Source organism: Panicum virgatum, chromosome 9K, assembly GCF_016808335.1.
Source record: "Panicum virgatum strain AP13 chromosome 9K, P.virgatum_v5, whole genome shotgun sequence".
Classification (NCBI taxonomy): domain Eukaryota; kingdom Viridiplantae; phylum Streptophyta; class Magnoliopsida; order Poales; family Poaceae; genus Panicum; species Panicum virgatum.
In genome coordinates this window covers 47,108,221-47,173,476 of record NC_053144.1, presented here as the reverse complement: position 1 = coordinate 47,173,476, position 65,256 = coordinate 47,108,221, and the positions used below count along the sequence as shown (strand labels likewise).

The window sequence follows — 65,256 nt, the reverse complement described above, 5'->3', positions numbered from 1 at the left end:
CTCCCCCTCGATGTGTGCCCCCCTGATCCGCAGCCCCTACATGCCGCCACCTCCTCCTTCCCTCCACGATGTGCGCCCGGCCTAGGTGGGCGAGGAGTTGGAGGGCATGTAGGTGATATGTGCGACGACCTCGCGGAGCCAGGGCCGGCGGATCTAGCTGTTGCGGAGGAAGGGGTGGAACCGCCACGACTGCTAGAGGTCGGGACAGCCGATCCCCGCCCTTGCCGGCCCTGCCGCCGCATCAGGGATGCTCAAGGTCGGCCCCCGCAGTCGCGCCTGTCCCTGACTTGCCCGACGGTTCCCTGGCGACACTCTTCCCAGGCACAAAACTGCCCAACCATCACTACTCCGGCCTCCCTGGCATGCCTCCGCCCTCCTCGTCGGCGTCGTGGGGGAGGGGGGGTACGGTCCAGCGAGGATGCGGGCGCCGCCCCCACTACACGGCCGCCTTTCACTCTGGCATCCCAGGTCTGCTCCGTTCAAATCCACGGATTTTCCCAATTTGCATCTCATTCATCCCATGCACACCAGGTGCTTGTATTATTGTCGAAACCGTCTCTCTTGATTTTGACCAATCTTGCCTTCAAGCATTTGCTAGCATTATCTTGTGTGCCAAGTCATTGACATGATTGGTGTTCCCTACTCTACAAAATAACTCAAGAAATATTCTTTAACATTTTCTGCTGGAAAGGAGCGGGCAGTTAATGATTGTTATTTGCCAGGCGAGCCGTCTCAAGCTGTTGTTGTGTGCTGTGCTGCCATTGAGTCGCCATATCCAGCAGTGAAGGGGAGGTCTGCCTCAAGCTTCCAGTGTTTGTGCCTTGGCGGGTGGCGCTTCCTAATGCCACCCCGAATTTAAACATTGGGATGGACTTTTGGAGCGCTTCTCTTGCCATTCCTGCAGTGCAGGAGGAAGCAAGTCGTGGGTTGGCAGTTTGGCACTGGCCCGGCGTGATAGTGTTACTCAGCTGGTATGATTGGACACGTCATGAAACTGATTATATCGTGTGCACAATTGCTATAGATTGTTTCTTGATTCGGTGGTTTTGTTAGCTTATGCAAAGTTACAGCTCATAATTGAGTCTTATTCAGATCTATTTATTTGATTAAATATTCATATTTCTTCAGATTGAACGAGAATTGAAGAGGGAGAGGCAAAAACAGTCTAACAGGGAGTCTGTGAGGAGATCAAGGTTACCCAAGCAAGCAGGTAGTATAGATTTTTCAGCTCACTATTGTTAACGCGATCAGTGTCACATGGACTCTTTATGTAGCAGCACCGTCCAAATTAAACCGGCTTAAATGCACTAACCATCATCTTAATACTTAATCAAGTTACTGTGCACTTAAAACGGTGTAACCTGACAGGCTGTCGGGTAAAATCCCGATTAAACTACTGTACTCCAGGATCACAATTGCACTTAGACCCGTACGAAGACGAGCACAGGTGTTACCAGCAACAGAAATCTTCAAATTAATTTACAACACAGGTTTTACATAAAAGGTTTAAATACAAACAACAGAGTTCAAACGCACAGCGGAAGTTTAAAAACTGAATTCGAAATACAATACGATAGCTACGACGACGATAAAAGGTGAGCTTCACATCCTGCCCACCGATGTGACGCTAACCTGCCCAATCTTCACGGGGAAGACGGGGCCCACTCGACGGTCCAACCTGGAGGAAGCGGCTGTCCAATCCAGGACGCACAGATCTCCTCGAAGTCCGCCGGGACACAACCTGCTCAGAAGGGTTACAACAACAACCCTGAGTATACTAATACTCAGCAAGGCTTACCCGACTCTGGGTATACTTAGCCCATTACCTAGACATGCAAGGCTTTTTGGTTCTGGAGCTCTTTTGCTGAAAGGCTGCTAGAAGTGAATCCTTACTTTCAATATTTTAGCTCCGTTTAGTATCTCAAGTATTAACTAAGTTTGCCTAATCATCTAGAGCACACATGGTAGATTAGATTAAATCTTCAGAACAACAGGTAAAGCATTCCATCGCTACCTTTCAATACTTATTCCACTTCTTACTACGATGTGACGCAGTGACCAAGGTTCTCTTAACCGAGAGAGACGGCGAATCGATCCGATTTAACCTTGCAAGGTGGACCTAACTCACACGACACATGTAAGCCCCGCCGGGCCATGCGCGTCAACTGTTCCCACATTACCACGGCATCTGAACTACGCCTGCTAAAACCCAGGTGATGGGCCCCTCGCAGTGAACTCCCGGAGAACCCGGAGGCGGCATCCTATCCAACACCCGCCAACTCCCACGCCCAGCGTAGCATGGCGGAATTCAAATCACCGCTGTAATGTGGTACACAGCTTACCGGTTTCGACTACCTCCTACTTCCGGTATGTGGTTAGTACTGTTCAAACTCGGTCATCAGGGCCAACAACGGTACGGTCCTCAATCGACACAGGCGGGAGTCCATTTTCTCACATAAACCAACTCATTCCCGCCCGGTCTCCAATTACTTTTCCTCAACAACGTATTCCCAAGCCAAGCTAAGGGATCAAGATCCTAAACTCGCGAGTGACAGCAATCACTCGACTTCTACCGAAATCCTATTTAGCAAAGCATTTCTATCGACACCTGCATACTAGTATAGGCCCACGGTACCTAGGGAAACATGCATACTATGGTTCCATTCAACTCCTAGAACATAAATGCACAATACTTAAATAAACATTGAATAATTTTAAATTACGGTTATGCTCCGGGGCTTGCCTTGCAGGTCAGCGGGGTTAACTAGGTCTGCTGGAGCGTGCTCAACGGCGACCTGCTGCTGCTCCTCTGCTCGTGGCTCCTGGACCGGCTCAACGATCAGCTCGTGGACAGCTTCGTTCGTGGCGTCTACACGAATAAAATATGTCATGCAACAATTAGAACACAGCGCAACGCATGAGTGCTGCTGAAGCGATTCCAAAAGTTAAAACATTTTAGCCTGAAGTGTTTCCTTCCAAAAACAACTAACAACACCTAAATAACGAAAAGAGCACGGCTAGGGCAAACTATAAGCAAAACCCTAACTTGCAAACATGATCTAGCAACACAATTAATCAGTGCAAAGTGAAGACAGTAAAGCATGCCAAAGAATTTTTCCAATAAATAATGTTATAGAAACACATTTCTTTTAACCCTAGAAAAGGAAAGCAAACACTAACAGATGCACAACCAAGCACATAGGCTATGCATCTGAAAATTTTACCGTGGATTACACATGCAAGGATAAAGCTACTGCAAATTTTTCATAAATTTTAGAGTTATAGAACAAGTGATACAAAATAAACTAGGTTAAACACAAACTGAATTTTCATCACAGCAAAAGTGATAATTCACAAGAACCAGTATTTTTCCTCTGAAGATCATGATTTTAGAAACCTAACAAAATTGGGTTTGCAATTTTTGGATTTTTCTACAAATTTCTATGCAATTATAAAGTTTCAGCCGAGTTTAAAGGAATAAACTCAAAAACATAAAGATAAAAGGGGCTGACAGCCGGGCCCACTGGTCAGTGAGCCCGACCCGCCCCCCTCCTCTGCTCCCCGCGCGCCAGGCCGTGGCCGGCGAGGCGGCCAGCCACCGCGGCGGCGGCGGCGGCCTGGCCTGCCCGCGGCTTGCCAGCGGTGCGGCCTGGCCCGCCCGCGGCCCAGGCGGCCCGGCGGGGCCGGCGCCCGCAGCGGCGCGGCAGGGCGCGCGCTCAGCGCGGCTCGCGGCGGCGCGGAGGCAGGGCACGGCGGCGCGCGGCCGTTCCGGCCCGGCCGGCGGCGGAGGCGGCGCTAGGCGGCGGGGGTTGCGGCCTGCGGCGGCTTGCGGCTGTGGGGCGCGCGACGGGGGCTGGCGGGGCGCGCGCAGAGCTGCCCGCGGCACGCGCGCGGTGGCGGCGGCGCTGCCATGGTGGCGCGGCGGCGCAGCAGCGGCGGTGGTGTCGGATTTCGGCGGGGAAAAGGACGGGGAGCGAGAGCAAATCGTAGAGGAGCTCACCGCGGATCGATTTTGCGCGGAGGAGACCTCGGAGAGGATCGTCGACGAAGAGGGCGGAGCTCAGCAAAGAACGGCAATGGCGGCCGTGGTCTGCGGGCTCGATTCGGCTCGGATTGGGCGCGACCGAGGTCGGGAAAGGGTGGAGTGGTTTCGGGGTGAGGTCGCGCGGCTCTGGGCGCGAAGGAACGAGGTGTGATGGTGAGGAGCGACCGAGATCGACGCCGGCGACACACTGCACGGCTCAGCTCCGCTCGTCGTGAGCTCGGGGAAGGAGAAGAAGGGAAGGGAAGGGATGAGAAGCCTCCAGTTCTCGCGCGAGGATAAGGGCGGCGCTCAGACGCCGAGGTCAAGGCGCGATCGCCGACGCGTGGACGCGCTCGCCGGCGTCCAGGCGCCGGTATGGGCGTCGGGGCGGCACAGTGCCGAGCACAGGAGATGCACTGTTTCTTCGTTAAATGATTTTTGCTCGAGTTCGACTAGTTGAAACTCCAAATTTCATATGGGAACATGAAATTTGGCCAAAATAAAAGTTGTAGAGAAAAAGAAGATCTACAACTTTCATTTTGGGCGAAAGTTGATTTGAGGCTCGGATCAAGGACAAAAACGAGATCGAACACAGCTAAGTAGCTGTTTACTACGCGAACGCGATTAGCGTTAACGACGAATTCGAGTCCACGATTAGCGAGTTAACTCATGATTAGCGAGACGATTAACACAGGGGTGTTACAGCCTTCCCCCCTTAAAAGAATCTCGTCCCGAGATTCAAGCATGAGAGAATTCAAACAGGCGGAAAGGTTCAAAGATGTAGTACCTGGATGAGCGTTTAAGAACTCCGGATACTTGGATTTCAGAAATTCCTCCTTCTCCCAAGTCGCTTCATCTTCGGAGTGATTACTCCATTGAACTTTGTAGAATCGGTTGGTGGTGCGACGAGTAACTCGATCCTTTTGATCAATAATCTTGATAGGATGCTCAGGATAAGTGAGATCAGATTCTAATTGAATCGAGTCGCTTTCTACAGCTTCCGTCGGAACTCTAAGGCACAGTCTGAGTTGTGACACATGGAAGATGTTATGAACCGCAGAAAGATTCGCTGGAAGATCCAACCGATAAGCCACAGGACCGCATCGTTCCACAATTGGATATGGACCGATGTAGCGGGGAGCTAACTTCCCTTTTATTCCGAACCTTTGCACGCCTTTCCAGGGTGATACTTTCAGATAGACGTGGTCACCGACCTTAAAGACGAGTGGATCTCTTCTTTTATCCGCATAGCTCTTCTGTCGAGACTGTGCAATCTTTAAGTTGGCTTGGATAAGGCGGACTTGTTCTTCGGCCTCTTGAACCATGTCGGGCCCAAAGATTGTTCTTTCCCCAGTTTCAGACCAATTCAGAGGTGTACGGCATCGACGACCGTATAAGGCTTCAAATGGAGCCATTTTGATGCTTTCTTGATAACTATTGTTATAAGAAAATTCAGCTAATGGCAAACATTGATCCCATTTCTGTGGATAGGTCAAGACACATGCACGAAGCATATCTTCCAGAATCTGATTAATTCTCTTTGTTTGGCCATCTGTTTGAGGGTGGTAAGCAGAGCTGCGAATCACCCGAGTTCCTAAGCAAGTATGCAATTGTTCCCAAAAGCGAGCAGTGAATTGGCTACCACGATCAGAGATGATAGTCTTGGGTATACCATGCAGGCATAAGATACGCTCAACATATAACTCCGCATATCTTTTTGTGGAATAACGAGTACTAACTGGAAGAAAATGTGCTGACTTGGTTAACCTGTCGACCACAACCCAAATAGAATCGTAACCCTTTTGAGTTCGAGGCAGGCCAACTATGAAATCCATACTTATATCTTCCCATTTCCATTCTGGAATATTCAAGGGTTGGAGAGTCCCAGCGGGTCTGAGATGACTGGCTTTAACCCTCCGACAGATATCACACTCTGACACATACTTGGCTATTTCCCTTTTCATCCGAGTCCACCAAAATCGTTGCTTCAGGTCTTGGTACATCTTATTGCTACCCGGATGAATTGATAATCGTGACGTGTGAGCTTCATCAAGGATTTGTTTTCTGAGTTCAAAATTCTTAGGCACCACTAATCGGTTCTTGAACCATAGTATATTCTCAGTATCCTGGTGGAAGCAATTCACTTTAGGGTCTCCTTCTGACAGTCTTCTCTGAATTTCCTTCACCCCTTTATCTTGCTTTTGTGCCGCTATGATGAGATCACGAAGAGTAGGAGTAAGCTCTAAATGAGCCAATGTGCCATGTGGTACAATACTTAAATTCAGCTTTTCCATTTCAAAGCAAAGAGATTCGCTTAATGGTATAGCTGAGATGCAATGACAGTGAGCTTTGCGACTCAGCGCATCGGCAACTACATTTGCCTTGCCAGGGTGATAATGCACTTCGAGCTCATAATCTTTAATCAATTCAAGCCATCTCCTTTGATGCATGTTCAAATCAGCTTGAGTGAAAAGATATTTGAGACTCTTGTGATCCGTATAGATGTTGCACAATGAACCTAAAAGATAGTGTCGCCAAATCTTCAGTGAATGGACCACAGCTGCTAATTCAAGATCATGAGTGGGATAGTTTTCTTCATGCCTCTTGAGTGATCGAGAAGCATAAGCAATCACTCGGTTCTCCTGCATCAAGACACAGCCGAGTCCTGTGCCTGAGGCATCACAGTACACATCGAATGGTTTTGTAGTATCTGGTTGGGCCAAGATTGGAGCAGAAGTGAGAAGTGTTTTCAATTTCTGGAAAGCTTCCTCACATTGATTACTCCAATAGAACTTGACACCCTTTTTCAGAAGTTCAGTCATCGGCTTCGCAATTCTGGAGAACTCTGGGATGAATCGTCGATAATACCCAGCTAAACCCAAGAAACTGCGGATTTCAGGAACTGAAGTTGGGGCTTCCCAATCGAGTACATCCTGTACTTTACTGGGATCCACAGAGATGCCCTCAGCAGATATGACGTGACCGAGGAATGGTACTTCCTTCAGCCAGAAGTCACACTTGCTGAATTTGGCATAAAGTTGGTGCTCTCTCAGACGCTGAAGTACTATATGAAGATGCTGGGCATGTTCTTCCTCATTCTTGGAGTAGATCAAGATATCATCAATGAAGACCACGACGAATTTGTCTAACTCCGGCATGAATACCGAATTCATGAGGTACATGAAATACGCTGGAGCATTGGTTAATCCAAAGGACATCACCAAATACTCGTATAACCCATAACGAGTAGAGAAGGCTGTTTTTGGTATATCCACCGGTCTGATTTTTATCTGATGATAGCCAGATCGTAGATCTATTTTTGAGAATACCTTAGCTCCAGCTAATTGATCAAAAAGAATATCAATACGAGGAAGTGGATATTTGTTTTTGATGGTGACTGCATTCAGCGGTCGATAATCCACACATAGTCTCAGTCCGTGATCTTTCTTCTTTACGAACAGAGCCGGACAACCCCAAGGTGAGGTGCTCGGTCGAATATAGCCTTTATCCAGCAACTCTTGTAACTGGATTTTCAATTCAGCTAACTCACTTGGAGTCATTCTATATGGCCTTCGAGATATGGGCGCTGTGCCAGGCTGTAACTCAATGACAAACTCAATATCCCGATCGGGAGGCATACCTGGCAAGTCCTCCGGAAACACATCGGGGTATTCACAAACCACCGGAATTACTTCCAGGATTTTCCCTTCAAGATGGTATATGACAGTGGCTGGAATTGCATGCTGGGAAAGATGAATTTCCATAGAACCATACATGGAAGAGTTGAACTGAAGGATACGAGAAGAGGTATTGATGATAACGCCATGCTTCTTCATCCAATTCATTCCAAGTATGATATCTATCCCTTGACTTGGAAGGACAATGGGAGTGAGTGGAAAATTTTTCCCACCCAAGGTAAGGGGAACATTTCGAACTACTTGGCCAGCATTTAACCGGGTGCCAGGTGTCTGAATAATATAGGGTTTCTCTAGGCATGTTACTTGTAAGTGAAGTCGTGCCACACATGCTTCACTGATAAAATTATGAGATGCTCCCGAATCAAATAGCACAGTAACAGGGCAGTGATTAACGGAGAACGTACCCGCCATCACTTGAGTGCCCTCCGGGACTTCCTCCAAAGTAGTGTAGTTCACACGACCAGTCTTGGCAGGTACAATCTTCTTTTTCTGATCTTTCTGGCTGGAACCTTGACTCAGCGCAGGAGTCTTGTAGATATTCTGCCGAGGTGGCAGACGGCAGTCACGTGCAAAGTGCCCCAGGTTACCACAGTTGTAACAGGGGTAGTTGTTGGGGCGTGGAGCTGGTAGCATTAGCGGCCTCTGCTGCTGTGTCGGGAAACGAGGTACCCACGGTTGCTGTTGCTGGGGTGGCCTAGCGACCCAACGGCCCTGCTGTGGAGGACGGTTTGAAGCCTGCTGATTCCCTGTCTGAACCAGCTTGTACCTCTGGGGTGCATTGCTGGAGGATCCAGCAGGTGCTTTTCTCTTCTTATCAGCTTTGTGTGCCAGTGTGGCATCTTCCTGAGTGATAGCTTTATTAACCAGATCGGTAAAGTTGTTGCACGTGGTGAGAGCTAGTTTGTCCTGAAGTTTTGTGCTGAGTCCCCTTCTGAAGCAATCCTGCTTCTTCTCATCAGTATCCACATGAAAACCGCCGTACTGAGATAGCTGATTGAAGGTTTGAGCATATTGCAGCACGGTGTTAGTCCCTTGTTTCAGGGCTAGGAACTCTGCCATCTTTCGCCTCATTAAGCTCGTAGGGATATGGTGAGCTTTAAACGCTGCCACAAACTCATCCCAAGTGAGACGTGTACCAGCGGGAAGTAAAGCTTTATGATTGACCCACCATATTTTCGCAGGTCCTCGCAGCTGTTGCGCTGCAAAGGCGGCTTTGTCTATCTCTGTGCAATTGAGGATGCTGAACTTATCCTCAATGGTGCGAATCCAGGCATCAGCCTCAAGGGGGTCATCGGCCTTGTGGAACAGAGGTGGCTGGGTGGCCAGAAAACCGACATAGTCAGTTTCTGCTGGTGCTAGCGGGGGAGCATGTCGACCTCTGCCGGCATTGACTTGGGCTTGCACCAGTTGCCTTATTAACTCCGTCTGCTCGTTGCGGTCAGCGATAAGAGCTGCAACAACTTGAGCCAAAGAGGGAGGTTGTTGGGGCAGTGCCTCGTGATTGTCATTGTCATGGTTATCACCCATCTGCAAAAATAATCATTCCCCTGGTTAGCCATTTCGCTAGCAAGACTAATCCATGCAAGTAAAGAATGTGCATATATAATATGAACACACGGCATGAATCATTTCTCTCGCGAGATGGTTCACCAAGGGAATTAAAATTTACTTGCTTTGGTTGAAAATGCATCAACACAACAAGTTTCGTCCAGAGTAGTTCTAACGTATGCAAAACTAAACCTCGCTCAACTATGCTTCAGATTCGAAGACGATCAAAACACAACTCAATTCTGAAATTTCACACACTGACAGAAAAGATCATTATGGAAGTAAAATTTTACATTAAGCAGCCACGCTGCTTCAGCTGGAACAAGGTTCAGAACAATCCAGGCCGTGCTACGGCAACAAACTAACATGGGAGAAGGGTTCACAAACGACCCTACAACACACCACTACGGGGTCGTACACGACCCGGCTACACACCACACTAGCGAGGGGTTATCCTACATGACTCGAACTACCGAGCCACAAAAGAATTCTCAACCCAAGGTTAGCCTAAAGCTCTATGTTGGTCATCCTACCCAACTATCCTACAGTAAGGCTATACTGCAAGGGGAGAATCAACACTATCCCGCTGCGTCCTCACGGAGTCCCTGGTCCCGACTCGACTCCAGACACTCCCTCGATCTCCTCAGGGTCCTCTTCCTCTTCTTCTTCTTCTGGCTCCTCCTCTGCTGCATCAGCCTCCATCTCTGCTGCTGCCTGCACCTGAGCCTGGGCGTCCTCAATCCACTCCTGGGCCTGCTGAAGCTGCCCCTCAAGGTGCTGCACCATCTGAGTCCTGTTCTCTAACTCCTCCTGCAACTCCTGAATCCTGATCTTCCTTGCTCTAGACTTGGCCTTCAGGGTCTTGATCTTATCCTGAGTACCGATCATGTGCTGCTCATGGAGGTGAGCCTCTCGAGCCTTGCTCCTGCATATCGCATTTTCCTCACGAAGCTGCTCATACATGTTGCTCAAGGCTGAGGAGTAGCTGAACGAGAGTGCTGTCCTGACGCTGTAGTCGGGCATCATGATGTTCAGGTTGCGGTTAACCCGATCTGCATAGGCCTGAGTGGTCTCATCCCTCAGAGGAAACACACTGTAAGGAGTATCTATCACCTCTGCATTATGCTTCTCTGAGAACTCCTCAATAGCCCTCCTAGCTGCAATCTCCCAGGAGTCTGCCAGCTTCCTACCATAGACAGTGAGCTGCCACGAGTCCCCGTCCAAGCGAGCGGGGCACGCAGGAATCTTCACGATCATCTGACAGCGCTCAGTGCCCAGCAAGCTAGACTCGTGTCCGGAGTACTGTGGGGGCTCAGTGTAGTCAAACGCCCTGAGCATCTGCCACAGCAGACGAGGAAAGTGGCCGGTGTGGAGGGCACTGGAATGCGCCCAACCCTCGGCGTCCACGATCACGTGCGTGAAGCTAGCCATCTGTAAGAACACATAGCGCTGACGTAAGTGACAGTTTTCAAAAGAAACAGGTTTAAACTGGCAACACAACACAAATAAATTTTTAAGAACACATAGTAAAAACATGGTGATCCAAATAAATTTTTGTGAAGCGCAACCGAAGGTAACAAAAATAAACAACAACTCAGGAATGCAAGATGCATGCCACGTTCTAGCGTTTCTCACCCAAACAAGTACCAAAATATGGTATACGAGAACAATCGGTGGCACAATTACGTACTCTCCCTATATATAGACTAGTCGTTCCTACGATCAAGGATTTTATAACGCTCTTACGTGGTTAGTTTCCTGCAGAAGAACACAGAGACAAATATAATATCCATTTCTGGACCCTTCGTGCCAGCACACACGAACGGCCCCCATGTGTCCTACGCCACACGGGTAACGCATATGCAGTTTCCCACATATTCACACATACATTACCATCCATTATAGAGATGGCACCCAGACGTTCGACGCTGAATGGGCAGCGCTGCATACGTCACAACAACGTATTCACTTCCCGTACACTCGCCTTACGGGACATCCAAGGGTAGACGTGTCCCAAGGGTCACGGTCATGGCCAACCGCATGACAGGTTTACATCTCGTAACATTGCCTTACGAAATGGTCGTGATCACAATCACACGACATGAAATCCGCACTCCATATCAGGCGGCAGATAGCGACAGGCTTATTTGAATTGAGCCTTATCACCTCCTCGTATGCTCAACATACGGGACCCGCGCACGTATGAAACACGTGGGCTATTCTAAGGACTACCAGAATGCTTACCTTGCTTACCTCAACGTAGGTGCGTCGTTACCGAAGTAAGGTTTAACAAAAAGGAAAAGCTGGAAGTGCTGGAATAAAATAGATACTTAGTTGCCACCTAACTTATATAAAACATAATTAGGGCATACGAACTATCTATTCTATTCCTTAGCGCATCTAGCGTCAACTTTTCGAAAACCCGAAATCGTTGCAAGGTAGTCACCCCAGTGCAATTTAGAGCTCTGATACCAGCTGTAGCAGCACCGTCCAAATTAAACCGGCTTAAATGCACTAACCATCATCTTAATACTTAATCAAGTTACTGTGCACTTAAAACGGTGTAACCTGACAGGCTGTCGGGTAAAATCCCGATTAAACTACTGTACTCCAGGATCACAATTGCACTTAGACCCGTACGAAGACGAGCACAGGTGTTACCAGCAACAGAAATCTTCAAATTAATTTACAACACAGGTTTTACATAAAAGGTTTAAATACAAACAACAGAGTTCAAACGCACAGCGGAAGTTTAAAAACTGAATTCGAAATACAATACGATAGCTACGACGACGATAAAAGGTGAGCTTCACATCCTGCCCACCGATGTGACGCTAACCTGCCCAATCTTCACGGGGAAGACGGGGCCCACTCGACGGTCCAACCTGGAGGAAGCGGCTGTCCAATCCAGGACGCACAGATCTCCTCGAAGTCCGCCGGGACACAACCTGCTCAGAAGGGTTACAACAACAACCCTGAGTATACTAATACTCAGCAAGGCTTACCCGACTCTGGGTATACTTAGCCCATTACCTAGACATGCAAGGCTTTTTGGTTCTGGAGCTCTTTTGCTGAAAGGCTGCTAGAAGTGAATCCTTACTTTCAATATTTTAGCTCCGTTTAGTATCTCAAGTATTAACTAAGTTTGCCTAATCATCTAGAGCACACATGGTAGATTAGATTAAATCTTCAGAACAACAGGTAAAGCATTCCATCGCTACCTTTCAATACTTATTCCACTTCTTACTACGATGTGACGCAGTGACCAAGGTTCTCTTAACCGAGAGAGACGGCGAATCGATCCGATTTAACCTTGCAAGGTGGACCTAACTCACACGACACATGTAAGCCCCGCCGGGCCATGCGCGTCAACTGTTCCCACATTACCACGGCATCTGAACTACGCCTGCTAAAACCCAGGTGATGGGCCCCTCGCAGTGAACTCCCGGAGAACCCGGAGGCGGCATCCTATCCAACACCCGCCAACTCCCACGCCCAGCGTAGCATGGCGGAATTCAAATCACCGCTGTAATGTGGTACACAGCTTACCGGTTTCGACTACCTCCTACTTCCGGTATGTGGTTAGTACTGTTCAAACTCGGTCATCAGGGCCAACAACGGTACGGTCCTCAATCGACACAGGCGGGAGTCCATTTTCTCACATAAACCAACTCATTCCCGCCCGGTCTCCAATTACTTTTCCTCAACAACGTATTCCCAAGCCAAGCTAAGGGATCAAGATCCTAAACTCGCGAGTGACAGCAATCACTCGACTTCTACCGAAATCCTATTTAGCAAAGCATTTCTATCGACACCTGCATACTAGTATAGGCCCACGGTACCTAGGGAAACATGCATACTATGGTTCCATTCAACTCCTAGAACATAAATGCACAATACTTAAATAAACATTGAATAATTTTAAATTACGGTTATGCTCCGGGGCTTGCCTTGCAGGTCAGCGGGGTTAACTAGGTCTGCTGGAGCGTGCTCAACGGCGACCTGCTGCTGCTCCTCTGCTCGTGGCTCCTGGACCGGCTCAACGATCAGCTCGTGGACAGCTTCGTTCGTGGCGTCTACACGAATAAAATATGTCATGCAACAATTAGAACACAGCGCAACGCATGAGTGCTGCTGAAGCGATTCCAAAAGTTAAAACATTTTAGCCTGAAGTGTTTCCTTCCAAAAACAACTAACAACACCTAAATAACGAAAAGAGCACGGCTAGGGCAAACTATAAGCAAAACCCTAACTTGCAAACATGATCTAGCAACACAATTAATCAGTGCAAAGTGAAGACAGTAAAGCATGCCAAAGAATTTTTCCAATAAATAATGTTATAGAAACACATTTCTTTTAACCCTAGAAAAGGAAAGCAAACACTAACAGATGCACAACCAAGCACATAGGCTATGCATCTGAAAATTTTACCGTGGATTACACATGCAAGGATAAAGCTACTGCAAATTTTTCATAAATTTTAGAGTTATAGAACAAGTGATACAAAATAAACTAGGTTAAACACAAACTGAATTTTCATCACAGCAAAAGTGATAATTCACAAGAACCAGTATTTTTCCTCTGAAGATCATGATTTTAGAAACCTAACAAAATTGGGTTTGCAATTTTTGGATTTTTCTACAAATTTCTATGCAATTATAAAGTTTCAGCCGAGTTTAAAGGAATAAACTCAAAAACATAAAGATAAAAGGGGCTGACAGCCGGGCCCACTGGTCAGTGAGCCCGACCCGCCCCCCTCCTCTGCTGCCCGCGCGCCAGGCCGTGGCCGGCGAGGCGGCCAGCCACCGCGGCGGCGGCGGCGGCCTGGCCTGCCCGCGGCTTGCCAGCGGTGCGGCCTGGCCCGCCCGCGGCCCAGGCGGCCCGGCGGGGCCGGCGCCCGCAGCGGCGCGGCAGGGCGCACGCTCAGCGCGGCTCGCGGCGGCGCGGAGGCAGGGCACGGCGGCGCGCGGCCGTTCCGGCCCGGCCGGCGGCGGAGGCGGCGCTAGGCGGCGGGGGTTGCGGCCTGCGGCGGCTTGCGGCTGTGGGGCGCGCGACGGGGGCTGGCGGGGCGCGCGCAGAGCTGCCCGCGGCACGCGCGCGGTGGCGGCGGCGCTGCCATGGTGGCGCGGCGGCGCAGCAGCGGCGGTGGTGTCGGATTTCGGCGGGGAAAAGGACGGGGAGCGAGAGCAAATCGTAGAGGAGCTCACCGCGGATCGATTTTGCGCGGAGGAGACCTCGGAGAGGATCGTCGACGAAGAGGGCGGAGCTCAGCAAAGAACGGTAATGGCGGCCGTGGTCTGCGGGCTCGATTCGGCTCGGATTGGGCGCGACCGAGGTCGGGAAAGGGTGGAGTGGTTTCGGGGTGAGGTCGCGCGGCTATGGGCGCGAAGGAACGAGGTGTGATGGTGAGGAGCGACCGGGATCGACGCCGGCGACACACTGCACGGCTCAGCTCCGCTCGTCGTGAGCTCGGGGAAGGAGAAGAAGGGAAGGGAAGGGATGAGAAGCCTCCAGTTCTCGCGCGAGGATAAGGGCGGCGCTCAGACGCCGAGGTCAAGGCGCGATCGCCGACGCGTGGACGCGCTCGCCGGCGTCCAGGCGCCGGTATGGGCGTCGGGGCGGCACAGTGCCGAGCACAGGAGATGCACTGTTTCTTCGTTAAATGATTTTTGCTCGAGTTCGACTAGTTGAAACTCCAAATTTCATATGGGAATATGAAATTTGGCCAAAATAAAAGTTGTAGAGAAAAAGAAGATCTACAACTTTCATTTTGGGCGAAAGTTGATTTGAGGCTCGGATCAAGGACAAAAACGAGATCGAACACAGCTAAGTAGCTGTTTACTACGCGAACGCGATTAGCGTTAACGACGAATTCGAGTCCACGATTAGCGAGTTAACTCATGATTAGCGAGACGATTAACACAGGGGTGTTACACTTTATTTTTGGATAGGTGGTGTATTTGAGACAAAGTTCATCTGATTTATTTTCTATTTTGCTAGAGATGTTCATTGACATGACATACAAGAGGAAAGCAAATATTATTATGCTTTAAGTTAGTATATGGTATGCACACTGATATCAACTTTTTGGTTTCTTTTTTATTCTCTTGTAAGACTACAATGAAGTAGAGTGGACATATATGATGTATATGTCAGCATAGGAAGAGGAAGACAGAGTAGTGAAGTGAGCCTTCATATTCTTGTGACAATGCTTCACAAGTTAGCACCTGCCGTGAAATCAATGAATCTTTTTCCTTGTGACAGCTTATTTACTCTGTTCTCCCATTTTCCTTGTGCAGAATTTTAGAGAGTGGAAAATGAACTGACCAATACAGTAAGAGTTCCAGCAATACTGTCTCAATAGATGAACTAGACAAACTATTCTACAATAGTTGTTGATGATGTTGTTCGAAAAATGAGCTCAACAGCTATATATGTACAATCGCTGCTCTAAATTATTTTGCTATAACTGAAAAGTGAAACCTAATTTAAGGATATTTGCTTTGCCTGATAGAGAAGTATTTGATAGGATGTCTGTTTTTCCTGTTACATGAGTCTTGGAATAAATTTTCTTCCTATGTAGTAGTTTTGCATACATCAAGCAGAATATACAAGTGCCCGTGCGTTGTCCGATTGCAGTATTGAGTTACATGTTAGATATGGTTCTCATATTCCTAAAATCGTAATATCTGCATTTCCATTTTAGATCCTTTGCTGGAAATGATTATAATCATTGGCTTACTGAATATGAGAAGGATGTAGAGAAAAAACACATGCTTGCTGTGCATATGTTCACCATATCGCCAGGTACAGCTATATTGAATAAGAGCAAAGGTATATGATTCTCTGTACTTTTACAACTTGAAGTGATGTTTGCCGCTTTGCATTGAGAATAAATTATAATACAATCTGAATATTACTTGCAATCAATATGCTCGATAAGTACTTTGTTGCCTTTTCTACCAAACCTATTTTATTTTCCTATTCAAGCAGACTTTTTTTTGCAGTTCTATGGTTCACTCTAATTTCGACGCAAGCTTGACCGGACCCTCATGGTGCATGCCAACAGGTCGTCATGAGCTTGCTTGTTATATGTCAGTAGTTCTTAGATCTTGTGATTGATGCGGCTCCAAGTTTGAGTCTCTAATTCTTCAATCTTCTTGATCATTTGGCAGCAACGAAAACTACCTTGGATCCTACTACTGCAGCTCAATTTGAGGATGACAAAGCAATCATGTGAGGCCCTAATTCTTCTCAATATTAAAAAGTTTCTGATGCCAATGTTTGTGCTTACCTGATCTGTTTAAGCCATTTGATTGCTATGTGAAATAACTCTGTCTTACCTCATCTAGTATCCTTACAGTAAATTCTTTTAAGCTAAAGGGCTCCTGCAATTCATTTGGTACTATGCTTGGTATCCTTGCAGTAAATTCATCTTGCTTTTCAGGTGCTCCGTAGTTTGTATCTTTTTCTCACAACAAAATAAGTTCTCCTTATTTAATTTTAGTTGTGCTATCACACTGAATATAGTTCTTTCACATGCACTGTAACATTGAACTATAAGAATTCTATTGTTAAATAATTTTGTATGTGTCTCTCAATAGTAAATTTGACTACTAAAGTCTTATTACTTGCATGTGGAATATAAAATGTATCTTCATTAGTGCATATTCTTTCATATTAATTAGTTATTTACATAAGGATTGCCGATTTAAAAGGTCTTAAAATAGGTTCTCTTTATCTGTGTGCTTATACTTAGTAAATACTACTCATTTTATATGGACAAATGCTATTTATCCTGTAATGTTGAATTGAAAATAACTTCATGTGTATGTCAGCTTTTTGCTTGCCCTAGGAGCTTGTGACTTGCAGCTTCTACTACTTGATTCAATAATCTTGAATAACAAAAGTTTTACTGATCTCTTTATATTTATGATAGGGCCTTGATGAGGAGGAAGAGGTTTGAGATGTTGGATGAGAAAGGGCTAATGGTGGTGGCTATCATTCATAAAACTAATGTAGAGCATGTCGTTATGAGTGTTATATTTGTAGCAAAATTTTTTTAAGGTTACTTTAATGGTAAACCATGATGATAGCTAGGAGACTTCATCCATCGGAGGACATGTATCAAATACTTGGTGTAAATCTGCTGAAATATAGTGATTTTCTATTCCTTGGATTATGTGTACCATGCAAACTCCACTTCTGAAATTCCCATTCTACATTGCCATGGTGGTTCGTTTATTAGTTTATATTAGATTAGATTCGATTTCTATGAAATTAAAAAATATTTTTAAATTTTTAGTAGTCATTTGATACAATCCAATTATTTTTATATAATGTTTCTTTAAACACGTGCTTGTAGCACGTGCACCTCCACTAGTAATAAAAAACATTCATACCATTGTATTTATATTTAAATTTAAAAGTAGCTTCATATAACTATAATTTTGTTTCTACAAATATTATATTATATAAAAAAATATTAACAGTCAAATATTATTATTAAAGACTGTGCCAAGTTTGACCAAGTCTTATATCCCGAGACTGAGGGAGTACTAGTGTAGATCGAATCAGTTTAACCATCTCTTTGATTTGATTAGATCCTTCTTGGGCTTTTTGGATTGGGTGAAGTGTTTTCGTTTAACTTTGTTTCTCTCTTAGAGAGTGGATTTGAATTTGAATGACTAAAGTGCTGCAGCAGCAAGCACAGGTATCTAAGCTGGGCTGATATGTTGCTGAAGTTGTTCAGTGGCTCCCCGGCCTTGATCTTTGTTTAGATGGGCTATATTTCGTACTTTTACTCTGTACAATATGGGCGCTGAAGGATGTTCAGCCCACACGACGATCCGTCAGATTTATATTTTTAAGGCCCATAAGGGCATCGGAGATTTTGGGTTTAGCATGGAACAGTCTATCTCAAGGATGACAAGAAATATCGTCCAGTAAACATCGAGAGTCCCTGGCATATACTCCACTTGGGGCTTCAAAAATATAACACGCCAAGTTGCTTGATGATTAGCCCATAACCACTCGGATGCCAGTGTCCCTGGTTTCCTCCGATAGGCACCAATAACATTAATTTCTATAGGCAACTAACATTTTGGTGTCTTGCAAGAATGCAGATCTTGGTATGACAAAGTTACCACAAAAGCACATCAATATGTGTTAGACATCGCAATTCCCTAACATGGGACGTTAACCTTGTACTTTGATCCTGGCTACGAGGTATCAACACCTCTACGAAACAATGTTTTAGTTAAAAAAAAAGAGAAATCAATACATAAAAGGTATACTACATCATAATAACGATGGCATTACATTCATCATCAAAAGAGTTTTTATAATCTGTAATTCTTTTTTCATTCTCAGTAATCATTTTTAGAAGCACTCTTTCTAACAGATTTTTTTTAGAAATTAGGAGTCTAAATTTTACCTTGTGAACTGCGTCAGTTTTCAAAACGATCTATACTTGTGTTTTTTTTTCTTTCTAAAACACAATAATTTATTTTGTATTCAGATGGAGTATAAAACTAACCGATTCATTATTTTTGAGTTTAATTCATTGATGTGAAGGTGTAAAAGTTAAAAATTTTCTCTGCTAATTAATGCATGAGAAGAGTACAAGCAGTAGCAGTGGAAACTGACGTGTCCACAGTTTGGCTCGATCAATGCCAAATGTACCGCCACCCGGTCGCGTGTAATGGTATGATTTGGATCAAGGTTTCAGCCACGAACCACATCAGAATTGAACAGGTCATCACAACACGCCCCAATCAATGGGAAACACGAAATTTACAAGAATCCCGCAGAATTTCCACGAAAATCCAGCTGGATATCCGCGTTTTAAATACTACAGATCGATAGAAGGAGGCCAGCATATGCATTAATCTCCAGCGTATCTGCATCCTAGCCCTGCATCTGCATATCTACAGATCGATAGCAAGTTAATGCAGGCAGAGGCAAAGCCGACGCCGTGATGCCGCCGCCGGCACCGCCGCGCGAATAAAAGCAGGGGGGACGCACGCGCGGGCGCGGCGCTCGAAGAGACCGGCGCGGAGACGAATCGCGCCGCATCGTGTTCCCATGCGGACCCCGCCGTCGCGCCGCGCGGCGATGGCGGCGGCGGCGGCGCCGCCCTACCCCGGGAGCGCTAGGGCTCGCCCCCGCCGCCTCACCGGCGACTACATCATCGCCGCGCTGGCGCCCCACATCCGCTTCGCCGACCACCTCGCCCACCGCCTCGTCTGCCGCTCCTGGCGGCGCTCCTGCCGCCTCATCGGCCGGGCGCCCCCGCCCTTCCCGTGGCTCATGCTCCCGTCGCCCGCCGCGAGCGGGCCCGCCCCGGGCCCCGGCGCCTCGCAGCGCCGGGTCTTCTACGACATCCCCGGCGGGAGGTCCTACGCGTACCCGGTTCCCGCGTCCTGCCGCTACGTCGCGAGCCGCGCCGGGTGGCTCGTCCTGGCCGCCTCGGACCCGCCGCTCCGGTTCGTCGTGCTCAACCCCATCACCTCCATGCGGCTGGTCGTCTCGTGGCCGTTCGGGGAGGAACCCACCGAGGGGTTCCACGCCGTCCTCACGGCCTCGCTCGCCGACCCGGCGGCGTGCTTCCTCGCGGTCGCCACGGACAGGCTCGTCAAATACTGCCGCCCCACCCTCGGCGGCGGGGACTGGACCACGCTGCGCGCCCCGGGGTTCCGCTACGACACGGCCTGCAGCGACCTCGTGTCCGTCGGCACCATGTTGTACCTCATGGACGAGCGGAGGAAGCTCTGGCGCGCCGACCTCGCCGCCGCCGAGCCCAAGGTGGAGCGCAGGGACACGTCGTTCGTGCTCCCGCCGGGGGAGAGGTGGCGCCACTACCTAGTCGAGTCGCTCGGCCACGTCCTCCTCGTGGTCTCGGACGATCACCACAAGCGCATCGGGCTCTACAGGCTCAACTGGGACGCGAGGCTCTGGGTGCCCATGCCCGCGAGTGGCCTCGGCCACGGCGTGCTGCTGTTGGGCCGCGGGTGCTCCGCGGCCGTGCCAGCATCGGCCGCCGCGGGCCGCTTGCCTGGCGCGGTTCTGGTGGTGCGCCAGCCATGGAGGTCGACCTTCCTGCACACGGGATTAAACTTCTCTGCTGATGTTGGAGGTGAGCAACCTTGGTTCTGGACGGAATCGCGGCTCGGAGCTGGACTGGACGATGATCAGTTGGTGATGAGGAAGACGGTGCCTCACCGGCCTGGCAAGTTCATCACCGGTGACTCGTTCTGGTTCTTCCCCGCCATTGATCAGAGTGATTGTCCATAGGCGGCTTCAAGACTTGACGTCAAGAAGCAGCACAAGCACACACCAGGTCAGGTTAAGCTAGGAATAGGATGACTGAGATTAGCTTGATCTTATTATACAGTTGTTTGTTCAGTACTGGCCTACATAGCTAGGTGAAATATGTGCATCCTTGTTTTGCAAAACTGATTCAAAAGCGTACCATTAGACTTGTATCTGCACCAGATGCGTTCGTTTGTTTAGTCTAATTTGCATGCCATTAGTTTCTACCAAAAGCAAATAAGTTTCTGTTTAACATTTGTGGAATGATATATTCTTCTCTGATGCATTTAAGATGGCAAAAGAAAAGTTCGCTAACATCAGTGCAACTTGTGAGATTAAAAAAACAGCAGTGGGGAGGTGATGCATCAACAATGGAATCAACGCAAGTGAAGTTCTAGGAACCATTTAATCAAACTCCTTGTTCGCAACACAGGCACAGCCTACAAAGCAAGCATTGTTTCATTTACACAAACCTAGGACTTGTATCATAGGCACATTTCATTTCATTAGGAGAAAACTTTTAATGTTTTGTTTATGTGATACAATTACAATGTTACAATCATATAAAATATTTTCAATGAGAATACCTAGTTCACTTTTGTGTTAAAAATTATGTATCTGTATAAAATAAGCCTTGTACTTTCAAACGTTGAGCATTTTCTGGGTTTTCTTTCTTTTAAGGTTAAATGATCTGTGATTTAAGAGGTCGGTTGAGGAGACTTGTTGAACCCAACATCATACTGTAGTATTACCTGCATAACCAAGCACTCTATATCTAACAAGTCATCAATTTACAGCAACATCTTCTCGCGCTGCTGTTAATATGGCAAAAAACTCTCTAATTAATATGTCACATGGGCCAACATTTGCTAACACAAGATGTCATTGCCACGAAAATGGATCAATTTAGCAACTCGGGCTCCTATCTTAAAGCCCAAAATTGTATCTGGTGGAGAAATCAGAGCCACACGTCACATTACAGCTCGTGTATCAATGACTAGTAAACTGGATATGGCAAATTCCATCCTTGTGTTAAATGATTTGTAATGCAATGAGCGATATATACATGTAAGACAAATTTTAATGCTGCAGAGTTGGTGTCCACTTTGAGCATCTTAGATTCCATCCTGTACAGAGAAGAGGTAAGGAATACTTTTAGTGCAAGACAGATATTTGTCTTGACTAGGCAATTATGCCTATGTATTGCTACGAACAAAGCTGGTATAAGTGTCGTGGTGCTGCAAACCACAGCCGGGTGGCGGAAGGCACCCGCCCTAGCCCAGAGGGTGTGTACTCGGGGGTTAGCTAGTCTTAGATCGATCTCTCTCAAGAACACGATGAACACAGCAAGATTTAGAGTGGTTCGGGCCGCCGGAGCGTAATACCCTACGTCCACTGTGTGTTGTATTGCCTTCCCACGAGAGTGAAAAGGTGCGAGAGCTTGAGTCTGTCTTGTGGAGATGGTCCTGTGCACAGCGAGCGCCTCCCTTTTATATCTCAAGGGGGCGCGTACACAGCCGTTGGATCCCCGACAGGTGGGTCCAACGATGCAGTATAACCTAACGTACTGCTCATACATTATGACGTCGCAGGCAAAGGAGATCTCTCTCTTGGATTCCCTCGCCTGCTCCCGGAGCCCTTCGTCCATCATGTCCTAGCGTCGTCTTGTCAGGTCGGGCCCGTCGTAGCTAGTGGCACCGCCCGTCACGTTGCTTAAGCGGGTGGTGTAGCTTGCGGCGTAGGCGGCATGATGGAAAAGTGCCGTGCTGTCGTATCCATTTAATGCTGCAGACGGGCTCTGCGCGGGCGCGGCTCAGGCGGCTGCACTGTGCTCCTTGGTAATACGCGGCGCGCAGCGGGGCCTGACAAAAGGCTGTCTTGTGTACCGCGGCGGCAGAGCACGCCTTGTCCATCGCATTAAATGCGGTAGGTGGGCGAGTCTTCCTGCGGAAGACTCGCGCACGATCCCACGTCTCCGGGACACGTGGCGGCTCCGGACCCCTACACGGTGAGGGGAGTCCGGACGGGCGCAGGAGGTCCCGGACCCCTCTGGGGGTCCGAGGCCTCGGCGGTCAGCTCGGAGCTTCCCTTCCGTGGAGACACGTGGCGTCACCGGACCCATCCTCAGGCGGGGAACGGTCCGGGGCCGTTGGCCTGGTGAGGGAAAAGCCTGGCCTGTGGGGCCTGGCTACTCCGTCTTTCCCGCGCAGCTACGGATAACTACGCGGGTCCTGCCTTGCTGCAGTAAGAGTGGGTATCCCTGTTACAGGGTACCGACAGTGGCCCCCGGGCCCACCTTGGGGGAGGTATGAACCCACGGGTGGGGCCACTTCTGCGATTTGGCTCCATATAGCTTGAAGCTCCTTTCCGCAGGGGTCTTGACCGGCTTTGACCACCCATTGGGTTGGTTGCTACCTCATCACATCGCAACGGCTTACTGACTCATGATCCCCACGCATAATAGTGGTTCACCTAGTCATGCGCGCGACGCTCGGCATTGTTGCGGCCGGAGTAAACGAAATATTTACCACCGGCGCAGCTCCCGAAAAGCTCGGCCACGCCTGCGATTAATGTGCGCACGTCAGCTCAGCTTCCGCCTCGCTTCACGCGCGCGGGCGGCGGTTCGGATCCCGCCTTTTCTCACCTCTGTTGGTTACCCGCTCTCCCTGACAGGTGGGCCTGGGCCCCCTTGCCATGGAATGGGCGGTTAACACTAGGTGCGGACGTCGCTTGGGTTCCAGCGACGGTTCCGGGGCGCGCCGGTTGAGTCAGGCTTTATAATGGGGTGTACCGCATTCCGCGGTTACTTTCCCGCATTCGTCTTCTCCCTTCCAACCTTTGCGCCCCTTTGCATTCGAGCCTCCTTTGCCCTTTGTTCCCTCGCGCCGGCTGCCTCTCATCTCCACTGAGCAATGGCATCTCTTGTTCACCCCCGCCGATACCAGACCGAGGGAGAGTTGAACACAGTGCGCCGTCTGCTGGGATGGAGCGCTCAGGAGACCGGCTGGGGGGTGCGAGCAGGCTCGGTTCCCCTTGGCAACCTCCGCGCCGGGGAGTTTGTGCTATTCATCTCGCACATCTCCACTGGCGTGGGACTGCCGATTTCTTCGTTCCTGCTGCTGCTGCTGGAAGACTTCGGCCTCCAACTTCAGCATCTGACGCCGCACTCCCTCCTCCTGACGTCCATCTTCGTGCACCTATGCGAGATGTTCGTGGGAGTTCGGCCCTGCGTCATCCTCTTCCGCTACTTCTTCATTCTGGTGAGATCCGGAAGGAGCAAGGACGAGGTGGGAGGGTACTACTTCCAGGTGAGGAGTGACCTGGCGACTCCTTACATTCCCGGCCTGGCTGGTGGGAAGTGGGAGGAGTGGCGCAGGGATTGGGTGATCGCCACCACCGAAGCCAACGAGCGCCTCACCCTGCCGACCGAGGGGCCCGCCTCCGACAAGGCATCCTGGAGGGCCAAGCCGTCGCTGCAGCCGGAGTTCGACTCCGTGCTGGACAAGATCAGGTCGCTGGCAGAGAGCGGCCTCACCTCGTGGCACGTGCTCGGAGACTTCGTGAAGCGCCGGATCGCTCCCCTGAAGCAGCGGCCACGTGCAGCGTGGAACTTCACCGGTCTCAACGACTGCAGCAGGACCCAATGTGGAGAGGGGAGCGACCTGACACAGGAGGCCTTGGAGGTCCTTGTGCGGAACGTGACGGGGGACGCCTTCATCCCGGAGAACCTGATCCTCCCGCAGGGCATAGTCCCCCTCTGCGAGGACTCCGCGAGGGTGGCGGTGCTGGCAACCCTGCCGACTCTGGACGACGGGGGACTGGCCCCACGCCAGACCGGAGGCGACGCGAACCGCGGGCTCCGGATCCCGGGTGCATCCGGGGATCAGGCCACGCTGAGCGCTGCGGGATCCGGCGCCACCACGAAGGGGAAGCAGGCCGCGGCTAGCAGCGCGGCCACAGCCGGCTCCAGCCGGGCACAAGGCAGCTCCGGTGCATCGTCGGGCGACGGAGGCCGGCGCAGGCTACTCCGGGGCGACGGGACCCTGGTCTCGGAGCCCGCCGCGAAGCGCCAGAGGTCTTCTGAGGGCGCGGGCCAGGGTAGCTCCCGGGCTGCCGGCCCCCACGCATCCTCTGGGGCGACTGCACCACCACCATCGCCGTCGCGGAATTCCTCCCGCCGGCAGCAACAGCAGCTGCAGCAGCAGCTGCAGCCGCAAGAGCAGCGGCAGCAGACGCGAGGGCGGCAGCAGCAGCAACAGGTGCGACCCCGGGTTGCGCCCGTGCTGCAGCCACGGGGACAGCAGCAGCAAGAGCAAGCCCAGGTTGCGCCTGCATTGCAGCTGCAGGGGCGGCAGCAGCAACAGCAGCAACCGCAAGAGAAAAGGCCGGTGCTCCGGGGACGCTGGGTACCCGGTACTTCTGGGTTAGTGTCATCCTGCTCTCCTCGCTTGCGCCGGTGTTGTGTTTGTTTTTGTTGATGGCTTTTCTGCTTTGCTACCAGGGCTTCCCGCCCCAGCGGTTCTTCTACCACCGTTGGCACATCAGCAGGTGCCCGGGCGGCGGCGACCTCGGCATCGACAGCGACGGTGGCAGCAGGTGCGGGACCCTCAGGTACGGCGTCCTACTGCTTACTCCGTGGCACATGATGCGATGCTGACTGTCATGCCATTTCCAGACTCTGCAGTGCTCAGTGCAGCAGCGGCGGCGGCGGTGGCGCCGGTGCTGGGTGCAGCCGCACCTGACACGGTGGTGGAGGTGCCAGTGCAGGGCTCGGCCGCGCCCGACTCGGCGGCAGCGGGGGCGCCGGAGCTGGGCCCAGCCGCGCCCGACTCGGCGGCAGCGGGGGCGCCGGAGCTGGGCCCAGCCGCGCCCGACTCGGCGGCAGCGGGGGCGCCCGAGCTGGGTCCGGCTGCGCCCGACTCGGCAGCAGCGGGGGCGCCGGAGCTGGGCTCGGCCGCTCCCGACTCGGCGGCAGCGGGGGGCGCCGGAGCTGAGCCCCGGCCGCGCCCGACTCGGCAGCAGCGGGGGCGCCGGAGCAGGGGTCCGTCCGCGCCCGACTCGGCGGCAGCGGGGGCGCCGGAGCTGGGTCCGGCCGCGCCCGACTCGGCAGCAGCGGGGGCGCCCGAGCTGGGCTCGGCCGCTCCCGACTCGGCGGCAGCGGGGGCGCCCGAGCTGGGTCCGGCCGCTCCCGACTCGGCGGCAGCGGGGGCGCCGGAGCTGGGTCCGGCCGCGCCCGACTCGGCAGCAGCGGGGGCGCCGGAGCTGGGCTCGGCCGCTCCCGACTCGGCGGCGGCGGAGGCGCCGGAGACAAGTGCCGCAGCGGAAGCCCCTACCTCCAGCTCCGGTTCTGTTGCGGAGGAAGAGTTGGAGGTGGTGTTTGGCAGGCGGCTCCTGCAGCTCCAATCCCCGGAGGAGGATGCGACTCCGCTTCCTCAGGTGCTGTTGCGAGTTCGGCGTTCGATCGAGGAGGCAACCTCCTCCGCCGAGGTGGCCTTCCGGCGGGAGTGGTATGCGCTGGAGAGCGAGCGTCAGCGCCTCTCCGACTGGCACACCCGCCTGGAGGCGCTCACGAAGGCTGAAGCCTCCCACGCCGCGGAAACTCGGTCAAATCTCAAGGCGGACCAAGAGGCCTACCGAGTCAACCTTAAGAAGGTGTTTGACCGAGAGCTCGCGGTGTCAAACAGAGAGAAATCCTTGGCGCAGCGGGAGCAGGACTTCACCCTGGAGGTTGTTGGCTTCGCTGCTCAGCGGTCCGACCTCGAGGCTCACCTCGCAGTTCAACAGTCCGAGCTGGAGACTCGCAGCGAGGACCTCGAGTTCCGGAGGCAGGAGCTCGACGTCTTCTCTGCGACTCTGCAGGGATGGCGCGAGCAATTACAGGAGAGAGCCAGCCAGCTGGCTGCCGACGAGGCGGATCTGGAGGAGGGCCGGAAGTCCCTCGCCAAGCGGGAGGCCCACTCCACCGGCATAGAGAAGGAGCTCGGGCGCCAGCGAGAGTCGCTCAAGAAGCTGAAGGCATGGGCTGAGCAGAGGGAGACCAAGCTGGAGGAGAGGTCCCGCGAACTCGAGGAGAGGTCCCGTGAGCTCGAGGAGAGGTCCCGCGAGGTGGAGGTGGCCAAGGCGGCCCTGGACACCCGGGTGCAAGAGGCGGTCCAGGAGGCGGTCCAGAAGCACCAGGAAGACCAGCGCGTTGGAGCCCAGCGGATCGCTGACTGGGCGGCCGAAGCGAGCCTCGCACTGGTGCCATTTGGAATGAGCCCAATCCAGGTGGCGGAGCCGCCAGCTTCGATAGCTGACGCCCTCCCAGTGTTGAGCTCTGCTTCGGATAGGCTCCAGCGCCTGGGGCCGGTCCTTACTGGACAGCTCGAAACCGAGGGCCGCGAGCTGATCCGGATGGTGGCGGAGCACATCCTGACCTGCCTCCGGAGCCACGACCCGGCCATCTCGCTGGCGCCCGTGGTCGATGGCCCTGTAGCAGAGACGGAGGCCGCCGCTCGGGACAGCGTGCGGGAGGTCGTTGACTTCGTCGCCGCCTACTTCAAGCGAGAGCCTGCGGACCCTTAGGCTGGGGATTGAATCTTTTTTCCTTTTGCATTATGTAACAAACATTGTATTAGTTGAAAGTTTTTGAAATAGAAGAAACTTCAACTTAGCTGTTTGTCGGTTGTTGATTGCGGTATGCGGCACCCCGGCGCCCTGGCCCCCTGGCGGATAGGTTCAGTTGTTTGGACCTGTCTGCCACGTGAGCCGTAGAAGATACTCCGGACCTCCTTGGGCATAGGTGTCACATAGTTTGTAAGACGAGCAAGCGTCTTGTTCCCTGCGTAGCATACAGAACTACAGAGAGAAGAATCAAATTTGCTTATATGGTAGCAATGATACTGCAACTTAGCTGTTTGGCGCATGCAGAATCCATTCATGGTGTCTGGGACAAAGTGGATGCTCGGGCCCCCTGGGGATAGACTCAGTTGTTTTGAGTCTGTCTACCATTGAAACTGGACCTTGGTCTGCATGAAGGCTTTGAAGCGGATGCTAGGACCCCCTGGTAGGTAGGCTCAATGGTTTGAGGCTGGCTACCACCCTAGAGGAGGCTTAACCTGTATACCACTTCAAATTCACAGCTTAGTAGCAGGCCCGCGGGACTCATCCCTGACCAGTGCCAGGCTGGTACAGGGTCCGGGGCTCAAGATGCGCAGGTCCAGGTTGGTCAGTGCTTGTTACAGAGTGGTGGAGTGCGTAGGCTTAGGGTCGGAACCAGGCTAAGGCGCTACGCAGGGCTCCGGACCATTCCAGGAAACAGCACGATCTTTCCGGACCTGGCTTCACCGTCCCAGACCCTTCGCAGCAGTGGGTGAGGTCACTTTGCTGTGCTCGATCCTTTGAGATACAGTGCTGGACATGTCGTGTTGGACTTAGGAAGCCAGCTCTTGAGCTGAGACGAGGTCCGGGCCCCCAATTACCCGGCTCCAGGTACTAGAGCACTCGTTACAGGGTGGTGGAGAGTGCAGGCTTTTGGGTACGGAACCAGCTAAGCGGCTACACTGGGCTCCGAACCACCCCAGGAAACAAGTACCCCGCTCCCCAGAGTAGGTCTCTAGGGGTCCGGACCCCTCTCCAGCAGCAAGAGGGTCCGGACCTGTACGGTAGTCCAGCAGCTCAATGCAGATCTTAGTTACAGCAACAAGAGTAGAGGTCCCGCGGGGGTTAGAAAAAAGCGAAAATTCCGAGAATCGAAATGCGTAATTTAACTTTGACACAAAGATAGAACTAGGAGAAAATCTTTCCTTTGCAATCTCGATGTACATGGCTTGCGCGATGGATGCCAGAGGCCGGGTTTATGAGGTCGGACCTCTACCGCTCTGAGCCGCGCGTTAGCCGTTAGTGCGATGGATGCCAGAGGTCGGGTTTACGAGGGTGGCCCTCAACCGCTCCGGGCCGCACGCTAACTCTATCTTATTACAAAGGAAAAGTTATTTCCCTGCTCTGCCTAGGTGTAAAACTTACGCAGATGCTCTATGTTCCACGGGTTGGGCAGCGGCACTCCGTCTTCTGTGGCGAGGCGAACGCATCCGGGCCGGCATACCTCTGTAACCTTGAAAGGCCCCTCCCAGCTGGGGGAGAGTTTGTGGAGCCCCGCTCGGTTCAGGATCCGTCTGAGGACGAGGTCGCCAGCCCGGAGCTCCCTACTGTGCACGAACCGTTGATGATAGCGCCGGAGCGCCTGGTTGTAGCGTGCATTTCGGATTGCTGCTCGCCACCTTCGCTCGTCAACGAAGTCCACGTCGTCGCACCGCAGCTGCTCCTGCATGGATTCGTCAAAGGCCTGGACCCGTGGTGAGCCTAGGTGAATTTCTGGGGGAAGGCATGCTTCAGCCCCGTAGACCAGGAAGAACGGAGTCTCCCCGGTAGCTCGGCTGGGTGTGGTCCGGTTGCCCCATAGTACACACGGAAGCTCGTCAACCCATTTGGCACCATGCTTTTTCAAGCAGTTGTAGGTGCGGGTCTTGAGTCCCCTGAGGATCTCTGCATTCGCTCTCTCAACCTGTCCATTGCTGCGGGGATGTGCCACGGACGCAAAGCATAGCTGGATGCCGATGTCCTCACAGTACTCTTGGAAGAGTCTGCTTTTGAATTGGGTCCCGTTGTCCGCGATGATGCGGTTTGGGACGCCAAATCTGCACACAATGGACCTGAGGAATGCGACTGCTGATTTCTTAGTAATATTCACTACAGGAGTAACTTCCGGCCACTTGGTGAACTTGTCGATGGCGACATAGAGGAACCGGTATCCGCCGACAGCCCGGGGGAAAGGCCCCAGGATATCCACACCCCACACAGCGAATGGCCATGAGGGTGGAATCATCTGCAGGGCTTGAGCTGGGGTGTGTATTTGCTTTGCATGGAACTGGCATACTTTGCAGGACCTTACCAGCTCAGCCGCATCCTGGAGTGCTGTTGGCCAGTAGAAGCCATGCCGAAAGGCCTTGCCAACAAGCGTGCGAGAGGAGGAATGACTTCCGCACTCGCCTCCATGGATCTCCGCGAGCAGTTCGCGGCCCTCTCCCTGGGAAATGCATCGCATGAGGATTCCGTTGGCGCCACGGCGGTAGAGATCCCCTTCTACCACCGCATAGCGTTTAGCCAATCGGACTATGCGCTCAGCGGACACATCGTCATCAGGGAGGATGTTATCCTTCAGGTAGTCCCGGATCTCGGAGATCCATGCATCGGGAGCTCCCAAAGCAGGTGGGGGTGGCTCTGTGAGGACACTAGGTTCCTCAACAGAACACACAGCCCCGGTTGGGCACCATAGGTGGAATGCTGTCGGGACCGCTAGCTTCGAGGTGCCAGCTTGATCCCCCTCACCCGGCTCGGCAGGCTGGGCGGTAGGTTTCAGCAGCCGTCTTTCAAAGACACCCTCGGGCACAGATGCCCAGGTAGATGCTCTCGCAGAGAGATCATCTGCTGCTGAGTTGTGCTCGCGGGGAACGTGTTGCAGTTCCAAGGCGTCGAAGTCCCTCTCGAGCTTCCTCACGTGAATGAGGTATGCCGCGAGCTGGGGATTGTTGCAGTTGCAATCCCCTCGGACCTGCTTGATGATTAGCTGGGAGTCCCCCTTCACCAGAAGCTGCCGGACCCAAAATGAGAGGGCTTGCATCAGGCCGAAGATCAGAGCCTCGTATTCCGCCATGTTGTTGGTGGCCCTGAACTCAAGGTGCACCATGTACTTCAGCTGATCTCCGTTTGGGTCGATGAGGACCACACCAGCCCCGGACCACTTCTCGCGGGCGGACCCATCAAAGAAGAGTCTCCAGTGAGGCTCGGTGAAGACTGGTGTCCTGATTTCCGGCTCCGGGGGTCCAACATTTATGGCCGGACCCCCAGGGTTGCTTGGGGAAGGAGTCCACTCCGCTATGAAATCAGCCAGGATCTGGCTCTTGACCGCATGGCGTGGCTGGAAATCCAGTTGGAACTCTGCCAGCTCTGCTGCCCACTTGGCGATATTGCCTGTGGCGTTGGAGTTGTGTAGGATCGCTCTTAATGGGTAAGAGGTCACTACAACAACTCGGTGTGCTTGAAAGTAGTGGCGCAGTTTCCTGGACGCAATAAGTATTGCATAGATAAGCTTATGCGTCTCAAGATACCTGGCCTTTGCCTCGTGGAGGACTTCACTGACGTAGTAGACTGGCCTTTGGACGGTCCGGACCCTAGTTCCTGGGTCCGGCTCGCCCTTGTCCACCACATCTGTCCCTGGGGCCCCCAGTGGTTCTGGGTTCCCACTGGGATGAGGCTCCTCCGGACCTGCCTGTGCAGGATCCGGACCTTCAAGCTGGGGTGAGGCTGACGGGCCCCCGTGTCCGGGGTCCGGCTCACCATCCTTGGCCAAGGGGACCTTGGTGCTCCCCTGAGAAGTTTGCTCCATCCTTTCGGCGACCAGCACCATGCTGACCGCCTCCGCAGATGCAGCAAGATACAGAAACAACGGCTCACCGGGTTCTGGAGCCACCAGTACTGGCAGCGAGGTGAGGTGCTGCTTCAGCTCCTGGAAGGCTTGTTCAGCCTCTTCGGTCCATGAAAATGGACCGGACCTCCTCAACAGCTTGAAGAAGGGAAGGGCCCTCTCAGCCAGCCTCGATATGAAGCGGCTAAGAGCAGCGAGAGATCCAGTAAGCTTCTGGACGTCCTTGATGCGGCCAGGAGGCCTCATTGCTTCGATCGCCTTGATCTTGGCTGGGTTTGCCTCGATGCCTCGATGTGAGACCAGGAAACCCAGTAGCTTCCCTGCTGAGACGCCGAAGATGCACTTCTCTGGGTTCAGCTTCGTTCGCGTGGCGCGAAGACGGTCGAAGACGAGGGACAGGTCCTCCACTAGTGTTGACCCTACCTTAGTCTTGACCACAATGTCATCGACATAAACCTCAACAATATCTCTAATTAGATTACAGAAGGTTTTGTTCATAGCTCGTACAAACGTGGGTAAGGCATTCCTTAGACCATACGGCATGACAATGTAGCAATAAAGCTCATCTACTGTTACAAAGGCAGTATGCTTCCTATCCTCTCTAGACATCTGAATCTGGTGGAAACCAGAGTATGCATCTAGGAAAGACAAAAGATCACACCCGGAGGTGGAGTCCACGATCTGATCGATACGCGGAAGAGGATAGGGGTCTCTTGGACATGCCTTGTTGAGGCTGGTGTAGTCGATGCACATCCGGAGCTTCCCGTTGGCCTTTGGGACGACGACCGGATTGGCCAACCACTCGGGATGGTGGACCTCCTCGATGAAGCCGGCATGTAGGAGCTTGTGGACTTCCTCGCGGATGAAGTTTTGCCGCTCCACGGACTGCTTCCGAGGCTTCTGGCGCACCGGCGTGGCGTCGGGGTAGATCCTCAGATTGTGCTCGATCACTTCCCTGGGGATCCCGGGCATCTGTGACGGTTCCCAGGCGAACACGTCGACATTTGCCCGGAGGAAAGCGATGAGCGCGTCTTCCTATTTCTCCCCCAGGTTCCCCGCAATGCGGGTGGTCCTGGTGGAGTCTGCTCCAATCTGTACCGACTTCACGGGAACTTAGTCCGGATCAGATGGTTGGACCTTGGGAGCCTTTGCAGGCGCCCTGGGTTGCGAGGTGGACGGAACCTCCTCGGAGCGTGCAGCCTCTGCCGCCAGGGTATGCAGTCTCTCAACTGCAGCGACGGCAGCGGTGCGGTCGCCCTGCACGGTGAGGACTCCGGCAGGGGAAGGCATCTTCAAGACCAAATACCCATAGTGGGCAATGGCCATGAAGCGGTAGAGTGCCGGTCGGCCAATGATGGCGTTGAACGGGAGGTTCACCTCCGCAACATCGAACATGACGCTTTCTGTGCGGAAGTTCTCCTCGGTCCCGAACGTGACCGGCAATGTGATGCTCCCTAGGGGGAACACCGGGTGTGGGCCCACTCCGGAGAATGGGTGAGAGGGAGTCAGCTTGGACTCTGGGATCTGCAGCTGCTTAAATGCTGCATAACTGATGACGTTGAGGCCAGCCCCACCGTCAATCAGCACGTGGTAGAGCCTCACGTTGGATATGACAGGAGCGGTGACTAAAGGTAGCACACCAGCTCCGGCCATATTCTCCGGGCAGTCGGATGGCCCGAAAGAGATGGTGGTGTTCATCCACCTCTGGTGCGGCGCCGCCCTCGGGACCCCCGGCTTCACCGAAAGGACCTCCCAGCGAAGGGTCTTCACGTCCCGCCGGGAGACAAGCTCCCAGCTCCCGCCATACATTACGTACAGCTTCTTGCGGCGGTCGCCGTTGTCGGAATCGGAGTCGTCGCCGTGATAGACGCCCTTCAGCTCTCGAGCGAGGGATTGGTACCCCAGCTCCTTCTCCCCGGCCGCGGCCCCACTGTCAGAGGCCTTCTCCTTGCCGGCCCGCTGGCGAGGAGGGGGTGAGCCATCCTTAGAGAACTGCTCACGCCGCCCACTGACCCGTTTCGCGAGCTTTTGGATCTCGCGGCAGTCGGCGGCGCTGTGGCGAGCGGTGGGATGCACTGGGCATGAACCTCCGTTTCCACCTTGCGGGCGAGGGCGTTTGCCGTGTGTATTCTGGCCCCCAGCTGCTGCAGCCGCAGCCGGCGCCGCTGCTGGCGCTGCTGCTGCAACGACTGGTCCGCCAGAATGCGGCTCCCCGCGACCCCGGTTCTTCTTCTTCTTCTTGCCACCGCCCTGAGCGGTAGCACTGGAGCCACCAGCTTTGGTGTCTCCATCTTGGGGGGCTGAGTGCCATGCACGGCCCTCAGCGGCCCTGGCACACTTGTCTGCCAGGGAGAAAAGCGTAGTGACGCTTTCCACCTCGTGCGTCGCCAGCTTCTCGAGCATCTTCTCATCACGCACCCCCTGGCGGAAAGCAGTAATAATAGATGCATCTGAGATACGAGGAATGGTACCCCGTACCTTGGTGAAGCGCGAGATGAAGGCCCGAAGCGTTTCCCCGGGTTTTTGCCTCACGGCGTGAAGGTGTGCCTCCACACCATGCTGCTGGTAGGCGCTGGCGAAGTTCGCTGTGAACCTCGCACAGAGCTCTTCCCAGGATTGGATTGTCCCAGGTGTGAGGTTCATGAGCCAGGTCCGGGCTGGCCCAGACAAGGCTACATGAAAGTAGCTTGCCATGACGGCGCCGTTGCCACCAGCCGCTGTGATGGCGGTAACGTATACCTGCAGGAATTCCGACGGGTTAGTAGTACCGTCGTACTTTTCTGGCAGGTGGGGGCGGAACTTGGGTGGCCACGCCACGGCGCGGAGGTGCTCCGCAAGCGCAGCACAGCCCACCCCGGCCACCGGTGCACCTGACTGAATCCGGGCGTTCACCGGAGGCCTGGGTGCCGCCGCGTCCAGATCCACATTGAGGTTGCGTCCCTCAATGTTGAGACGGCGCTCTCGCGCCCTCTCGACAGCGATGCGGGCATCCTCCCCCGCGCGCCGGCGGTTGAGCTCCGCCCGCAAGTCTTCTGTTCGTGCACCCCTCACGGTAGGGGAGCGCACAGATGCCGACGCACCGCCCTGACGCTGGTGGTAAGGTACCACCGCGTTGCCAGGCGGAGGTCGTTGCCCAGTCTTTGCAGAACTGGGGAAGGCCTGAGCCAGATGGAGGAGACGATCGACGTCGTCCCGCCACTGCCTCAGGGCGTCTGGCGAGGCTGCCTCAGCCGGGGGGTTGCGAAGCAACTCCCTAGCCGCTGCCAGCGCTCCGCCGCTCGCAGCCTGTGAGGGGGCCCTTGATGGGCGCCCTGACTCTTGCCGGCAGGCGGCGCGCGCCGCCGCCAACGGTGGCTGCTCCACAGGCACAGTTGCCCCTGGAGCAGGAACGCGAGAGGCATGTGGCGTGGAGGACGCCACCCCCTCCGTCATCTCCACGTCGTCCACGCGAACCATGGGGACGAAGAAGATGATGAAATGCGACCAGCTAGCCCCCCCTACCTGGCGCGCCAAATGTCGTGGTGCTGCAAACCACAGCCGGGTGGCGGAAGGCACCCGCCCTAGCCCAGAGGGTGTGTACTCGGGGGTTAGCTAGTCTTAGATCGATCTCTCTCAAGAACACGATGAACACAGCAAGATTTAGAGTGGTTCGGGCCGCCGGAGCGTAATACCCTACGTCCACTGTGTGTTGTATTGCCTTCCCACGAGAGTGAAAAGGTGCGAGAGCTTGAGTCTGTCTTGTGGAGATGGTCCTGTGCACAGCGAGCGCCTCCCTTTTATATCTCAAGGGGGCGCGTACACAGCCGTTGGATCCCCAACAGGTGGGTCCAACGATGCAGTATAACCTAACGTACTGCTCATACATTATGACGTCGCAGGCAAAGGAGATCTCTCTCTTGGATTCCCTCGCCTGCTCCCGGAGCCCTTCGTCCATCATGTCCTAGCGTCGTCTTGTCAGGTCGGGCCCGTCGTAGCTAGTGGCACCGCCCGTCACGTTGCTTAAGCGGGTGGTGTAGCTTGCGGCGTAGGCGGCATGATGGAAAAGTGCCGTGCTGTCGTATCCATTTAATGCTGCAGACGGGCTCTGCGCGGGCGCGGCTCAGGCGGCTGCACTGTGCTCCTTGGTAATACGCGGCGCGCAGCGGGGCCTGACAAAAGGCTGTCTTGTGTACCGCGGCGGCAGAGCACGCCTTGTCCATCGCATTAAATGCGGTAGGTGGGCGAGTCTTCCTGCGGAAGACTCGCGCACGATCCCACGTCTCCGGGACACGTGGCGGCTCCGGACCCCTACACGGTGAGGGGAGTCCGGACGGGCGCAGGAGGTCCCGGACCCCTCTGGGGGTCCGAGGCCTCGGCGGTCAGCTCGGAGCTTCCCTTCCGTGGAGACACGTGGCGTCACCGGACCCATCCTCAGGCGGGGAACGGTCCGGGGCCGTTGGCCTGGTGAGGGAAAAGCCTGGCCTGTGGGGCCTGGCTACTCCGTCTTTCCCGCGCAGCTACGGATAACTACGCGGGTCCTGCCTTGCTGCAGTAAGAGTGGGTATCCCTGTTACAGGGTACCGACAGTATAAGTATCGGATATGTATTGGTGCCAGTATGTTAATTTGTAGGGATTTACGTGATCGAATCGTGGACGGAGGAGATTGGTATGACTCGCATACGGGATGGACTAAGGCCCACCTGTCAATAACAGATGTGGACCAAACCAACATACCAAACCAAAAATTTGGTAAAAATTTTACTCGCTTTAGTAATAGGTATAGGTTAGGCTGAAACTTGGTTCTTTGACATTTCATCTTGTTGATGCATATCAAGATAGGGACAGATAATGGATGCTGGCTAATGCATAAAAGGTGATCAGTATAAATATGAATTAGTTCTCTTTTTCACAATTCACCTGATATGTTGATTTTGTAGTGAACTGCACTTATGTCGGTACCCTGTAGCAGGGATACCCACTTCTACTGCAGCAAGGCAGGACTCGCGTAGCCATCCGTAACTACGCGATAAAGGGCAGAGCAGCCGGGCCCCACGGGTCAGGCTCTTGCCTCACCGACCCAACGGCCCCGGACCCGTTCCCCGCTCTGGGACAGGTCCGGTGACGCCACGTGTCCCTGAGGAGGGGAAGCTCCGAGCCAACTGCCGATGGCTCGGACCCCCCATAGGGGTCCGGGACCTCCTCGCGCCCGTCCAGACCTCCCACGCGCGTAGAACCAGCATACCACCGGGGCAGGGTTTGGGGGGCGCCACGTGTCCCGCGGGCGCGGGCGCGGGCGCGAGTCTTCCGCTGGAAGACTCGCCCACCCACCTCATTCAATGCGGGTGGTTGAGGCGTGCTCTGCCGTCGCGGCACGCGGGGCAGTGTTTGTCATGCCTCACTGTAAACCGCATATTACCGAGGTACACAGTGCAGCCGCATGCGCCGCATCCGCGCAGAGCCCGTCTGCCGCATTAAATGGATACGACGGCACGACACTTTTTCATCATACCGCCTACGCCGCAAGCTACACGGCCCGTTCAGCTACGTTGCAGGCAACGCCGCAAGCTACACCCTGGCGCCGTTTCGACAAGACAGAGCATGGATATGCTGGACGGAGGATTCTCGCGGGCAGAGCAAGGAAATCCAGGAATAAGATCTCATTCGCCTGCAACGTCATAATGTATGAACAGTACATTATTTTATACTACATCAATTGGACCCATCTGTTGGGGACCCAACGGCCATGTACACGCCTCCCTTGAGATATAAAAGGGAGATGCTCGCTGCACACTGGAGATCTCGCAGGCTCTCTTGAGACTAAGAAAACACAAGCAATACAACACACAGTGGACGTAGGGTATTACGCTCCGACGGCCCGAACCACTCTAAACCTGGTGTGTTCATCGTGTTCTCCCAGTGAGAGAACTAATCCTAGCTAACCCCCGAGTACTCACCCTCTGAGCTTATGCGTGTACATTATGCCACCCGGCTGTGAGTTCGCACACCACGACAACTTACATTGTAATATTTTTTTGTTATGATTGGAAGTGAGCATAATCATCTGCCAAACTCTTAATGCATCCTCAATTCCTATAATCAACGAGGCATTATGTATCAGTTCCTTTTTTTTTTTTCCTGAAGTGCTACTATACTGTGGTGTGGTGTTGTGCAAAACACAACTTCCCCCCTCAGAATCCAACCTGATCAGATTGTATAAGGTTGTGACAAGTTGAATCACAAGTATAGGTGCAGTCAATCTTTTTTTTTTTTGAACGTAAAGGCGCAGTCAATCTCCTTGGCAGCACCTCTTTCAAAGTACCAATCACCTATCACCTCTGCGACTTTCTGAAACTCTATAATGTTAACCAAAGTTCCATCTATTTAATAAGAAATTGCACTTTCAGCTTCATGCATACGGCAGCTTGGTCTTGTGAATTACAATTACCTTATCGTGTATCATCGGGGAATCTAGTGCAAACCATGTGTCTTGCAGCTCACTCTGGCAATGTGCAGGGATGTCATCATTGCACTTCTCAGGTCTGCAAAAAAAATTGAAAATCTGAATATTGGCTTGAAGCTGGCAACATCAATCCTGAACCTCACACATGTTTGTTCAATTAATTGGAATCCGTTAACTCCGAGGAAAATAATTTAGAGTTTTAAACCGAATTTCCGGAAGGCAAAAAATTTGATTGATGGAAACCTTGGAGGGTTGCAATTTGGGATGTGCAGCATGCACCAGGATCCATCTTACAGCGGCTCAATTGTCCCCCAGGATCAAGGGCGCACGAAAATGTGGTGGAACTGTCCAAGGAAGCTCAAACCAGCATTGTTACGTATCAATGATGAAAAAAAAGTGCCAATTTGTTTGGAGGAATAAAAACTTGCGCAAGTCCTTTTTTTACCTGATACACGTCATAAGCTGAATTCAAGATGAAATATGTGGTTCTTATGTCTGGAAGTTCATATTGTGGAAAAAACACGGCATAGATAGTTAATAGCCCTGCTCACATTTCAGTTATTCTGAAGGGAAACTAAGAACCTCAAGGACATATACCAGGTATGGACAGTATGTTGAATTCTGGCAGTCTTTGTTCAAATTCTTTTGAACTCCCTACGGAACAGCTCATGCTACGATACATTTATTGGATATTCTCAAATACAATTTGACAAGAGCCAGGGTCGTTTTGCAAGGACCTGGATGCAAGATACAAATCAGCTTTATTGTGAATGATAATCCCGGTTCCTTTCAAAAAAAAAAAGATGTACTTCGGATTTCAGGCAACTGGTGGGGGAAAACTTTCTTTCGTGTCCATGTTCTTGCCAACGACTATAATTACAGTTTCAACAAACAAAAAGACTATAATTGTGGCAACGATAAGACGATGTTAGCCAAATGGTCAATTTGATCATAGGTCCAGTTAAGGATTACATTACTCAAGACTTGGCGCGAGATATTACATGGCACAACTGGACCAATTCAGCTTGCATCATCAACCCAGCGAAGGGATCAAATTCAACCTCCAAGTCTCATCAAATACGGCATGCACTGCCATCACCAAGATATGAGTTTACACAAAGTGCTTGATTTGATTTACAGAGTAATAACAGAGTCAACAACCTACAGATACCAACAGTTTTTTGCCAGTTCGGTAAACCTTAAACAAGCGTGCAAAAATCATGGATTATCCATCAGTGCACCACCAAGTTGATGTTTGGTTACCCTGCCAAGACAAAGCTTAACATCAGATTGGAATTGAAGAATGTAAAAGCAACTAGTACGAGGAAAGATACCATTTCATCTTGGCCTTTGACTAACAATGCATTGTGAGATTACTTTAAAAGATCCGATGCACAATATATTATGAGTGTTAATAATGTACTATATAATTTGCTCCTTTGTCAAGTAACAAACACAAGTATATGCTGGATAGATTAGTGCCCGAAATGCACATTTTACATCCAATGAAGAATAGTGCAGTGATATCAACAACTTCCTAAGATTCCAAAACACTGACTGCATTAGGTAAAAACTCAATTCAAATGGAGCAATACTATAATACCTCAAAAGCCAAAATGAGCCACTTCCTCATCTTCTCCTTCATCTTCCTCGTCTTCATCATCCACAATAAACCCAGACTTTTCCAATTCTTCCTCAAATTCCTCATCTTCTTCATCCTCATCATCATTCATCATGTCTGAAGCAGGATTTTTGTCCTTCAAACCAGTGCTGAGCACCACAGTTTGTCCTTTAGATTTCATCATATCTCTTTGCAATTTTTCCATGTTCTCCTTCCTCCGTTCTGCCTCCAATCTTTCCTTTTCAGCAATCCTCTTGTCAAGATCAGCCCTGAAAATTTTCAAAGACCAATTAGTAACAAGGTTGCAAGTATGCACAGGCACATTAGTCTTCTATCTCATCTTAGGAAACAAGACCTGTAGGTTTCCATATATTCCTTGGCGCTTGCTTCTATAGCTTCATAAAATGTATTGACTCCAGTACCAGCCACCGCAGATACTCCAACAGAGCGTAGATTCTTGTAGAATTCGTCAAGGACCAGAGAGAGGCTACGGGTATATGTAGCAGAATAAGATTTGTCCGACTCCAAAGCTGTCTGAAACGCCTCAAAGTCTTCCATCCACTGGTCCGGTAATAAAACAAGATATTAATGCCAGATTGTGAAAAGGCCAAATTGGTGGAATGTATAGCACGATAACTCAGGTGAGTTGAACAAATTCAGCCAAGTAAAAGGAGAGCCATTGCATGGCGTGGAGTAAATTGCAACTTTGGCATGATGCAAATGGGATAGAATCAACAACAGAGGAAAGTCATAAATAGTATACATACTTCAATAGCAAACTCGTGCTTGGCGACATCAACCTTGTTGAATGTCAGGACTAGAGGGAGACGGGTTTTGTAGAGAATACTGCAGGCATAAAGCATATTGCTCATAAAAGTAACAGGGCTTGTTGATCTAGGTGTGTCGACAACATATGCAACAACCGTTGGAAATGTTGATGCAAAAGCTTCAGTAATGATAGCTCCCGAAGCCGACCAAGTGAAGATCTCAATCTGCCCAGGAGTGTCCACAAGTACATAATCCAGTTGATCTGCACGTCTTTCAATGACAGACACAACCTATGAATGAATATCAACGTCATGTTAGCTGAACAAAACAAAGGTAGCAGGAAAATGCATTTCCCATATATACAAAAGAAACAATATATTTAAGTTATTCAGCATGGCATCAGATAAATACCATGACACTCCTATGTAGGCTGAATTGAGCACAATTTCTATGGAAGTTAGCATGGGATGGTAATAATAGGCATCTCATCTAGAATGCACTATTTAGCACATTTCAGGAGTATAAAGACATCATTTCACAAAGCATATTCAGTACTATATGTCTTTCATCCTGAATCCTGTTATCTTCAGTAGAATCTTAACAGTGCACAACATCTTGTTACTACAGCCAATGTTTTCCTAAACGGTAAACGCTAAACGAACGGCGACGCTCTGTTTAGCGTTTAGGCTGTTTAAACGCCGTTTAAACGGGTTTAAACGGGCTAAACGGTATGGTACTGTAGCATGATTTCCAGCAAAATAAATAACCATTTGTGGCATAAATTTAAAGTGGATAGAGATGTTTTTGCTTACCTTTTCTGAAGTAATATTGATGGCTTTTGTGTCCCCATAATCTGAACCATGTACCTGCAAAATAAATGACTTTTGTTAGTAGAAATGGTGTGAAAAAGGCTAAAACAGTTGGAATACACAAGACAACGGTTCATAGTTGTAATCAAACAAGCTCATTTCAGCACAAATATCAATTGTTCTCCCAAACAAATATCAATTCTAGTTCTTGTTCCTTGAGCAGCTTCTTTGTATCTTCTACTTCCTCATGCAGTAGATTCTCTCGCAGCTCATGTTGGTAAGGCTTCTTTCCACCTGGCCCAAAGCGGCCAGCAACTTCAAGCACTTGGTCGAACTCATCACAATTGATTGCATTGAACGGTATTCCTAAAATTAAATGAAATCAAGGTTAGTCCCTTCAAAGATCAAACTGGTAGAAACAAGATACCACTATAATGATTCATTTACCTTGCACATATATCCACCTTGCAATATATCTCTTCAACTTGTGCAACCTTTCTTTCATTATATGTTCAGTAATTTTTTGCTGCTGAAAATTTTTGGTGGAACCCAAAGAACTAGAGTCGAGAGGCATTGTGAATCTGTCCATAGGACCCACTGTTCGCGGTTGAGAGCTTCCAATATCATCAAGCCCTGTGCCATCTTCTGTGTCCGATGGAATATCAATCATATTCTCATTTACAGCATCTCTAACCTCTTTTTTTTCTTCTTGCCTAGCCTTTTTAACTTTTCTAGAATCATCTATAGCTTTCATGCACTTCTCTCTGTCCTCAGGTTTTGCATTGGGGCAGGACCGGACCTGTCCTTTCTTGCCAGCAATGTGCAACTTCAGTCTATAGATTCCAGCCTTCACAACCATGGGACACAGCTTGCATTTTATCACATTCAAGTCATCGGGATTGATAAGTACTCCATACTCCCACCCTATATCACACCCTATATCATCAGAGTTTCTCTTAAGGGGTGCCTTGTTCACTGCAGCAGGGGACTGGTTCATTGCAGCAGGGGACGGATTCGATGCAGTTGATGACATACTGCAGGGTTCAAGTAATAATACATGCCATTTAGGAACAAAGCATAGCATTGAGGCAATCAAGCAGAGCAAGAGCATTTAAGGACAAGCATTGCTGGTGGTAGGAGCAAGCAGTACAAAGTTATATAGATACTAATATAAAGCCAAAAGCTCAGCTATCTAATAATAGAAAACATGGCAGTGACAGGGGGCAAGCAATAATGCGCAAGAAGGCAAGGAGAGGCAAGGAGCAAGCATACCTGAGTGGTGCTTCGTGCTGGAGATCAAGCACTCTGCTACTGCTTCGTCCTGGTGCTGCTGCAGACCTGCAGATTGCTTCGTGCTGCTGCCTGCTGCAGATCCACACAGCGTGGCTGGAGGAGAAGCTCGACCCTCTGCTTTGCACTAGGAGGCGGGAGGAGGAGGAGGCGGCGGCGGGAGGAGGAGGCGGCGGGAGGAGAAGCTCGACCCTCTGCTCTGCACTAGGAGGCGGGAGGAGGAGGAGGTGGCAGCGGGAGGAGGAGGCGGCGGCGGGAGGAGAAGCTCGACCCTCTGCTCTGCACTAGGAGGCGGGAGGAGGAGGAGGCGGCGGCGGGAGGAGGCGGCGGCGGCGGGAGGAGCTCTGCCCTCAGCGGGCAATGTTGTGGCGGCTGGGCAAAAGACCCTGGTGGTCTGGGCGGAAGACAACAGGAAGGAAGGGGGCAAATAACCCTAGAGGTTGTCGGGCCAGCCCACCAAAACAATTCAGATTTGGCCCATCATCAAAACGGGCCACAAAACGGGCTGAACGGCGTGGAAAACCGTTTTGGGACCGTTCCGTTTACAACGTTTTGTCCGTTTAAACCGTGCGTTGACCGTTTAGACGGGTCAAACGTTTATATCACTGCCCAGGGCATAAACGAAGCGGTTAGCCTGCGTTTACCGTTTAAACCGGTTTAAACGGCCGTTTAAAACCGTTTAGGAAAACACTGACTACAGCTGAGAATTCACTTTCCTGTTACTGGAAGATCCATGCCTGATCCACTAATTGAAAAATTATCCCTGAGTTCAAGCGCAACTCTGAAGCTATCTAAACATTGATTGCAAAGCTGCAACTGATAAATTATCATTCAACTCTTCAGATACATGTAAAAAATTATTTGCTTTCCTAGTAACTATTTAGTTCCATACACAGCATACTAGGCAAATTTATCCTGTTCACATGGATTATATGTTTAAATTACTTTCTATTTTCACTATCAAAGTTGATCAAAATTGTCAAATCAAATATTCCTCTTTCCAATACACGGGACAGAACTCATAGAACCAGGAAGATAACAAACAGAACTAAGAAACTATATGAACAACAGACCCGCGTTTGTGCAATACTGCAATAAAAGAATAGGTTATAACACCCAACCTCATCGAACTTGGTGGCAAAAAGGTTGAGTGAGGTGAGGATGCCACCATTAGGTCCAAGGCCGTACTCTTTCATGACATCCTTATACCGGACTGTGTCGCGGATATCAATATTAGCCCCAAACGGAAGTGTCATCACTGCAGGGTCAAGGTTGACGACATAGCCCCTCTTGTTTGAGGCTTGCATATCGCACACCAGCCGGTGCATCAAGGTCGTCTTCCCCGTCCCTGCACGAGACCATAGACCAAACCTGTTAGTTCTCAGGTCGGCTGAGGATTCACTACAGGTCGGTTCCACAATTCATGCCCTATGACTTCAATTAAACAGCGGGCGGGCGAATTCGACGCACCAGCCATGCCGATGACGATGATGATCACGGGCTTCTTCTTGAAATTGGTGAGCCCCGAGCCAATGGAGAGGCCCCCGATGGAGTCCGCGAGCTCCTCGCTCTTCATGGTCCCCTCCTCTGCTTTCCCCTTCCCCTTCGCGTCCGTCTGCACACGCTCGACAGCAAGGGCGCATGACAGTCACTACCATGACCCTAAATCCAAATCAACAAAGGAAAAAATCATCAAGGGGAGTGTTGGGGGGAGGAGGCGGCGGCGGCGGCGGCGTGCCTGTTCCTCGAGGTCCGTCTGGATAGGCTTGCTCGTAGCGGCAGGGTCCGTGTCGACGTCCATCGGCGTCGGGCGGGCGCGGGCGCAGGCGCTGCGGGTCGTGGTGGCCCTCGGGGCGGCGGCCGCGGCGGGGGGTTGCCGGGGGCTTGAGCGACGGCGGCGCCGACTTCGAGAGGCGCGGCGGGTGTCGTGGTTAAACCCTAGCAGGGATTTGTGCCGGCGAGACGTGCGGCGTTAGGAAAATGGGGGCAAGGGGGTAATGGGCGTGGTGCCGGGGTTTAACCACAGCAGGAATTTGTTGTATTGTTGATTTGATTTGACGGCGGGGATTCGGAACTTCGGGCCGGGATTTCGAGTGTATTATTATTATCAGCTGAAGATCATTCTGGTGCGGGAGGAGATTGGCAAGGAGGTCTCTGCTGAAGCCAAGTTCGGAGTTCGTCCTCGGTCCCGCCGTGGCGTACAAGAAGAAGTGACCCGTGGACTGGACGTCATAGCCCACGTTTAAATCTTGTTTAGTTGCGCTTATAAAAATTTTTTATAAATTTTTTTGAAATAGAATTTTTTTTATATTTGAAATATTAAATATAAATTAATTATCGAACTCATTTGTAAACTAGGAAACGAATTTAGTAAGACTAATTAATTTATCATTATCGTAGCAAATATAAACTAATTATAGAACTTATATATAAACTACGAGACGAATTTAGTAAGACTAACTAATCCACATGGTTACTGTAGCAATTTAGTGTCTAATCATGGTCTAATTAGACACATTAAATTCGTCTCGTAATTTACAAGCAAACTATGAATTAGTTTTATTTTGCCTAGATTTAATACTCCATGCATGTAAGATTTTCATTTGATGTGATAGTTTTGGAATTTTGAATTTTGCAACTAAATAAGGTCTAGTTCTCAAAAAAAAATTCTACAGTACTCATCATATCGAATCTTCAGACATATACATGAAGCATTAAATGCAGTTGAAAAAATAACTAATTACACAATTTAACAATAAATGATGAGATAAATCTTTTAAATCTAATTAGTCCATAATTAGACATTAATTGTCAAATAATAATAAAAGTACTATAGTACTAAAATTCAAAAAAATTCGCGAACTAAACAAAGTCCTAGTTCTAGCACGAAGTCCCGTTGAATGCTCGGACTAAGGAAAAAGTTTTTTTCGCCTCCCTGAACTTTGGGCTGAGTCCATTTTTCCTCCGTGAACTTTGAAACCGGTCGACCAGCCTCCTCGAACTCCCGAAACCGGTTGCAGGACCTCTTTGAACGGGTTTGAGGGCGGTTTTACTATTTTTCTTTTATGTTTATTTTAACTAAATCTTTAAAAAATCATAGTAAATCACAAAAAATCATAAAATAGAAAATCCAATTTTGTTGGACTGCACATGAGTAGGTATACGCAGTGAACATATTATATGATATACTTTAGTAAAAACTTTTTGCTATATCTTTAGATATATATTTTCTGTAATTAATTTATAGCTACAGTTTTCATCATCTAATTATTGTGAAATTTTTATGGTGGGCTAATCATTATATGATTGAGCTGTAGTAAAAATTTTATGATTATTGAATCATGTATAACTGAGTTATAGATTTATCTAGGTCTATCTAAAGATATAACAAAAAATTGTACTAAAATATATCATATAATATGTTCATTGCGTATATTTACTCATGTGAAGTCCAACAAAATTAGATTTTTTATTTTATGATTTTTTTATAATTTACTATAATTTTTTCAAAATTCAATTAAAATAAACATAAAAGAAAAATAGTAAAACCGCCCTCAAACCCGCTCAAGGAGATCCTGCGACCGGTTTCGGGTGTCTGAGGAGGCTGGTCATTCGGTTTTAAAATTCAGAGAGGAAAAACGAATTCGGCCCAAAATTCAAGGAAACAAAAATGACTTTTTTCTCATACTAATACCTACCCCCTCGGCGCCGACAAGATCGACAACTTTGGGTCCAACCTCGAGCGCGGGCGTCGTGGCCAAGGATGAACACCGGGCCTTCGTTGTGATGGTTCGCGAGGTCGCTGAGGTCTATAGCACGAAGGACCTGATCGAGGGTGGTAAAGTGTGGTACTGGACTCTAAAAAGGTTACGCTCTAATCTGTATAATTTTAAGCTAAAAAATTTAAAAATCAAATTGAGCTAGGTCATGACCTATTACCACCCCTAGCTGCAGTGCGCGGCAGCTTTTGAGTCACCAACAAAAAATTTCGCGCTAGCTGGATGGGAATGTCTTAACCAAGCCCTTGTTTAGTTGCAAAATTTCAAAACTATCACATCGATTGAGAATCTTACATGCATAGAGTATTAAATCTAGACGAAATAAAAAACTAATTGCATAATTTGCTTTTGAATTATGAGACGAATCTAATGAATCTAACTAGACCATGATTAGACACTTGATTGCTACAGTAAACATATGTTAATGATTAATTCATTAGTCTCATTAGATTCGTCTCATAGTTTACAGACGAGCTCTGTAATTAGTTTTGTGATTAATCTATGTTTAATACTTCAAATATGAAAAAATTCTTTTTCAAAAATTTTACAGTTTGCATCTAAACGAGACCCAAGTACTTATCTAACAAGTCATCAATTTACAGCAACACCTCGCGCTGCTGTTTATATGGCAAAAAACTCTCTAGTGTCGCATGGCCCAACATTTGCTAACACAAGACGTCATTGCCACGCAAATGGACTAAGTTTAGCAATTCGGGCTCCTATCTTAAAGCCCAAAATTGTATCTGGTGGGGAAATCAGAGCCACACGTCACATTACAGCTCGTGTATATTGGTAAACTGATAAGGCAAATTTCATCCTTGTGTCAAATGATTTGTAATGCAATGAGCAATATATACATGTAAATAATCATTTTTCGACAAATTCTAATGCTGAAGAATTGGTGTTGTGACATCCCGAAAAATCTACCAAAATAAAACACGCGCTAAAAATAATTTTCAAAAACTTTTTCATCGTTGAGCTCGATCATCCCTAAACCCTTAATTTCTTCTCAGAAATTTTTCGCCGTTGCCCGACCCATCCCGTCATGCTGAGCTCGCCGCGCCGCTCGGCACAGCATCGCCGCCTCGCCACCCGAGCCACGAATCCCGCCGGCCGCACAGTGCCGCTGCCTTGCCGCCCGAGCCCCGCTGCGCGTGAGCAAAGCTCGGCGACAAGCACAGCAGCAGCCCCCTCCTCCACGTGCATGCCGACGCCCTCGGTGCTCATGCCGCTCCGCGACGCCGACAAGCACAGCAGTCCACTCCACGCCATTAATGGCGCTCCGCCGAGCCCGCCGGCCGGCCACCGCCGCGTTCCCTCCTCTCCACCGCCTTCCACGCCTATAAATAGGCCCCTACGCCGTTTCCCCACCACCACAACGCCCACCGCCACCTCTAGCCTCCTCCCCGAGCTCCCAACGCCGCCACCGCCCACCATAGCCACCAAGCCCCGCCGGCCACCGCGGAGCCGCCTCCTCGCTCCACCTCTGCCCAAGGTAAGGGGCGCAATAGGATCCCCTCGCCTCCCTTCCCCTTTTTCCCCAGCTCCGGGCCGCCGCCAAGCTCCACAGTGGCGCTGCCACGGTCGCCGTCGCCCGCAGCCACCCGCCGCCGTGGCCAAGCCTCCACGGTCCATCTCCGGCCGAGCTACGGCAGGGGATCGCCTCCTCTCACTCCCCTCTTCCTTTTCCCCCTCCTGCCGGCTGCCCCTGAGGCCCAGGCCGCCGGCGACCCCGCGCCGCTCCTCTGTTTTCCAGCGAGGGGAAGGGGAGGAAGAAAGGCAATTTTGCCTTTAGTCCCATGCCTTTCCTTTTATTTTTTAAAGAACCCTCCCACCTCTCTAGTACTCTTACAAAAGAGACCTTCCTATTTTCCTATTCACAAATAAGCCCTCCACCGTATAAACATAATTCTTATTATGCCCCTGCCCTTTTCAGAGTAACCCGATACTTTCTAAAAATTACAATCAAGCCCTTGCCCTCTCATAAATATTTACAAATAGACCCTTGATCCCGGTTTAACCCCTAAAACCTCCCTGTAACCTATCATTTCATGCGCCAAACAATCTCCGATCGATCTAAAACTTTACCACACCATTCCTAACATAGTTTTGGCCATGTCATTAGGAAACCGCCCAAAAATATTACTCCTATCGTCATATCTTAATTGTTTCCGAATCGAGCTCAGCGATAAAACTTTTATTTCTTTTTCTTGATTGTGTGCTTGTTTGTGTGTGTCGTAGATCACAGTGTGAACGAGAGAGGACCCGTCGACGAGCAGTACTGCGAGCAAGTGAATGAGGACCAGTACTGCGACCCCGAACCCGAAGGACAGAACCTCGATCAGGACTTCCCGGAAGGCTTTGAAGACGGCAAGTTCAATCTCATCCTTTGATGCATGTTTTGTCCCAGTTTTATAAACACAACCTACTGGTCTGTTTTATAAAACTGCATATGGTTTTGCCTGCTGAAAACACGGTTGGATAGCCACCCCTTGATTTGTTATAACCATTTCTTGACCACCTAGATTAATGTCTGAATGTGATTTGTTTGGACGTTAATCGCTGCTAGAACGCTTAGGACCTTAAACACGATACAACTCGTTTTATAAAAGGAAAATATGTGAGTGTGTGGGAAGAGAAAAATATGGAGTTTTCGAAAGATGCGTTTAGATGGGATGGATGGCATTTCTGTGTGATTTGCCGAATGGTGCGCTCGTACCTGTGTGGTGGAGCAAGGAAGGGAGATATCCATCCTGTCACAACTAAGGACCGAGTTGGTGTGTCATCTTGCCTAACTCCACTATCGTGCAAACCACTCGACCGTTGTATGGGCAACGGCTTAGCATAAACCCCACTAGTTAGTCTGATAGCCATCAGGAGAGCTGAGAGCAACGGGTGATCAAGGAGAAGGGATAAGCTCTGTGTGACTTATGCCCTGGTTAAACCTAAGTGATAGGTCAATGGCCCCTTGGTGGATCCTGTGGTGGCTAGTCAGGTCTAGCTAAGGTGGGTAATGTTTTTGTTGGAATTTGCACCGAGACTAAGGTGATCGTGCTGTGATACCCCGCTTGTGGGTAAAGTTGCACACCTCTGCAGAGTTAAAATCTATTCGAATAGCCGTGCCCACGGTACTGGGCATGTTATGGTTTGGTCACACAACTAGTGTTTCTTCTGGGAATGGATGGGTTGGCGTGAGTTGTTTTGGAAAAGTGTCCGACAGCTGTACCGTGTGCTACGGCGGATGAGGAATCTGATAGCAACTTAAAATTGGGATCCTGTGTGGATCAACCCTACGTGTTACTTAGTGCAAGATAATGACTTTTGAAAATCCCTTTCTTTCAAATAAACCCCTGCATAAAATTAGCTTTCCGCAAATTAAACACTAACCTTATCTTTGGTTTATCCTGTGCATTATATTCTGTTTATACCCCCTCCGCGGGTGTGGTTGGACTTGCTGAGTACGTTTGTACTCACCCAATTCTTAATTTTTACAGAGGAAGATCCAGACTTCATTCCCGAAGACGTTGAGTAGAGGTTCCGTTCTGCACCCAACTTTGCCTGTGGATAGGGTCACCCGCAGGAAGTTCCGTATGGCGCAAGACTCTGATGACCCCCCTCTTCATAGTTAATATTGTTGTGTGGGTGTTAGTTGTTATCCTCGCGATAGTGGCGCTTCACTGCTCACTTCCGCGTAGAGTTGTACGGTGATGTACCATCTGATGTAATAAAAGTGTTATCAGCCTCTTGGGACTGATATTGTATTACTTTTAAGTCTTCTCTCATGAGGGGACGCTTCAGGTGGTATCAGAGCCGTAGATTGGCCGTAGGACGTGACCCTAGAATCGAGGCCCCTTTTTCGAGCCCTTTCACTTTAGGACTTTTCTTGCTTAATCCTTCTTCCACTCATACACTCACCATTGACTCTTGCCCTATTCCAGATGGCTGACAATGGATGGAGCGGCAGAATCTGCCACACAGAGCCCGGCCTTCCTAAGTTATTGCTACTCAGCTTGGAACGCGTCGGAATTGTGGACCCACTAGAGTACGTCTATCGGGAACACGACTCCAGGGGCACTCTTTGGTGCGACATGATGATCTTCGTGGGAAAAAGCACCCGCTACCCTGACGTAGACCCCTGGTTCATCTCTACCACTGGCTTTCGCTTCCCCGACACCTACCGAAAGGCCGCCCGAAAAGCCCTGCGACGTCTGCGTGTGGTCTACAAGCATCATCTTCAGCGGACTCCTATGGGATTTCCCCCCTACTGGAGGAAGAGGACGCTCATGGATTGCCTGGATGAGAGGACTTGGAAGAGAAGAAGAAGACCTAGAAGATATGGTCTTACACATATCCATCTACCTCACCGGCCTGGATGAGCTCTACTGTGAGCAGGCGGCACAACTGAAGCAACAAATCCACAGGGCAGGAAAGGCAATCCAAGAAATGGAGGAACAACGGACAAGAGCCGTACGAGCCGAGTATTCCCTAGCCGCTCTCCAAGCCCAATGGCAAGAACACGATGCTCACAGAGGAGTAGGTGGATGGATAGAAGAAGAACCCGAAGAAACCCATTGGGATAGGGGTACTCAGACCGAAGATGATGTGATGGAGCAGTGTCTTCCACCAAAGAAACGCCCTATCCGTGTCGAGGAAGAGTCTCCATGAAAGGAGAGTAGCACACCTAAGCTAGAGCCTCTATCTTAATAATCATGTACCCATGGAATCTGTACCCCACCATGTTATAATAATAAGTACCATCTATCCCCTTTGTACCCAAATATTTGTGCAAGCTTGTTCACCCTTTCTTTGTTTTCAGATGGCTGAGGAAGGATGGACTCAGGGCTTTTGCCAAGCTGCACCTGGCTTCCCCAACCTCTTGATCAATGCCCTGGAAAGCCTTGGTGTTACGGAACGCCCAAGGTACTACAACAGAGAGTATGAGCACCATGGTACCCTCCGCTGTAGGGTGATCCTGGTCATCGCCAGAAGTGACCGCTATCCCGACATCCAGCCGTGGCGAGTGACCGCCACAGAGTTTAGGCACCAAGACACCTATCCCTTGGCCATCAGGAAGGCGCTCCGTTATCTATGCCAGATTTTTGAAGGACACCTCGCCCCCACACCAATGAGGTTCTTCCCTCCGGCCATCAGAACCCCAGTTTGGGAAGCCCGTTGAGAAGCCTGGTACGGCGCCGCCATGAAGAAGACCCCCTATACCAAGTGGCTACCTATCTAGCCTCCTTGGATCAGCTCTTTGACGAGCAAGCCAGCATCCTGAGGGAGCAGACCCATCGAGCCGAGCAAGCAGAGCTCGTGGTAAGATTGCAACAGATTTGGGTAGCCCAAGCCGAGGCAAGAGCCGCAGCAGCGGTCAACAGCGAAGCGGTTGCCCAGGAGAGCCTCAGGCAGGCCCGGGACTGGCGTATGCAAGAATGGACCAAAAGTGGAACGCCAGTCCCGACAATTGGGGAAGACCATGTTCTACTCGGGACGCCCGTCATAGGATGGGGACCACTCTTGAGAACCCCACAAGCTCCACCCGAGAGCCTTGAAGGGTCTACTGCCGCCGTTGAGAGAGAAGTTGCTGCGCAACCCTTGAAAAATGGAAATCTAGAGGACGGCGAGTAAGGACTATCTCACACTCCGCCCTGGAAGAAGGCTCACCCCGCGAGTAGAATACCCGACGCCACCCTAGTGTTGTACCCTCCCAGCCCCTTTGGCTTAAGTTGTACCCTTAAGTGTGAATCTGTATCCGGACGTGTAGTACGCGTTTTAGTCTTGCCCCCATGTTGTACCCTCCCTTGCAGTAATAAAGTTGTGTGTGCTTGTGTTTGCAAGTTTGTGTGCTTGTTGTTAGTTTGTGTGCTTTCCGGCAGAAGGTAGATTCTGTCTTTTCAAAAATACGAATTAAACAACTTAAACATCACTTAATTCTAATCCCAATCTCACAAAGACTCTACCCAATCTACAGATGGCTTCCCGAAGCGATACGAGGGCCTCCCGCAACCGGACCCCTATAGCCGCTGTCGCGGGAGGACAACCCAGTGGACAGAACCCTCCCTAGGAAGAACAAGAAGTGAGCCAGAACGGAGGAGGAAATCAAGGAGAAGTGTCACTGCCACCACCACCACCCCTCGGGGACCTGGCACAGATAATACATAATCAGACAATCATACTGGAAACCCTGGCCAATGCCCTCGTCAATAAGCGGCCAAGAGAGCAGACCATGAATGACAAGCTGATAGCTTTCCTTAGGACCAAGCCACCCATCTTTGCCGGATCCAGCAACCCCTTGGATGCAGACTACTGGCTGCGTGTGATCCACAGGAAGCTCGAGCCGTTCGAATGCCAAGATCGAGACAAGGTTCTTCTGGCAGCCCATCAGCTCACTGGAACTGCCTTAGCTTGGTGGGAGAATTACTGTGCCACTGCCGAAGATGCCTCCACCATCACCTGGAAGGAATTTGTGAAGGAATTCCGCCGCTATCATATCCCCTCGGCCACCATGAAGCACAAGGCGGATGAGTTCCGCGCACTGCAGCAAGGAAGCATGTCAGTAGAAGAGTACACCCACCAGTTCATGGAGCTGGCCCGATATGCACCAGAGGAAGTGGATGATGATGAAAAGAAGCAAGACATGTTCAAGAAGGGATTGAACTCAGAACTACGAACCTTGCTTACCCCTAAGATCTATCCAGATTTCAACACTCTGATGAACAAGGCCATTCTCACAGAAAGGGCCAAAGCTGAAGAAAGAAAGGATAACAAGCGCAAGTTTCTGGAAAGCAAGGCCCGCCAGCAGGACCGCTTCCAGAAACCAAGGAACTCCAGCTATATGGCACCAAGATATCAGGCCCCAATGCAGTATAGGACCCAGTCACAAGTAACAGGAACCCAAGGCCCTAACACACAGTTCAGAGGCCAAAACACCATGAAGGCCCCGCAGAGCAATGCCAGCCAAGTCACCACCACCACCAACAATGCTAGGGCCTGTTTCAACTGCCGAGAGACAGGGCATTACATTGCCAACTACCCATATGCCAAGAACAAGCCTGCTACATCAGCCTTCTCCAACTCTGTGAATGGACCAAGGCCAGTTCTGTCAGGTGCCAACCGAGTGCCCATCCACAACAACAAACAACACCAACAACAGCAGTCAGCAGATGAGGCAGCCCCAGCAGTCATTTGGACGAGCCCGCGTCAACCACATCAACGCACAGGAAGCTCAAGAGCTCAGGGCGTAGTGCTCGGTGAGTACCTAGTTAGCTCAGCTCTTACAACAGTACTATTTGATTCTGGAGCATCACACTCGTTCATATCCTCAAGTTTTGTGGAAAAGCACAATATACCTACAGTACTACTAAAAACACCCCTATTAACCCGGACGCCTGGAGGTGACATCAAGTGTCAACTAGGTTGTCTACGGGTGAGAATCAAATTAAGTGGGGTAGAATTTCTAGCAGACCTGGTAGTACTTAAGTCTAAGGGAATAGACGTGATCTTTGGATTTGACTGGTTAAGCTTGCACAATGGTCTCATAGGTTGTGCTGATAAGGTGGTACACCTGACGAACCCAGAGGGAATACGAGTAACCTGCCATACCCGGGAAAGTGGACCAGACCCAATGGTGTTTAGCATGGAAGCCAAATCCTTGGAGGAAGTCCCGGTAGTAAACGAATACCCAGATGTTTTCCCTGAAGAACTTCCCGGAATGCCACCAGATAGGGATATAGAGTTTGTCATCGACCTTGTCTCTGGAACCTCTCCTATAGCCAAGAGATCCTATAGGATGGCAGCCTCTGAATTGGCAGAATTAAAGAAGCAACTGGAAGAGCTACAACAAATTGGCTTCATCAGACCAAGCTCGTCGCCTTGGGGAGCTCTAGTCATATTTGTCAAGAAGAAGGATGGGAGTATGAGATTGTGTGTAGATTACCGAGCACTGAACAAAGTTACCATCAAGAATAAGTACCCCCTCCCCAGGATTGATGATCTTTTCGATCAACTAAAAGGGGCCAAGTACTTCTCCAAGATTGATCTGAGGTCAGAATATTTTCAGCTCAAGATTAGAGAAAGCGACATTCCAAAGACAGCTTTTGTCACCCGTTACGGGCAGTTTGAGCTCACGATGATGTCTTTTGGACTCATCAATGCACCTACTTATTTCATGAATCTCATGAACAAGGTGTTTATGGACGAGTTAGATAAGTTTGTCGTAGTCTTTATCGACGGCATACTTATTTACTCTAAGAGTGTTCAGGAGCATGAGCAACATTTGCGGTAGTATTGGAAAAGCTGAGAGTACATAAGCTATATGCCAAATTCAGCAAGTGTGAATTCTGGTTTGAGAAAGTAGCTTTCCTTGGTCATATTCTGACCGCAGAAGGAGTAGCAGTGGACCCCGAGAAGGTCGAAGCAGTTTCCAACTGGCAGCAACCGACCAATGTTAGTGAAATCAGAAGCTTTCTTGGATTAGCTGGGTATTTTCGGAGGTTCATCGAAGGATTTTCCAAGATAGCCCGGCCCATGACAGAGCTGCTGAAGAAGGATAAGAAATTCACCTGGACAGAGTCATGCGAAAGAAGTTTTCAAGAATTGAAGAATAAGTTGACAACCGCCCCAGTGCTGACCCTACCAGATATTCATCGGGACTTTGTTATCTATTGCGATGCATCCCGACAAGGATTAGGATGTGTCCTCATGCAGGACGGGAAGGTAGTGGCTTATGCTTCCCGACAGCTCAGGCCTCATGAGCAGAATTACCGAACACATGATCTGGAGTTTGCAGCCGTAGTGCATGCCCTCAAAATTTGGAGACATTATCTAATTGGAAATAAGTGTGAGATCTACACTGACCATAAGAGTTTCAAGTATATTTTCACACAGCCAGATTTGAACTTAAGCCAAAGAAGGTGGTTGGAACTAGTTAAGAATTATAATGTGGAAATTCATTACCACCCTGGCAAAGCTAATGTGGTAGCCAATGCCTTAAGGCGGAAATCTTATGGACCCAAGGATGCCCATCTGCAGGAAGAAATGACACGATTGAATGTGCACATTGTCCCTCGAGGTTCCATTCGCAAGATGAGCATTCAACCCGCTCTGGAAGATAAAATTATAAAAGCCCAAAGTTCGGACAAGAACTTGATGGAAATCCGAATGCAGACTGGAGAAAATAAGGCACCGGATTTTAGAGTGGATAATGAGGGAACTTTATGTTATAAAAATAGGATTTGTGTGCCCCAAGAAGGAGACTTCCGGCAAATAATCATGGATGAAGCCCATAACTCGGCCTACTCCATCCTGATCCACCAAGATGTATATGGACTTAAAACAAAAATATTGGTGAAAGGGAATGAAGGCGGATATTGCACGGTTTGTCGCCCATTGTGATACTTGTCAAAGGATCAAAGGCCGAACATCATAAGCCAGCAGGATTGTTGCAACCCCTACCCATCCCAGTTTGGAAATGGGATGAGATAGGAATGGACTTTGTAGTGGGTTTGCCCAGAACACAGAAAGGTCATGACTCCATATAGGTAATAGTGGACCGGCTCACTAAAACGGCTCATTTCATACCCGTGCGGACCAATTACGGTGGAGAAAAGCTAGCTAAGCTTTATGTGGAAAATATAGTAAAGTTACATGATGTGCCTAGCAAAATTATCTCAGATAGAGGGATCCAATTTACTTCTAGGTTTTGGAAAAGTTTGCATAAAGCGATGGGCACCAAATTGGATTTCAGCTCCGCCTATCACCCACAAACGGATGGCCAAACAGAAAGGGTGAATCAAATTATGGAGGATATGCTGAGAGCATGTGTCCTTACCTATGGCAAGGATTGGGAGCATAGTTTACCCTATGCAGAATTTTCATACAACAACGGTTATCAAGCGAGTTTGGGCATGTCACCATTCGAAGCTCTTTATGGGAGAAAATACAGAACTCCTCTGATGTGGCCAGAAGTTGGAGAGCGTGCCCTAGTTGCACCCGCACTCATAAAGGAAGCCGAAGAAAGAGTGGCCGAGATTAGAGAAAAACTGAAGGCTGCCCAGTCTCGAAAAGAGCTACACAGACAGGAAGAGGCGAGAAATAAGCTTTAACCCGGGAGAGTTCGTCTATCTTAAAGTTTCACCTATTCGGGGAACTCAAAGATTTCAGATACAAGGAAAGTTGGCCCCTCGGTACATTGGACCGTACCGAGTTCAGAAAAACGTCGGAGCCATAGCATACCATTTGGAGCTACCAGAAGAAATGTCAGATATACACCCGGTGTTCCATGTATCCCAGCTAAGGAGATGTCTGAGGGTACCTGAGAAGGAGCATGTGCCAGAAGAAGAAATAGACCTACAAACAGACCTTCGGTATCAGGAGGTACCTGTCAAGATTTTGGACACTGTCACTTGGAGGACAAGAAACTCCGAGGTACGGATTTGCAGAGTACAGTGGAGCAGACACGGAGTAGAAGAAGCTACATGAGAACGTGAAGATGCTCTGAAGAAAGAGTTTCCCCATCTATTTAAGAGCCAGCCGAATCTCGAGGACGAGATTCATTTTAAGTGGGGTAGGTTTGTGACATCCCGAAAAATCTACCAAAATAAAACACACGCTAAAAATAATTTTCAAAAACTTTTCATCGTTGAGCTCGATCATCCCTAAACCCTTAATTTCTTCTCAGAAATTTTCCGCCGTCCCGACACCTGATTACAATCGTCGTCCCATCTTTTCCTTTGTCTCGTTCCGCGCGACGCGCTGCGTGTCACCCGACCGCCGCGCGTGGACGACCGTCCCCGCGATCGGCGCCGGTGCGATCTCCCTTTCTTTCTCTTTTTCTCTCTCTTTTTTCTCTTTTCCCCCTTTTCTTTTCTTTTCCCTTTTCCTTTCTCCCTCCTCCTCCCTTCTCTCTCCTTCCTCTACTCCCTGCCCACACACGCCCGGCCCGGCTCCCCGACCACGCCCTCCTGCTCGCTGCCGAAGCAGCTCGCCGCGGGTGTGGTTGGAATTGCTGAGTACGTTTGTACTCACCACATTCTTATTTTTTACAGAGGAAGATCCAGACTTCGTTCCTGAAGACGTTGAGTAGAGGTTCCGTCCTGCACCGAACCTTGCCTGTGGATAGGGTCACCCGCAGGAAGTTCCGTAAGGCGCAAGACTCTGATGACCCCCCTCTTCGTAGTTAATATCGTTGTGTGGGTGTTAGTTGTTATCCTCGCGACAGTGACGCTTCACTGCCCACTTCCGCGTAGAGTTGTACGGTGATGTACCATCTGATGTAATAAAAGTGTTATCAGCCTCCTAGAACTGATATTGTATCACTTTTAAGTCTTCTCTCATGAGGGGACGCTTCATGTGTCCACTTTGAGCACCTGAGATTCCACCCTGTACAGAGAAGTAAGGAATATTTTTAATGCAAGACAGATATTTGTCTTTGTTAGGCTGAAACTTGGTTCATTGATACTTCATCTTGTTGATGCATATCAAGATAGGGACAGATCGATAATGGATGCTCGCTAATACATAAAAGGTGATCAGTATAATATGAACTGGTTCTTTTTTATTTCACAATTCACCTGATATGTCGATTCTGCAGTGAACTGCACTTTACATTGTAACATTTTTATTATGATCCGAAGTGAGCATAATCATCTGTCAAACTCCTAATGCATCCCCAATTCCTATAATCAACGAGGCCTGAAGTGCTACTATACTGTGGTGTTGTTTTGTGCAAAACACAATTTTTTCCCTCAGAATCCAACCTGATCAGATGGTATAAGGTTGTGACAAGTTGAGTCACAAGGATAGGCGCAGTCAATCTCCTTGGCAGCACCTCTTTCAAAGTACCAATCACCTATCACCTCTGCGATTTTCTGAAACTCTATAATGTTAACCAAAATTCCATCTATGGCTAATAAGAAATTGTACTTTCAGTTTCATGCATACCGCAGCTTTGTCTTGTGAATTACAATTACCTTATCGTGTATCATCGGTGAATCTCGTGCAAACCATGTGTCTTGCAGCTCACTCTGGCAATGTGCAAAGCAAGAGTTTATGAACATCCCTGCCTCTGGTTTGCCTTGAATCTGTTTCAGAGATGTCAACATTGCACTTCTCAGGCCTGCAAACAAATTGAAAATCTGAATATTGGCTTAAAGCTGGTAACATCAATCCTGAACCTCACACATGTTTGTTCAATTAATTGGAATCTGGAAACTCCGAGGAAAACATTTAGACTGAATTTCCTGAAGGCAAAAAATTTGATTGATGGAAACCTTGGAGGGTTGCAATTTGGGATGTGCTGCATGCACCAGGATACATCTTACAGCGGCTCCATTGCCCCCTTGGATCAGATGAAGGGGGCACGAAAATGTGATGGAACTGTTCAAGGAAGTTCAAATCAGCATTGTTACTTATCAATGCTGAAAAATAGTACCAGTTTGTTTGGAGGAAAGAAAAAAAAACTTGTGTAAGTCCATTTTTACCTGATACACGTCATAAGCTGAATTCAAGATGAAATAAGGGGTTCTGATGTCTGGAAGTGCATATTGTGGGAAAAAACACTGCATGGATAGTTAACAACGGTTACACAAACAGAGACCTGCTCACATTTCAGTTATTCTGAAGGGAAACTAAGAATCTCAAGAACATTTACCAGGTATGGACAGTCTGTTGAATTCTGGCAGTCTTTGTTCAAATTCTTCTGAGCTCCCTACAGAACAGCTCATGCTACGACACATTTATTGAATATTCTCAAACACAATTTGACAAGAAACAGCGAAAAAGTCACAAACCTGCAACGAAACTAAGCTGCTAAAGAATTTCCTCATATTGTTGTTGCCAGAAATGTCACTCCTGAAAAAAAAATGGAACTCAGAGTTCTTTTACACATCTGCTCCAATAAAAAGGTAGCCAGAATGAACTTTTGTTTTGCTAGGCCTCCGATGTTACAGATCAAGGAAAAATCCCGCATCACTCAGGCATTTCACCGTGGTAGCTCCTCCTAGACGCTTCTTGAGGCTGTCGCAGTGGAAGAATGTCGCTAGGCCTCCTGCTGAACAGCCTGAGAGCAGTACCTGAAGAGTGCGCATGCATGACTTGAAAGCATTAAAGAAGTGAACTCCAAATTTATATCTACTAAAAACAATTGATATTTGTGCAAAAAATACATTTTCAGCTTTCGCTAGTCCCCTTTGAAGTAGATCAGTGATAATAGCATCCCATATCCTCTGACCTCTGAAGTAGAGGACTGAGGACTGAAAAATGGCAAACACCAAACAGTAAGATGCTGCGGAATCTAGAAAATCCATCTGCATCCAGGTTCAAAAAAAAAAATCCATCTGCACGATTACACATGGTAACTAATGTCAGCTTAAGAAGCATACCCCATTTCTATATTCTGAATCACCCGAGAAGGATCCACCATCGCAATAACGTAGCTTCACACGATTCCAGTTGTAAAAATCTGCTTAACATTTTAGCTAACATGATGTTACCATGCATGCCTAATTTTGTGAAATATGATGAAAATCTTTGATAATTCACATTTCTGCAAATACAAGAATTGCAGGCAGCTGGAAAAGCAAAGATGAAAAGTTTGTAGTCCGTGCGGCAAAAAAAAGTTGCTCTACAAACATATGAAGACTTGAGCTGTGACGAAACAGCTGGGTACACAGGAAACCTCTGAAAGAAACTTTATCTGTAGGAATGGAAACTGAAAGATTCATGATCATAAACGAGACTGTCAATCCTCAAAAAAAAAATAACAGGGATTTCACATTTTAAATGAATCTAAATTTGCATTCATCTCTCTCTCTCTCTTTTTTTTTGAGGGGGTGCATTCATCTCTCATGAACGAGACGAAATTTGCAGTGGGCCTGAAACAGATGTACGTGGGCCAGAAGCAGAAGCACTGTGCTTCCCACCCCAAGCAAAATGATTTTCTGTAGGACCATGAGCTTGAATTCGCGAGAGAAATGCACGGACCTAGATTAAAGCAAAACTGTCCGGGCTACCTACCCGATTTTGAATCCATGATTGCTATCGCGCTGTCACCTTTCGCAAAAGCAAGCTGTACAAGCAAGAATCATGCGCTGTTTGCCGCCGACGAATTGGCGTGCAAGAGATCTCGAATGGATGGCAAGAGAGAGTTCAAGAGCACGTCCAAATATGAATGCATGGGGCACCGGGACTAGGCAATCTGAAGTTTTGAAGTGAGAAGATCGGTGACTTGTACCTGGATTCATGGACGGGCGGTTGCTGAGGATGCCGGAGAAGATCTCGACCTTGGTCATGAGGCGGGTGGATCCCCGGCGCGTCCCGGCCCTCTCGGCGCACGACCGCACGTCGTTGCACCAGCCGCCGCCCTCGAACTGGAGCAGCCAGCTGCGCGCGCCGGCGCCGGAGCCACGGTGCAGGTGGTACGCCGGCGGGCTCCCGTCGAGGCACACTGCGAGCGCGGTAGCGGAAAAGGAAGGGAGCACGGCGGATCACATCGCAGGCTAACACACACTCACATCGCCAGTCGCCACGGGAACGAAGGAACGTGGACTTGCCTGCCCCCGTGGACGCGGCGCCGGCGACGATCGTCATGCCCACCGTCAGCCTCTCCTGGACCATGTCCGCCGCCTCGGCCGCGAAGCCGGCGGCGACCACGGCCGCAACGAAGACGGCAGCCGCCGCGGGCCACGCCCGGCGCCGCCGAGGCGCCATGGCGCGCGGCGCGGCGCGAGACGAGCCGAGAGCGCAGGAACGGACACGGGTGGAAGTAGGGGCCGGCAGGAAGGAGAGGCCGACAATGTTAGAACTAAGCTTGACGATGAGCGGAGTGTGTGCGTTGTGTATGCGTGTGTGCTGCTTGGAGCGCGCCATGGGCGCGGGCGCGTCGCGTCCAGCGAGCACGAGGGTGGCTCGGGCTGGTGCGGGCGATGCGGATGGCACGAGCTGCACGTGTAGGTGACGCAGTCGTGGGTCGTTGGTGTGGTGGCGGGCAGCACGGATGGCCGTTGGGCACGAGCGCACGTCGCGCGGGCGGAGCGCGTCGCCCAGGCGCGAGAAGCGCGTAGCGTGCGGCCATGGCGGGATAGCCGGGCGCGGAGCGGAGCCGTGTAGTTATAAGAGCCACCACCCACCCCTGTGTAATTGTGTCTAGTCGAGATGTGAATGAAAGGCCAACATACAGGCCGCAGCGGCGGCCGGGGCGTTCGTCGCCGAAACACCGAACACCTTGTGTGCGTACTGTTCTTCTTCTTCCTTGCGTCTGCCGACGATTGTGAAGCGCATGAGAGCGTCGCGAGGCGAGTGCGAGCTGGGAACGCGTGTTCGAGCTCGCCGCGGTTCCAACAATTGGTATCAAAGCCGGTTTCAACGGAGGCGCGCTGGTGGTGGCCGGCGGAGTGATGACGGTGCGGCGAGTTCGCTCGGCCGTGTGTCGGCCCGCGCGTGATCACCGGATGGAGGCGCTGGCAGTGGATCGTGTGTCGATCCTGCCGAGCGTGATGCGCTCGACGGCGTGTGTCGCCGGAGCCAGAGAAGACGGCGTTTGTCGCCGGATCGAGGAGCCGCTGGCGGAGAAGCCCAACGTGTGTCGCTGAGGGAGTCGCCAGCGGAGAAGACGAAGTTCGGCGTGTGTCGCCGAGAAAGCAGATGGTGGCGCACGTCGGCGACGTGCGGAGCGGCAGCCGTCGGCGCGGAGGAGAAGCTGTGCGTGTGTGGAGCGCGACTGGCCGTGTGTGCGAGCCAGAACGCGGTGCACGCGTGTGTCGGGTGCGGAGGCGCGTGTGTGCGTGCAGCCGTCGTAGGTGATCGTGTGGCGATCAAGATAGGCGTGTGTGCGCCGGACTGCGTGTATGCGCGCGCAGCGTTCGTGTGGGTGATCGTCAGAGCGATCAGTGGAGCGGAGATCGTGTGGGCGATCGGAGCTGTGATCGTGCGTGCGATCGGGCGGCAGCAATCCGTGGAGTGATGCGCGTCAGTCGCGTGGAAGATGGTGATGGCGGAGTCGGGCAGGCTGGAGCCGTACAGCGCACAAGGAGCCGGCCCGGGAACGCGTGGACGCCGCGCGGACGTGGTGGCCGCACTATGCGGATCATGGCGAACGGCGGTGATGCGAAACGCGGCGGCAATGGTGGTGCACGCGGTGCAGGAGACGACGCTGCACGCGGACGTCGGCGAGGATCTAGTGAAGCCATGAAGACGAAGGTGTCGCCACGTCAAGCTTAGGGGGGTGATTGTTAGAACTAAGCTTGACGATGAGCGGAGTGTGTGCGTTGTGTATGCGTGTGTGCTGCTTGGAGCGCGCCATGGGCGCGGGCGCGTTGCGTCCAGCGAGCACGAGGGTGGCTCGGGCTGGTGCGGGCGATGCGGATGGCACGAGCTGCACGTGTAGGTGACGCAGTCGTGGATCGTTGGTGTGGTGGCGGGCAGCACGGATGGCCGTTGGGCACGAGCGCACGTCGCGCGGGCGGAGCGCGTCGCCCAGGCGCGAGAAGCGCGCAGCGTGCGGCCATGGCGGGATAGCCGGGCGCGGAGCGGAGCCGTGTGGTTATAAGAGCCACCACACCACCCCTGTGTAATTGTGTCTAGTCGAGATGTGAATGAAAGGCCAACATACAGGCCGCAGCGGCGGCCGGGGCGTTTGTCGCCGAAACACCGAACACCTTGTGTGCGTACTGTTCTTCTTCCTTGCGTCCGCCGACGATTGTGAAGCGCATGAGAGCGTCGCGAGGCGAGTGCGAGCTGGGAACGCGTGTTCGAGCTCGCCGCGGTTCCAACAGCCAAGGAGAAGGAATTTGATGTATTTCTATTATTTGTCTTTTTCTTTTGCATATATTTAGAGTATGAAATGTCTCTTTTGCCCTTGTACATGGATTACTATCTATTCTGATTGATCCTACACTGATCGATCTACTCCCATCGTTCCGATCCCGTTCGCTGCGCTGGTGAGTTCTGACCTAGCACCCCGCCGTCGGACGCCGGTCTCCTAGCCACGGCCGAGGGCGGCGCTGTCCTGCCCGCGCTCAGAGTGCCCCCAGGATTTTTTTACATCTTTTACTGTCCACGCCTGCTGCATTCCCATGGCAGCGACAACAGCCTACTTGCCTGCCTGCCAGGGCGGCGGCCTGCTGCACGCCCACGCCCACGCCCACGGCAGTGGCAGGCAGGCAGCAGCTTGCCTGCCAGCCAGCCAAGGGCGGCGGTGGGCCAAGTGCCAACCAGCCAAGGAGGGGCGATAGTGCTGCTAGTCAGGGGCGGCGGCAGTGCTTGCCCCGGCGATGGCGGTGGCGGCCGACTGTCCGTGAAAACTCGGCTTCTAAATCCACGCACAAGTGAGGAAGAATAAAAATGTCATTTCAGTCTTCCAAATACATGAAAAGAAAAAAAGTAAAGAGGGAAATACCCCGAATGACAGTATAATCAAGTGTTTAATGTTTGGAGTTCTGTTTTTACGAATACGATGTTTGGAATCGCAAATTTGCGAAGCGCATTGTTTCGAATCCCATTTTTGCAATTTTCTCATGAGCGAGGGCGGGTGCGTCACGCTTTCGGTTTCGGTAGGTGGATTAATTCCGTCCGCCCCACGCGTTTAGTTACTGCTATAGAAACGGGTTTTAATTCAGGGCAGCCATGGATGGCAGATCGAGGGCGTAATCTGCATGCAAGATACACTACACGATACAGAAACGCGTCAAACGATTTCTTCCCTTTTTATCTCCCATGGTGTGCAGTGCGGAGTATCGATTGACAGCTTGCTGCTTGCCGGCCTCAAAGCTATCGTCTTCCTGTGCCGGCGTCGAATGGGTGCCAATTTGCCAAAGGACAGTTTGTCGTGCCACCCGTCTGTCAGTTAATTTTGTAAAAGTAAATCGCGCGTAGAACAGTAGAATGTCCAAAGCAACCAAGAGTTCTTTCATTGATCATTGAGTTTGTATTTATACAAGTATCAAATGGTAACTACACCCCTATGGATGCCCCTTCGGGAAACCGTCGTGTCCGTACGTGGGGAAGGACGTGTACTTTGTGTCAAGGATGACATCACAAACGGTTTGTTTGTAACACTCACCCTTGATCGAATCCATCTTTGATCAATGAACTTGTATTATTTCTCAAAAACAAAAAGAGAAATATTTCCGTCTGATGATTACTCCATTAACTCAAATGAGTTCAATAGAATAATCTATGTCCTTCGTATTTCCATAAACCCCCCTTGATTTAAAACTAGAAATACTGACATGTACTTGTGTTACATTGCCTCATTAAAAATCTTTCATGAGCAAACCCTAAGGGAAAAAACTCATAAAGGAAAAAAAGAGTACAATGTGATGCTTTCAGCTAGGCATACCACTTGGGGTATCTCCCCCTGAATCTTGCAAATCTCGAAGCCTCCTCGTGCCAATTCCTCGAACACATTTCTCAAATGTTGAGGCAGGTAAGGACTTAGTGAACAAATTAGCAAGATTATCACAAGATTTCGTTTGCAAAATGTTTATCTCACCACTATGTTGGAGTTCGTGAGGATAAAACAACTTTGGCGCAATATGCTTAGTAATGTTGCTCTTGATATAGCCTGTTTGCATCTGAGTAACACAAGCATCATTATCCTCATAGATAATGGTAGGTGATTCCATAGAACCAATACTACAAGACTGTTGTACGTGGTTAATCATTCTGCGAAGCCAAACACATTCACGTGATGCTTCATAAAGTGTAATTATCTCAGAATGATTTGTGGAAGTTGCCACTAATGACTGTTTAGACGATTTCCAAGAAATGGCAGTTCCACCATGTAAGAAAACAAATCCCGTCTGCGATCTGGCATTATGGGGATCCGATAAATAGCCAGCATCAGTGTATCCAACCAATGTCGGATCTTGGTTTTTCTGATAGAACAAACCCAAGTCCTTAGTGCCGTTAAGGTATCTGAGGATTTGCTTTCCTCCTACCCAATGACGCTTTGTCGGAGCAGCACTATGTCTTGCAAGTAAATTCACCGCGAAAGCAATATCAGATCTGGTGCTATTCGCGAGATACATAAGTGCTCCAATGAGGCTGAGATGTGGGAATTCTGACCCAAGTACCTCTTCTCCCTCGTCCCGTGGTCGAAAAACATCCTTTTCGAGATCAATAGATCTTACAACCATGGGAGCTTTGACTGGATATGACTTATTCATATTGAATTTCTCCAATATTTTCTGGATATAGGCAGACTGGTGCACTAGAATTCCTGAATAAAGGTGATCAATTTGCAATCATATGCAGAATTTGGTTTTACCCAAATCCTTCATCTCAAACTCCATCTACGAGCTTCATCAATACTCTCTGAATTGCCAATAATATTTATATCATCGACATACACCGATATGATGCAAAATCCTGAAGAGGATCTTTTGATGAAGACACATGGACAATCATCACTGTTGGAGTAACCTTTTTGCACAAGGTACTCACTCAGTCGGTTGTACCACATCCGTTCTGACTGCTTAAGGCCATACAAAGACCTTTTCAGTTTGAC

At 50.3% G+C, this 65,256-nt stretch overlaps 4 protein-coding genes and 1 pseudogene across 9 annotated transcripts; 1 reads left to right on the top strand and 4 right to left on the bottom strand.

The window, feature by feature from the left end:
• The first annotated feature begins 19,386 nt into the window (after positions 1 to 19,386).
• LOC120648048 lies at positions 19,387 to 21,111 on the top strand. The gene has a single exon (XM_039924824.1). It carries the CDS (start codon positions 19,387 to 19,389, stop codon positions 20,563 to 20,565), a length of 1,179 nt encoding a protein of 392 aa, XP_039780758.1. The 3' UTR covers positions 20,566 to 21,111.
• Positions 21,112 to 37,213: 16,102 nt separating this feature from the next.
• Positions 37,214 to 38,155, bottom strand: LOC120648047 (annotated as a pseudogene).
• A 258-nt stretch (positions 38,156 to 38,413) lies between these two features.
• LOC120651757 (GPN-loop GTPase QQT2-like) lies at positions 38,414 to 44,023 on the bottom strand. Its single transcript, XM_039929367.1, has 7 exons — positions 43,712 to 44,023; positions 43,444 to 43,588; positions 43,095 to 43,321; positions 39,874 to 40,164; positions 39,462 to 39,667; positions 39,089 to 39,375; positions 38,414 to 38,749 (listed from the first exon to the last, which is right to left on the bottom strand). Exons 1-6 carry the CDS (start codon positions 43,772 to 43,774, stop codon positions 39,090 to 39,092), a joined length of 1,218 nt encoding a protein of 405 aa, XP_039785301.1. The 5' UTR covers positions 43,775 to 44,023; the 3' UTR covers positions 38,414 to 38,749; position 39,089.
• Positions 40,841 to 41,574, bottom strand: LOC120651758. The gene is made up of 2 exons (XM_039929368.1): positions 41,131 to 41,574; positions 40,841 to 41,049 (listed from the first exon to the last, which is right to left on the bottom strand). The coding sequence occupies exons 1-2, from the start codon at positions 41,540 to 41,542 to the stop codon at positions 40,856 to 40,858; spliced, it is 606 nt and encodes a 201-aa protein (XP_039785302.1). The 5' UTR covers positions 41,543 to 41,574; the 3' UTR covers positions 40,841 to 40,855.
• A 1,656-nt stretch (positions 44,024 to 45,679) lies between the features above and the next one.
• Positions 45,680 to 60,655, bottom strand: LOC120651753 (pectin acetylesterase 9-like). Of its 6 annotated transcripts, none has more exons than XR_005666303.1 (12): positions 60,302 to 60,655; positions 59,983 to 60,195; positions 59,132 to 59,211; positions 58,916 to 59,002; positions 58,698 to 58,822; positions 58,541 to 58,601; positions 58,402 to 58,458; positions 58,232 to 58,309; positions 58,022 to 58,127; positions 57,722 to 57,867; positions 57,509 to 57,627; positions 45,680 to 45,798 (listed from the first exon to the last, which is right to left on the bottom strand). XR_005666303.1 is itself a non-coding variant. In XM_039929363.1 (12 exons), exons 1-12 carry the CDS (start codon positions 60,615 to 60,617, stop codon positions 57,048 to 57,050), a joined length of 1,464 nt encoding a protein of 487 aa, XP_039785297.1. In that variant the 5' UTR covers positions 60,618 to 60,655; the 3' UTR covers positions 56,975 to 57,047. The 6 variants fall into 6 exon arrangements, 3 of the variants coding, with proteins under 3 accessions (XP_039785297.1, XP_039785298.1, XP_039785299.1); XM_039929363.1 differs by lacking the exon at positions 45,680 to 45,798 and adding an exon at positions 56,975 to 57,131 and having other exon boundaries at positions 57,509 to 57,619; XR_005666302.1 differs by lacking the exon at positions 45,680 to 45,798 and adding an exon at positions 56,994 to 57,131.
• Between the last annotated feature and the right edge of the window lie 4,601 nt (positions 60,656 to 65,256).

Excerpts from the sequence above, each read along its gene's own strand:
- LOC120651753 (XM_039929363.1), bottom strand. The coding sequence starts at position 60,617 with ATGGCGCGCTCCAAGCAGCACACACGCATACACAACGCACACACTCCG. Across the intron at positions 58,823-58,915 it reads GACTAGCGAAAGCTGAAAAT|GTACTGCTCTCAGGCTGTTC; the intron begins GTATTTTTTGCA and ends CGCACTCTTCAG. Across the intron at positions 57,620-57,721 it reads CACCGATGATACACGATAAG|AAAATCGCAGAGGTGATAGG; the intron begins GTAATTGTAATT and ends ATAGAGTTTCAG.
- LOC120651758 (XM_039929368.1), bottom strand. The coding sequence starts at position 41,542 with ATGGTTGTGAAGGCTGGAATCTATAGACTGAAGTTGCACATTGCTGGC. Across the intron at positions 41,050-41,130 it reads AAGGTGGATATATGTGCAAG|GAATACCGTTCAATGCAATC; the intron begins GTAAATGAATCA and ends ATTTAATTTTAG.
- LOC120648048 (XM_039924824.1), top strand. The coding sequence starts at position 19,387 with ATGGCGGCGGCGGCGGCGCCGCCCTACCCCGGGAGCGCTAGGGCTCGC.
- LOC120651757 (XM_039929367.1), bottom strand. The coding sequence starts at position 43,774 with ATGGACGTCGACACGGACCCTGCCGCTACGAGCAAGCCTATCCAGACG. Across the intron at positions 39,668-39,873 it reads AGCACGAGTTTGCTATTGAA|TGGATGGAAGACTTTGAGGC; the intron begins GTATGTATACTA and ends TTACCGGACCAG. Across the intron at positions 39,376-39,461 it reads GAATATATGGAAACCTACAG|GGCTGATCTTGACAAGAGGA; the intron begins GTCTTGTTTCCT and ends GAAAATTTTCAG.